Genomic DNA, 59,276 nt, shown 5'->3' on the forward strand with positions numbered 1-59,276 from the left:
ATTTATCTTATATAAGTACTAATATGTTAATATTAAGTATAAACATAGGATTTAATATTACAAAATAAAAAAGCGAAATTAAACTTAAATTAGATTGTTTAATCATCTCAGTTAAGAAAATTCAAAACACCATCAAAATTATAAAAGAAAAACATGAAAAGAAACACAAAAGAAGAAATTTACAACAAAAAAAATGACCACCCCAAAAAATTTAAATCAAGATATCAGAGAAAAAACTATCAAATTCTTGAATTATAATTTTATAATATCTTGTTCAAGAAAACCCAAACAACCATCAAAGGGGTCATAGATAATAATATGACTATAATTATATTAGAGAGCCACTAACTTATTACATCCACTTTCTTAAATTATTTATCACACCCCAATTAAAGATTAATACACACGTTTCAAACATTACAAAGGTTCAGCTTAAATTATAATCTCAACATTAAAAAACATTATAATACTTGTTGAATAGTTGTTTACAAATATGATTAGGCTCTAAAAATCCTAAACCCAAAAAATAGAAATCTAACAACAACAAAAAAAATGAATTTATATTGGCACCCCAACTTTTACTTATTCTAAACCATTCATTTATTTTCTTTATTAATTGGGGTGTAGCAAGTAAAAGTTAGGTTGCCAATAGCATATCTCTTACCCGCACTAATTATTTTCTTGGAAAAATTATTTTCTTATGATTACTTTCATGTGGAATTAGTATTTTCAAAAATATTTATTTTAAAAATATACACATTTTACCTGTATTAATGCACCGAATTCCATCAGAATCCCGTCATTTAACATGTTTGGATTAGAGTAATAATAAGATGGATGACTGAAAAGTCCTCCATATTGTATCCTTCCTCCTCTTTACTTATTGAATAATAAAGAAACATATTCTAAGAAAATCCATTTTCTACTGATTACTTTTATGTGGAATTGATTTTTCAAAGAATATTTACCCTCCAAATATACACAACCTTAGAAAATAGTTCAGCATGCTTGTTAATTAAACTCCTCGTTAAATAATGTCGGAATTATTTATTCTCAACCATTCACCTATTTTCTTTATTTATTACTAAGGGTTACCTCAAATTACAATCTCAACATAATAAAATATTGCAACACTTATTCAAATAATTTTACTAGTTTTTTACTATTAAAAAAAGGTTCATATAAAAAATAAAAAAATCTAAGCAAAAGAAAAGAAAAAATGAGAGTCTCTATTGGCACCCCAACTTTTACTTATTCTCAATCATTCACCTAGTTTCTTTATTTATTACTAAGGATTACCTTAAATTACAATCTCAACATAATAAAATATTATAATACTCATTCAAATAACTTTACTAGGTTTTTACTATTAAAAAAATTTCATATAAAAAACAAAATAATCTAAGCAAAAGAAAAGAAAAAAAAATGAGAGAATTTCTATTGGCACCTCAACTTTTACTTATTCTCAACCATTCACCTATTTTCTTTATTTTTATTTGGGGTGTAATAAGCCAAAGTTAGAGTGCCAATAACACCTATTTCAATTGAAAAATCAGAGAGACATTTTTTCATTCAAGATACGAGGAGTTATTAGAGCGTTGGGAGGTTGTTGTTTCCTTCTCCATCTTGCAATCCAAACCCGGAACGACCTTCGCAGGTATGTCTTCTTTCTCTTTCCTTCCTCTCTCTACAGTCCACTTGTTCTCTACCAATCTTTTGGGCAGAAGTTAATGGATGGACAAAAGTTTGGGCTCTCAACTTCAAAGAACTTTATTCAGCTCTATTTCATATTTCTTCTAAGAAGAATTTTCCAATCAGTAGTATATAACTTCAATCCATCTATGCAAATGTCGATTGGAAATTTAAAACACAAACATTGGAAAAAAAAAACAGTGGAACAAAATTTGGAGATGGTTGATTGTAAGATTAGAGAGAGAGAGAGAGAGAGGGTGCCAACTCTGTTTTATCATCTATTTTTGTAGAGGCATGTTGAATCATGCGTTGTGATTTTGCGGAGGCTCGTTAAGGGGTTGGTAGTCGAGAGAATCAGCTGTTTGTTTTCGAATGAATCCGCAACTTAAAAGAGTTCTATTTGACCCCAAACACTGAAGTTCGAAAAACAGATGGATTTCGGCATGATTTTAGCCGTGAGAAAAATTTTCCAAATAGACTATAAGTTTCATCCAAAAACTGATTAAAAAAATGTCTTTTGAATTAGATTCAAGGTTTTGAAAAATGACAATTACCTAACTTCCACATAACTTTCAAACTTAAAAATGAAATTCAATGATGAAAAATAATTTTTTATGAATTTTTTTTTTCAAAGTTCATAGAATTCCATCCTCTACAACCCTAAAGCGTCGGATGATGTCAAGAGGTGAGTCCGCAACAACCCTTACTAAGGGTGAAATCCTTACTTAGTAATGCTAGCGGGCTCTTTCAAATTTCATTTTTTATTTTTATTTTCCCCTTTTTTTTTTGGTTTTTTGTTGGTTAAACAAGCAAGTGAATTTTATTAAAAGATCTAAAGATGACAAATTGCGAAGTTGGTTAAAATCTGATTGTCCATTCAAAGCCCACTTTAATCTATTAAATACTAATCGCTAACTAGTTTTCATCTTTACTATTATAATAAGAGAAGGTGAAGTAGAAGTGGCTCGACACAAAATTCTGGATTCTAGAAATACCTCCAACTTCACATTTAAACTTAATAAAATCAGGGTAAAAAAATTGCATCCGTAGGTCCTTAAAATTAGTTAGTTTTTAAAATTACAAAAATATTCTTTTTACCATGTAATCATCAAAATCACCTTTTAATAATATTTTAACTAGCAAATAAGCCCTTTAGACACATGTACATTTGCTCATGCCACCTTCTAGTATTAAAAAGATCAGTAAAGTACAATTGGACAAAAGCATATTCTCCATGTATGCATATTACGAAAATGAAAATTAGGAAGGCCAATAATTTTTCCCGAATAGTATATTAAAAAAAAATTCATTAATAAAGATTTACCATTGTGATTGCGGTAGAGTTTGGAGCATCTACATATTATTCTCTTTGTTCTGTGTTGTAATAGAAATTTACTATATTCTTCGGAATTATACAAATATGAATATTTATCTTTCAATGAGAATTTGTATACAACATATGATAAACATCTCTTTATTCTTTATATATGAATATTTGATATTTATAATTGAAGAAAGGGTTCCATCAAATCATATACGGTAAAGTCGCATGTTTTCCCAATTCCTACCAAAGAGAATTATTTCTTTTAAGACTAATGATAAACGGACGCAATCGACTGACACAGTTGACATGGCATGTGCACATAGCGTCATAACCATAGAAGTTTCTATTTTTGGATTATCAAGTCAAGACTCAAGACAAAGAAAATAGTAGAAAAAAAAAAAGAGGGAGAAAAGAACAAGGTGCTAGGGTTTTGTCTTTGGAGACTTCTATTGTGCTAAGGTGCAAGATTGTGTATGAGAGAGATTTCTCTTGGATTCGTCACGATTTATTGAAGGTTCCCATCAAGAATGGAAAGTACTGCTTTGTGGTGAGATTTGTTTGTTGTTGAAGCTCAAAAAAGATAACTCTTGTATTTCTTCAATTTATTGTAATACCTTGAGCTTTGGACAAGAGCTTGAGAAGAAATATTTGTACCATTATCTTTTGAATGATGAAGATTGTTCGAAGTTGTCTCGTGGTTTTTTTTTTTTTTCTTTCACATTAAGAGGGATTTTCATGTAAAACGTTGGTGTCTTGTGACTTGACTTCTATGTGTTTGATTAATTTTCTCTTTGAATTCTTTGTTTGATTAGTTTGTGATTTGACATAGTAATTACATTTTTCCTATTTGATTGATTTCTCTTTGCTACACGCATAGTTGAGAAAGTTCTCATCCTTCCCCAACATAAACTCATTTGAATTTTTTTTTAATACAAATTTAATTTTTTATGATGAGTTTAACAAGTTTTTTGCCAACCGAACATTGTCAACTGTCGACATGGTCTGATTTTCAATGAAATTACAATAATAATACATATTGTCGATAATAAGAAAGGGAGTGTTGAACGATCCGATAGATTCAAGGTTGAGAAAGAGAGAATAAAAGAGTTAAACATGAGAGAGAGATCTTACAAAATCCTAAATGAAAGAGCGTTAGAGAACGATAAGTCTACAACTCTGTGTCTGTCTCACTTTAAAAAGTCATAGCTTTAATGTTATTTTGTTATATTAAGTTGGGAGGCCATTTTAATTAGAGAGCTTCATTGGCACAACTTTTACTTAGTATACTCCAATTTCTTAAATGATTTATCACACCATGATTAAACATTAAAACACACCCTTCAAACACGAAAAAGTTGGGTCCAAGTTATTATTTGGATATTGCAAAGCGTTGTAACACGTTGAAACTAGTTTACAATTAGGATTGGACTCATATAAAATGCTAAATCCAACTAATAGAAATCTGATAAATAAAGAGAGAATTTCTATTGATACCCCAACTTTTACTTGATGGATGGATACAGAGATGCTGATCAATCATAACTAGCCTATCAACCTTACTGCCTTCATTTCCCTTGCAACAAGGATGAAAATTAATACCTAAAAGCTGGAGTGTCAATAGTAGCTATATGAATATAGAAATAAAATGCATGCAACAAAACTTTTTTCATTTAATCCATACATACCTTTTATCTCATTAATATTACCATAGAAAAGATATGCTCTTAGGGAAAAAAAATTTACTTTGGCCCATAGAATCTTCATATTTACATAACTACCCTCGTTAGTTAGGTTGCACATGTCATGAGAAGGAGAGCATGTGAGCAAACAATTTAATTGTTTATATGCTCTTCAAAATGTTAGGTAGTTAAGGCAATACTACAGCTATTCGATCATTATTATAAACTAAGAAAGTGGGATTAGGGGCAGATTTACAATGGGGGCACTTGCCCCATAAGAATTTACAAAGTCTATAGATTAATGAACTATTGTGATAGATAAAGAAATCTGTCATTATTGCCCCCTAAAAAATAAAAAAAAAATTCATTCTTAGTTGTCCCCACAAAAATGTCTACTCTCAATTACCCCCACATGGGTAAAATTATTAGGATCATCCAATCTTTGTAGATGATAGAGAAGGATGACCCAATCAAAGGAAGAAGAGGCCATAAAAACTTAAGAGTTGGGTTGAAATATTTGTAGAGGAGTCCTTAATTTTATAAGGTTTAAATTATTTGACTCACAATAAATAGGAAATTTTAATTAATAAAATGTCTTTAATCTTTTAGAAATGGCTTTGTGCTATTATTTCTCTTATTCACTTTAGGTCCCACAACAACTGAGCTACGTGTTTCGTCCGTAAGGAGGAGAATGAAAGAATAGGACGTTGAAAAGGTTTTTATATTAAATTTATAAATATAATAATACAAGGTCGGTGCAATGTAAATATATTGTCTGTGAATTAAATATTAGAGAAGTAGATAATTTATTTTATTTATTTTTAATTAGTTTCTTTTTATCTTCTTTGGTGAAGGGGTTGATCAATATGATCATTAGGATTTGAGAAAAAATACAAATTTTCTAAAAATTAATTTCTAGTGTTTTTTTCCTTACAAACCAAGATCTTGATCTTCTCTCTTCTTCTTTTTTCTCTCTTCGAGATTGCTATGATATATACATACAAATAGTCAACTCTCTTTAGAAGTGCAAATCTTCTTAAGATTTGCACGAGAGATAGAATTATTGAAACAAAGTATATCTGATAAAAAAAATTAAAAATAAAAATAAATAGAGTAAAATTATTATTATTATTTTAAAGATTGGGGTGGAGGAATGATTGTGATCTGCAAGTAGTTGCTCCATATATGTTCTAGTGTTATTTCTTTTCTTTTATAGCAGACACAATCCATGTAGGGTAGTATTCGGTAGTTAACATGGAACCAACATTTTTTCCTATATAGATTCGAAATTTCAGAATGATCAAACTGATTTTTTGTGATGATGATATCTATAGTGAGGAGATCATCCTCACCAAAAATGAGCTCATTCCAAAACTTCTAACCCCATCAAAAGTGATTCACAAATTGAAATTAACGATTAAAATTGATGGGGTTAGAAGTTTCAAAATTAACAGATTTTTTATGAGAAAAAAGCATTTGTTTCGTCTGAGCTCCTTAACTTTGGCTGTCGAATAGGACCCATCCATGTACTTGTCGTCTTAAAATAAGTATTATTTGAGATCCTAATTTCATAAATATGATCAATTTTACTTAACCTTTTTTTATTATCAGTAAATGGAAGTTGTAAAGGACCTCTGATTTATTTAAACTTAATCAAAATTAGTAGAGATTTTGTAATTAGACTCAATAATTGGTCAAAATCAAAATGTAGGATGATAAATTAAATCTCTAAAACCTTGAAGATGATTAAAGGGTAAGAATCCCAAAACAACAAAGAAATAAGAGCCATGATAAATCAACCTGACAAAACATACGCAGTCTGTACGTGACTGACATGGCAAGGGCATGGAACTATAAATCTTTTTCTTTGGGATACACAAGGAAAAGATCAACAGTTTAGTGCCATTGCCACATGAACTGTGTACAGATTGCTTATGTTTTGCCACATCGATTTATCATTAGTCAAGAAATATTCCATGAAATCTATAAATAAAGAGAAAATTTTTTTAAAAAACAAACTTGTAAAAAATAACTAGGGTTGAGGCTGTCCACTAAACTAACCAACGGCTGAGATGGAAAGATTAGATGCTCAATAATGGGTCCTTTGAAACTGTGTTTTTCCCGTGTTTTAGGTTCGAAAAGTCGATAATAACAATACTCCGCAAGGTTTCCCTAAAGTAAAATATTCTAGGCGGCAAAACATCAGCCACAAAAACTTATATTACCGTAGTTCTTACTTGCAAAGATGGAATGAAAAGAGAGTTACTAGTGGCACCCACACTTTTACTTATTACATCTCAATTAAAAAAATAAAAATAAATGATTGAGAATAAGTAAAAGTTGGAGTGCCTTAAAAACTCTCTCTTCTTTTTTGGTTTGATTTCTATTTTATTTTCAAATTTATATGAGTCTAATATTTATTATAAACTACTGAAATTATTTAAATGAGTATTCTAATATTTTGAGTCATGTTGGAGTGACTCAAGATTGTACGAACCTCATATTGTACATGCAGACGTAAAAGTATGTAGGAATAGATGCCTTTTAACTCGTATCTTAATGAAAAGCATATATGATTCTTACACGTTTTCACGTTAGGATGTGCGATATGAGATACAATCTTAAGACCACTTCAACATTATTCTATTTTGTAATGTCCTACTTGAGTCAAAACTTTGTAATGTTTGAATAATATGTTTTAATCTTTACTTTGGATGTGATAAATAATTTAAGAAATTGTGGGTATAACAAGTAAAATTTGAGGTGCCAATAGCAGTTCTCAATAACAAAGGGTATTTTTGTCATTAGAATATTCTCTACTTTGTACCTCTGTAGTCCCACCGTAGCATTATAAAATGCGACCGCCTCGCCTCTCTCAACGTTAGCTGCACAAAACAACGTAACACCAACACAAATGAAAATTTCAGCCGGTGTGTCAGATTCCGGCCAAAAGACCGTTTCAGATTGTCTTCTTTCTCACTATTTCGCATCCTGATCTTTTATTACTCTGAAATCTTCTACAAATCTTTTTTTTTTTTTTCCATTTTTCGCCGGATATCTGACACACTTTTCGGTGGCCGGAACCCTTGTTATCGTTATGGGATTTTGTATCTGTCCATTAGAGACTTCGACAAGATTGCTGTGGAGTAGTAGTTTTTTCCGTCATAAGCCCATGATTTGCTGAGAATCAATCAAAGAGTTCTTTCTCCAGTGAATTTTGTCGGAGAAATCAACGTGGACGTCTCAGGAACTCTCGGACGATCTGACACACAATCACACACGAACACTATGAATAACGGACGCCTTTTCTTCGATTCTTCTCGCCACGGAAACATGTTGGTTCTGGGGAACGGAGATCCCTTTTCTCATGGTGACTTTTTCTTTCCCGTTTTAACCCCGATACTTGATCGTTTGTTCTTCTTGTAGAAAGATAGATATTTTAATTTTCAATCTTAGCTCTTTAAATCTCACTTATAAATTAAATTTCAAGAAGTGGATCGTTTGGATCTTATGCAATTAACTTGTAAAAGCTGTTCGTTTCTTGAAGATCTGATTTTTCTCATTTTTTTTTTTTGGCGATCTATCTCACTAGTCCCATATTTACCAGAATAATTTACCAAAACAGATTTAGATTTTAATTTATTATGAAAAAAATATAAGAATCAAAAAGTTTTTGGAAATTTTTTTTTGAATTTGATCTCGTGTTCAGGTTCAAGATCATTTCTGAACATGGGAGAAACCTCGAAGAGACTTCCCTTTTTCTACTCCTCCAATGATCTGCTCGAAGAAGAATTTTATGACGAGCAATCACCAGAAAAGAAGCGCCGCCTCACTTCTGAGCAGGTTAGTAACTCATCCATGGTTTGACGTCCATTAATGGACGAGACCAAGTTGTCTCAGACCTGTAAATCATTTAACTCGATTTATATATTTATATAAATATACTTCATGGGGATGTTATCATTCTCCAACACTTTGTTTTTCAATAATACCCCTAATCATTTTTATCTTTTAGTGAAAAAGATAAAAGAGTATATTGATATTTTACATACGAGTCGTGCTGGGGTGACACAGTATTTACTGTGACTCTCACAATTCTGACATGGACATATATACATAATCGTAGATGATTTTTACTCGTATCATGAGGTAACACATCTATGGTCATATGCACATCCCACGTCAGACTTGTGAGAATTGCAGTAAATACTTTGTGTCATTTTAACATTTTCCTTTACATAATAAATGTTTGTTTGTATTGATTGTCAGATCATTTATTGTACATAAGATATTTAATTCTAAAGATTAAATGCCCTTAGCATTTATTATGTGAGAGTCATGTATTTATTATGCAAATAAACATTTGTTATATAAAAAAACTCATATACCCTCATCTTTTTCATTAAAAGAAAAAATAAATAGGGTTATTATTGAAAAATAAAAGTGTTGGAGAATACTAATGCACCCATGAGGTCTTGGACGTTAGCATTCCCCTATAAATAATTATAATTTTTTTTTAGACTAATGATTTTGTAACTCAACTTTACAGCGTGGCTCGAAAACTCACCAACGTGTTATGCGCAAAGATTTGTAGATTCTTTTGCTCGGGATACATAACTATATCCCCATGATACACAATTGCAGGTGGCAGGTCAGTTGTGTATCCCAAGGGAAAGAATCTATGATTCTTTGCCCATGCCACGTTGGTGAGGTTTTGAGTCACCCTGTCAAATTGATTTACAAAATCAGCACTCTTTTTTTTTTATATATATATAAAATAAGGTAGCTTATAAGATGTACTCGGCCGAAACTTGAGATGAGTTACTGGTAATCAATCCACAATTGCACAACCAATAATTCTTATTCGTTAATAATATTTATAGTAATTTTATGTGGTAGAAACATTGTTTTTATTTTGGCGAACATTGTTGCACAAATGACACATCAATGAGGATCATGGTTTCAAAATTCGGTTTTGACGTCCTGTCTCATCCATGGACGAGACCAAGTTGTCTCAGACAAGCCAATCCATCTCGGACAAGATAAATCTTTTAATCAATTTAAAATGATTTATTTATACAATAATGATTTTCTAACTAAAAAGTCTTCACTCAGTCAATATTTGGCTGACGTTGCATTGATACAGATTTATATATCTTTTTTACTCGGATACACAACTGCACATCTTGGTTCTGTGTCCATGCCACGTCAGCCAAGTATTGACCGAGTGAAGATTTTCTAGTTAGAAAATCACCACTCTTATTTATATACATTTAAATGAAAAAAACTTATAATTTTTTTAATAAAATAAGGGAGATTAGAAGATATTTGTCATAAAATTATGTTTTGTTAATGTAATAAATAGTTAAATTCTATAATATTAAAAAAAATTAGTTATTTTAATCAAAATCTACAAAATCCCGATCGACTCAGTAGAGATTTTTAAAATATCGTTTGAACATCTCGTGAGATGGTGTGAATGGTGAGATACCGCGTATATCCATCTCGGAGGAGATTTAAAACCATGGTGTGGATACATGGATATACGATGGTTTTAAAACTTGTTTTGACGTCCCGTATCATTCGTGAACGAGACTGAGTCGTCTCAAATGAGTTTTCTGAAACGTTTGATACGTTCCATTCAACAATGAGAAAATGAACATGGCAAGTTTTAAATCTCCTTCGAGACATTGACTTGTCCGTCTATCTTGTTGTTGGACGATATCGAGACAACTTGGGTGATATGGCTCGGTCTCGAACGAATTTGAAACCATGAGATGCACTCAATCATGAGGAAACTACGTAAATCTTTGTGTCGTGTGCTTGCATCTTCAATTTCTTTTTTTCTCTTATTATTGCGGGCAATTATTATTTCATTACAATTTGATATTGAGTTTTTTTTTTCCATTATTTGAGATTCATACGTTGGAAAAGAGTTTCGATGAGGAGAACAAGCTGGAACCAGAGCGAAAGACGGAGCTGGCGAAGAAGTTGGGGCTGCAGCCGAGACAAGTTGCGGTGTGGTTTCAGAATAGGAGAGCTCGTTCGAAGACAAAACAGCTAGAGAGAGAATATGATCTTCTCAAGGCCTCTTACGACTCTCTCTTCTCGAACTACGACACCATTGTCAAGGAGAACGAAAAGCTCAAATCCCAAGTAAGAAGCCGAGATCATTTTATAATGAATTGTGATAATCTAACTACCCCACATGGCAAACTCAATTGACTACCTTGACGTGACAAGTTCGGGAACCGTAGATCTATGCTCCTCGACATACAAGGATGAACTTTCTCATAAATAGGTGTATCTCGAGGGATTTGTGTATCCCGAGGAACACATATCTACAGTTCCAAACTTGTCACATTAGGTAGTCAATTGAGTATGCTACGTGCAATAGTCAGATTATGACGACTCTTTTATAATTGATTAGGACTCTATTTTAAGAATATTTTAATTTACTTCCTTCAATTTAAAAAAAAAATAGACTTACCCACTTTAACAAAGAGTTCGATGAGAAAGAACTGATTCGTTTGAGTACCCATCAAAGGAAAAAGACTCGTCAAACGATGTTTGAAACAGAGCATCCAACTGCTGATCTCTAGGAACCTTTAAAGATCTTTATCAAAAAAGCCATATATCCTTTTTTGTATTTATTTATTATTTTATCAATGATTAACCTCAAATATAGGTCCATATTTTTTTATAGGGTCTTGTTTAACGGGTGCCCCAAAATCGTTTTTTATATTTATAAAATTAAAATTACAAAAAGACCATAAATAAATTTAACGTTTATGATTTATTTCAGATTGAAAATAAAGGTGAATTCAGGTAAATGGGTATGTTTTGGAAAAAAAAATCACTTCATGTCATGGTTTCAAGTCTAGTCTGAGACCGAGAAGTCATCTCGGTATCGTCTATAAACGAGGTGGATAGATATGGCGTCTCAACTATGACATATCTAGGGAGGTAAACGAGATGACTTGGAAATCTCGACCAAGTTAATAAAACTCGGTTGAGTCGTCAATTGGAATTTTGTATATTTTACTTAAAATGATTATTTTTTTAGCATTTAAATTCATATTATCTAAATATATTTGAATAAATAATTATAAATTGAGTTAAATGGTTTATCTCGTATGAGACGAGTCGATCTCGTCCATGAACAAGATGAGTGTCAAACCGAGTTTTAAAACCATGGTTATGTGTGTGAATTTGAAAGAAAAAAAAAAGGGTATGAAGATAAATTCATATACTCATTTGGTAAAAATAAATAAATACCAAAACATGACCTTTTTAATAAATATTTTAAAAATGAAATGCATGACCGTTTTGGTAAAATCCCCTTTCATTAAAGCATAACTCAATAGAAATATACATTATTTTACAATGGGTTTAAGTGTTGGATGAGTGCAGGTGGTTTCCCTAGAGGAGAAGTTGCAGGCTAAGGAGGAGATCGGGATGACGATGATGGTGGTGAGTCAGAAATCTGACCCACCACTTCTGGCCAATGATTATGCTGAATTTGCAGCCATTCAAGTCAATGTAAAGGCCGAAGACCACCTAAGCACGGTCAGTGGTCGGAGCGTCATCGTGGACGAGGATGGTTTACAGTTGGTGGATAGTGGCAATTCATATTTTTCCAATGAGGAATATGGGCCATGCATGGTGGGACCCATAGAAGAGTATGGGCAGCAGCACCAGGAAGAGGAGACTGAGCTAATGGGCTGGTGCGTCTGGTCTTAAAAGCTTCTATCTTCAATCCTTTTTATGTTGTATTCTATGGTAAATAATACTTTGTGAGTCACATTTCATTCCCATAAAGGACTATATATATTTGTGAATTTATGATGAGATTTGCCTATATAGGGATATGTTGATTAATTAATTATAATTGGTAGTTTGGGCAATATTGTCCTTTTATCTTAATTTGTATTGGGTAAGTGAGAGAGTTGCCCCTTAAGATTTTGGTGAAAATTATATCAATAGGGTTTTAAACTTAAATGACTTATCCATCAAGGTCTTCCGACAGGCTAAAATGACCCAAATACCCACCTATTTCCCAAGAAGGCCTTATGTCTTTTCAACCTCTAGTTCAAGATTCTATCTACTTCAACCTTTGAAATTAATTATGAATAGGACAAGGATCAGTTTTTAAGATGAAAAATCAAGGGCTTTGGGTGAGAAGTTGAAGACAAGATTGAAGAGGTTGAATAGTTTACAAGAAATTTAGTTATCCTAGAGGTTTGAAGAAGCTGAAGATGATGGGTTTTGGTATAATCTCTTATTGTCCGAGACGTCAATTATTTGAGGCCTCAAAGATTATCGTGGTAATATCTTTGTTGTTGATATGGTCTCCTTTGTGAACAATTATAAAAGAGTAATTCCAATTAATTCTTATAAAAAACAAGAAGATTGGATAATCATAAGGATGAAGAGACATTTAGTAAACATTTGGGACATACATTTTTTCAAACTAAGGACATGCCCCTTATACTCAATCCTTCTTATAGATTATTGAAAAATGACTTGAATGCCATCATCAATCTCTTGTCAAACCCTTCATTTTTCTCTAAAAAAAATTTATCATCTTCAAACTCTTCAATTTATATGGGAATTTATTTTTGATCTATTGGTAACACCAAAAATTATTACCGACTGTATGTAGGTTTTTATTTTTTTTAAATTAGTTTTACTTTGAAAACATAGGTATCAGAAACAATCACCAAAACATGGAAGGGTATGAGTACCTCTAAATCATCCAAAATAAACCAATAAAATAAGAAGCAGTGGTTGGGTGGGGGTAGTGGGACCAGAATATGGTTTTTTCTTTATTGGTATATAAAGAATGAGGGAGGATCATGGGAGACATTAACACATCACCTGAAAGAGATATGTATGCTTCTCTATCCTTACTTCTGTCTTCTCTCTCTCTCTCTCTCGGTGGGGGTGGGACCCATTACATGGTGGGCACGATGACACCTTGGGCTGTGGATTCCAGCCTGTGCTCGGGACCTCATAGTGCACAGCCATCGTTTTCTAACATGAGACCGAGTAGCAATAGCAATAGCTGTCAAAATTCTCTCGAGAAAAAAAACGATATTGATCGCTAGGATCGGATGTCTTGTTGTCTCGACTCCCAGAAATATTTCGGTAATTTTGAGGTACCCCTCTGGGTTCTTATGTTCGAGCCCTTAACTGAAAAATTCTTTGAACCAACCCCTTCCCTTCCCTTCCCTTCCCTTCTCTCCCCCCCTAAAAAATTAAAAAAACAAAAAAATACCCATTTAACTCCAGGGTTAAAAAATTATCATATTCAACTTCAAGACTCGTCTACGATATTCAGACCTGACAAGGTTGAAAAGTCGAGATCTGAAAAAAAACAGGTCTAAAAGTGATCAAATTAAAAAAAGTTGCCCAACCTAAAGCCAACGGGCCTTGTGAGGAGAAAATATTCAAGGGTTTTTGGCAAAAGATTGAAGAGGAGATTTCATCATCCTTTGTAAGGAGTCAAGGGGGTAAGATGAGTTTGAAAACAGTTAAGAGGGGATCTCTAATTTCCACCAAAAGCTGGAGTGGTACTCAAAATTACCCAAATGTTACAGAGATACCAAATGGTGGGGATACCATCCAATCTTCATGCTCCCTCTTCCTTTGCCAAAGGGTTGTGCCACTCTGGGTTCAAGACCAATTTACCCACCCACCAATAAAACGAAGCCTTCTATCATGAAAAATAATCGGATGCTCCAAAAAACACCATCACACAACCATCAAGATAGAACCTATATGCGTGATTGCCGCCTACATGTTCGAGGATGCATGAATACACATGGAGAAAATACCTACTGAGCCAAGACATCAAAGAAAACCTGTTTTTTTTTTTTTTTTTTTTTTTTTTTTAATATGAACTAATGCTTATCCAAAAAAAGAAAAAGTAAAGAAAAAAGGAGAGAAGGGGACCATGTATAATGAATGAAATATAATTTTGACTACACCTGCTGCTCAGCTTCAATTTTTTTTTTTTTTCTTCTTTTTTTTCTAAATTGATTCCTTTTTCTTCTTTTTTTGTTTAACGTAGAGAAGATGCCTACTTTCTTCTATCTATCACTCTCTCTATCCCAGTCTTCACAAAGCAGCACTCCTGCTGAGGAAGTAAATGTTCAAAATGGGAAACATTCTCACACCCCTCTCTCCTCTTCTTCCCTCCTTGCACTTCTTCTTCTTCAACTCTCCATGAAAACCTCCAAAATGAACAATGCTTCTCAATCCAACATCTGTGTCAGCACGTCAGCTTTATATATACACATGTGGAGGCAGCAACTTTCCATCAATGTCTCCTTCCATCCATCATACATCATCCTCTACACCAGATGGACGAATGCAACACCACAACAGAGTCAGACTACAGAGGGTCACTTTAGTATTTTACAGGATAAGTCGAGCTGTTTCTTCCTGGCATTGCCACCAGGATTGGAACTGATATTTGATTAGATTCCTCACAAAATTGGAGATGCATTCATTCAAAGATCAACTCTCAGTGTCCTTCCTTTTCTTGCCTGATTTTGTATTGTTGTCTGTTGGATGACTTGCATCCAAACCTGGTGGAGTCTTTTCGTAAATTATAGAGGCATCCAATGTGTATATGCGGAGGGCTAAGGAGGAGATGGTGGAGGTCCTGACCGCAGCTGATAATGATGACCAGTACCACCATCCATTCCTCAAGTATTCCGTCTTGATCATGTCTTCGAATACGATTGCTGCTTTAATCATCTGAAAGAACATAGAAAGAAACTGATGAGTTATTAAACAATTATAATTCACAAACAGAAATACTAATAAAAAGTCTGAAATTAGTTATCAATTGCTTGTTAATTTCCATTGAGCACATTTTCTACACAAAGTACGTTAGCCAAGTAAAAGTAGGCAGCAAAGCCATGGTCACTATACGATATATCACAACAAAGGGTGCATTAGACAATAGATTGATGGTTGTAATCATGCAATCAGGTTGAGTTTCTAGCAAGATCTATTTTTTTATTTTTTTTTATGGGTAAGCTGGACTTGAACCCAAGACCTCAAAGTTCTTTGCAATGTGTCCAACCAACTGAGCTATGGATCTAAGCCCTCTACCTAGATCTCTCTAAGAACCCATTGATGGTAGCTTGGTTTACCAGCATGTGTCCCATATTCTTGTATTCTAGTTACAGAGTGTAATCTCTATTTACAAAAATTTGTAACAAAGTGCTCTTCTAAATTTATATGGAAGTGTGAGATTTGATTCCAATTCCTTTACAATGGCAGATAATGTATTTATTATCACAGATTTAATTATAGAAGTGTGCTTTCATGAATATTCAATTCAACCCTGTTGAAGAAGAAATAGAAATTATTTGAAGGCTGAAGGGTACCAAAACCAACTCACCTCCAATAATGACTCGGCAGATTTAACGGAGGCACGCCAGGCACATCTGTTTGAAGAGTGGGCCTTTGATGGTCTAAGTGCTTCTTCAGGGAGTGCAGCATCGATATCAAGTAAATTAATCTTGAGCCGCCTTAGAATTTGTGAAACCTTCCCCACCAGTGGCCTCAATGAAGACCCAGGCACTATGCTGCAGGTACCAAATTCCAGTTCTGGAGTTCTATTATTTAAAGAAGATATTGCATCTCCATTGTACATACATGCTGAATTGGGTACCACAGTTTTTGATGCCTCCTCATCGATGCCACCCCCCACACGTCTTTTGTGTGAGTTATCCATAATATTATTATGATTCAAATTGGTTGCAACCCCGTCTGCTTGCAGCGAGACTACTTCCAGATTGGTGGCCACAACACCAGGTTCAGCATCAACTTTTCGCTTGGTGTCTAAAATTAGTGTCGGGTCATGGAGATAAGGAGACATGGATGGAACAAAGGATGGAATCCCATTTGAACCAATAAGTCCAATTTCTCGCACCAATTCCTTGTTAGAATCTTTTATGATGAACTTGCTGCTGATATCCTCAACGTTAAATGGACACACCAATTCCTTCTTTTGAAATTTACTCAATCTAGAATTGATGTCGAATTTCCCACTGGTATCCACTTCCATGATGTAGTCTCGAGTGGCTTCAGACCTCGTCACTCCCTTCCCTTTTGATGGTTCATCAATTTCTTTGCTGTCATCAGCGGCTAGTGGGCCTGAATTGCATTTTCCATCGTTGTGCCCCTCAAGTTCCACACTAGTGGAAAAGGTTTGGTGACACATGAGGCAATGGTGTCTTGAAGGCCATACAGGTTCCAAGCATTCACACCTGTACATCCGATCTTCATGGGTTAACTTTGCCTTCCTCACTCGCTTCTTCGGGATGTCAGTGGTTTCCGTCTCCAAGCATGGACCATACTTCTTCTCCAGAAAAATGGCAGCCTTAGTGGCAAGAGAACTAGGAGTTACTGTTTTTTCACTATTAGAGGACTTCAACATACTCACTTGTGAGTTGTCATGAGCATGGTTTCCAGCTTGTTGGGAGTATTGGGACCTCAGTCTCTGCAACTGCAAAATGGATTCCTTCAATTCTTTCTCTCTCGCATCACTCTCTCTCAACCATCCAACAAGTTCTTGAATCTCTTCATCAGATTCATAGAGAACACATGAAGAAAAACCATTGCTCGGCTCATATCCATATGAACTGCAATCAGGGGACCCTCCTGGAATCTCACTGCTACCTGGAACAGAACACCTCGAAGTCAAACTGTCTGAAAAGGGATCCTTTCGCTCATTCACTCTCCTCTTTTTCTGAAATGGCATACTCCCATCAGCAACTAAACAAGGACATTTTCCTGGTCTAACCAAAACCCAGTACAGCTGACCATAAGAATCCCTCCCCAAAAAATCCCTCCGCATGGATACTTTCAGAAGTTGTGATTCTATACTAGCAATTGAATCCTGCATAAGTGAAATCTCATTCTTTAGGGAGTTTGCCTCGAGGTTGTAGGCCTGTGACTCATTAACATCAGGTTGAATATTAGAGTTATGGCCAGGGACTAGATGATCGAAGTTTGTAGACCTGACAGGTACATGAAAGGGCAAAGGAGTTTGCGTGTTGTCTGCTGAGAGACAAGAACCCCGATCTTCGGGAGGCAGCACAGAACCATTTTCCACATCAAATTTGTGTTTTCCATTCGAATTACCCCGGATAATGACTTCTCTGCTCGAGTCATCAACTTCTTTTACCTGGGTAGTTTTCATAGGCTGCTCAGTTTGTCTGTTGGATTCATCTCGCCTTAAAGAAACCATACGGGAAAATAGATTCTCGAGTACTAGACTATCATCCGCAACTGAGGACGCAACTTTTGTTTGACTTCCAGAATCAGAAAGCTTCACATTTTCACTTCGATTACCATTCCAATGTTTCTCTGAAATGCTTCTAAAATCAGACCAGCACGGATGCCTATTCTCCTCAGGAATGTCCTCTAGCTGTAGCACATTACCAGAGAAAGCCATGTGATTGTTGTGTTTGCTATTCAAAGTCTGCCGCTGCCCTGTCCACCTACTATGGTTTGTAGGCACAGTAGCTGTCTTGTCTCTTCCAGCCTCTCCAAATCCATCAAGCAAGATTATGTTGTCCTTTGTGGTTCTTGTGGCCAAGAAATCTTCTTTGAACTTTAGATTTCTCAATTCTGTAGCAAGGGAACGTAATTTCTGCTGTAAATCAGCTGAAGTTTCAGCACATTGGTCAAGGTGTTCACGAATGATGGCCGAGTTCAGCACCTCATCACAGAGAAACTTAAGCAAGAAGATCCTCTGCGATCAAGATAGAAAGAAAAATCATTCAACTTGATAAGGAAAATAAAATTCTAATCAGAAAGAGCTCAAAAGCAAGATTATTTCTGGCACTTTCATCCAAAAAGAAAAAGAAATCTAAGGGCATTCACTATAATGAGAATGTCCTTCGATGTTTCTGAACAATTAATAGAAATTCAAGAAAGAACTTATATAATACTAATTATGTGAAACCAATCCTCGTAGTTATAACAAGTTTATCTAACCACCCAAAAAACAAAACAAAAAATTTAATAATAAATAAATAATAACAATAATAAATAATTAAAAAAAACAACAACAACAACAATAATAATAATAAAAAAATAAAGTCCCATCTTTCCAAACACCATAGTTCCTCTACAGAATGAACGTGTAGGGAGATATTATCACCATTCAGAATTTATGGGATGATGCCAATCTCCAATAGTTGGGATTGAGATAAGACTTTAAGGACTACATGAGGTTGTATAAAATTATTGTGAGACCTACGGTATTGAGCTAGCAACAATTAACCAAGTTTAGCAATTATTTGTATCATGAATGAGAATGGAAGAAAAGAATCCAAGTAATGAGGTAACAAAAAAATGAGTTTCTGAGAGATCTAGCACTACATATCATCACCATCATCGGTCCTAAAAATATGAGGCGCCATAAACATAAGAATATGGTGATTGTCAATGTTATATCATGGTGGACTACAAACCAAATGAAGGTATTGGATCATAATCGACATATTGGCTAAATAAAATTTCACCATGCAACCAGAGAGCAGTACAAAAAATAAGAGAAAATGACTGCAAAAACCTAAATTTTGAAAATATGTACCAAAAAGTCCCTTCTGAAAAAATATGGACTCTTTAGTACTCACTTTATCAAATATTAATCTAAAAAGGATTTTTGAATCAAAAATGTCGTAACTACCCTTTCAAGGATTTTTGAGGTTTAAAGTAACGTGTTTACTTGAGAATATTTGAGGTACTCCTGTGTTTTAAAATTAATGACATGCCCCTTGACTATGGTCATCTCTTACATACCAATGAAAAAAAAATCCTTGTTATCTCTTCCCAAAACTAATCTTTAACTCACATAGATGATGATGATGACTACAACAATGACGATGATAATAGAGATCAGTATGGTCATCATCATCATCAAACTGATTTGGTCTATGTATATTAGATTCATTAAAATATATAAATAATTTTAAATAAGTAAAACATAATTTTAAAACTCAACTTCAATGTTCATCGAATTGATCAACTAAAAAAGCAAGTCGACTCAAATGAATTGAATAAAATTATATTGAATTTATGAATAGCTTTTAATAAATAAATAAAATTATTTTTATTTTTCACAAAAATATTAATAAAAAAAAAAATTGGTCAAGTTTTTTATTTGACTCTATTTTTATATCAAACCACTTTGCAAAGTTTTTAAAAGGGTATTTCTGGTATTTTTCTAAAAAAACTTCAATAAAGACGCTCAAGAACACTTGAAACATCTTTTATTCTTTACTAGGGGACTAATCGGTACATATTTTCAATAAAGAGTCCTTTAGAGTCATTTTCCCAAAAAATAAGGAGGTGAGGATGAAAAAGACGCTCAAGAACACTTAAAACATGGTTGGAGTTTAAGTTTCAGTGTATAGAGAATATATGCTGACAAAGAGGAGCCAATAGACATACCTCCTCTACACTGAACTCCCAATACTCTTTTACTTCCATTGTGGTTGCTAACCGGTTTAGCGCCTCTGAGAAAACAAGACTTTCCTCTCCCTGATATCTCTTTCGCCGACGTCGGTTAATGACTTGAGTGCGTTTTGATGCATCTTGGGTCTTACCTTGACCAGTAACACATGAAGGACAATACCAGTTTCCTTCCGGGATCCTTGCAAGTGGAGGATTCAAGCAATAAGTATGATACTCAGAATCACAAGTATCACATAACAGAACACTTTCATCATCTTTATCGATGCCACACACTTTGCAGACACCGTCATCCCAAGGAGCTTTGGGAATCTCATTTTCACAAACAATAACATCCTTCAGTTCCTTCTTCACTCCTTCACTCTCAGAATTAACATGCTCCCTACACTTCTGGACAAGAGCAAGCACCTGCATTGGAAAATGTCCCAAGTTAATTCTCAAGCCAAGTACACGGGGAATGCTACAAGATTAAAGGGCAATTGATGAACAGGACTGCATTAGCAATTTCAAGCTTGGTGAAGTATTTTTAACCATAATGAAAATGATGCTTTACATTTCAGTTGCTACTAATCCACAGTTAAATACAGGATACCAAATGGATAAAACTACTAGGATTGTTGGTAACCCTTCACAATTATGGAGCCCAGGTCCACATAAGAACTGTCTTCAAGGCCAGGTTCTATTGCCCTTGGTGTTGAAAACCTGTTCCTTTATTATATTAATTCTATGAAAACCAGGGTTTGTAGTTTTCACTTTCCCCCCACATAGCCTCACAAATTTGAACAGCTAAAATCTACTTTCAAAGCCAATCGGACTAAAACAAAGTACAATCCTCCTTCCCTTAGTTTTTACGTGACCTGTGTCACCTCTAGTGCACACGTTAGGAATGCAAGCTCAGCAAAGATGTGAGAAAAGAATTTAGGACACGGTTAGATAAGCCAAAGGTGAACATGTTTTCAACCTTATTTTCTTGAAAGCTAACTAAATCTCTTCTCACTTTCATTTTTCAAGTTCTGACTACCTTCATATCCTCAGAACACATTACCAATAATAAAGCAAAGAAAATAGGGGTAACAAGACATTCACTAGTGAGGACTCTCAAGTCCTAACAACCAAGCTCAATGATAATCATCGAAGTAGACATGAACGATGGGCACCGTCCTATAAATTGAAGGCATCAACTTCATCCCACCTCACTAGACCAATAAATAGAATTGAAGTCCAAAAGGCCAAGTAAGTTCTGAACAGTAAATGATGATGCACCTCAGATGTAACCACATGGATATAAAGCCTTTAATATAAATAGCACGCACAACATCACCTGACCTTGAGATGATCCCTTCTAAATAAAGTTAATGAGGCCATGGATATAATGCCCATCAGATTAATTGTGCCTACATTTTAATGAGTAAATGACAAGGTAAACAAAGCCATGACTTTGGGTTGATTCCTTATATCAACAGCTAATAATTATAGCGTAGAACCTCCCAGCCTAGAGATGACCAGTGAATGTTCCAAGCAAATAAACGACCAATATTCTTAGCGGTGAGACCTACTTTGTTTGTGGGAGCAAATTATAAATCCTCTATCCTGATGATCCTTTTTAAGATAAGCTAGCTTTGATAGAGGCCTCCACTTTTATCAAATACTTCTATAGATTGCTTAATTCTTTCTTTTCTTGTTTTAACCTTGGAATATTACTTCTTTTCTTTTCTTTTCTTTTGTTTTTTAATTTGATCGATGATTCAATGAGTAAACAGTCCGTTGAACATTCCTTCATTCAAGATTAGATAGCAATGAAATGATTTAATTATCATATCATTAAAGAATAATTGGATTCTGGGATTTTGTATTTAGATGTGAATATTACTTCAGGTTGGGCCCATTTCAAATTATCAAAAGCCAAGCTGGGTCCTATTCCATTGACAACCCTAATTGTATATAAGCTGGTGTTGCCGAGATAGTGTTGTACTCTTTTTTTTAAGTGTTATAGTGAGGCTTTTCTGTTTAAGAGAAGGTCCGTGGTCAATGCTATTTGCAAATGACAGTCAGTTGATGAGGCTAGAGAAAGGGAGTGCAGAACTAGAATTCTAGAGACCTATTTCAGAGTCAGAGGGATTTAAAACAAGAATCATTTAATTACAACTTCAAAGCTCTTCAGCTCCCAAATTTAAATGCATGTTGACTAAATGTCAGATTGTACAGTATTTTAAGATCACATAAAGTCTGAACTGCACACATGTTTGTAGGACAATTATATCCATTGGATAGTATGTATACATAAATGAACCCTGCTTACACATGAGAAGTTTCCATCCAATCCAAAGAGGAGGTGGGCTTCTAGAGTGCTATGTGACCGACTTGTCCCAATCAAATTAAAAGGAAAATTCTACATGACGTCAGTAAGTTATGGTTTATGGAACTTTATGTTGGGCAATTCAAAAACAATATATTCATAGATTGACTGCAGCACACATCGGGATAATGAGATGGATGACAGGAAAACTAAGAAAGAAAAATATGAATGCATTGGTTGAAAAGGTAAGTAACCCATAAAAGAAGGAAAGTCAATTGCGATAGTTATAAATTATAAAAGGGTAATCAGAGAACAAAAAGGACGTGGATTGAGGCATTGAAAGAAGATATCGCGCACCTAAATTAACAAAGACACAGTTTCAGACATAATTAAATGGAAGAACATGATTCATACAGCAAACCCCAAAAAATGTAGGATAAGGCTTTGACAGTGTTGTAACAGCAATATTAGGGCACTGTTACATCAATTAAACCAGGAAACTGTATTAAAAAGTCATATCTACAAGCATCACCATCCAAGCCATGTAAGAACTAACAAATATGTTAGCATTGAACCCCAAAATATGTAGACCAGAGGATGATTGTTCATGCAATCTAACTTTAGGTTTAAAAAGTATCCAGTGTGTAGACCCCAAATTGGATGATAATCAAACATTGGATTAACATAATATGCTGTCTCTCTAACACACTATTTGCTTTCTGCTTGTAAAACACATATACGACCTAATACTTATGCATCACATTTATCAACTCGCATGCATGCCTGAGCAAGCAAGACATTTTTATGTGCATCCAAAACACTTCTAAATTCTATCATATGTAAAGTCATCAAAATAAAAACTAGAAAATGAAGTATTTATGAAGTTTGAGAAAATCAGACCCATAGGTATACGATTTTCCTAAAGTTGATACCATTTCCACAGAACACCAAATGTAGACGCATATCATACATAAATTTATGCAACATTACAAGTACTACCCATATCTAACTAGTTGATGTAACTACATAACAAGAACATTACAACAGGACACTGAAAAAAAGGAGGAAAGATTACAAGTAATATGAAACAAACCTCCTTTTCATACAACAATTCGAAATTCTGGGATAATGTTTCAGCCAACTCCATTAATTCAGGTCGATCCTTATAAGCAGTGCGTATATTATGCCAAACCTACCAAAGGGAAGTAAGAGTAAGCAATCTATAATGGATTCCAACCTTTCAACTTTTCATCCACAAGCAATTCTCATGAGAAAACATCAAATTTATGAAGCTAACTACAGGACAGAAGGGAAAAAAATGCAGTACACAAAGAAATGAAGCAACAATTTGAACAAAAGCACTAACAAGAGGACGCAAGCAAGGTTATTATTTTTTTTCTTCTTTTGCTAGGCAAGGTTGTTTTTGAGAAGGAAAAGAAAATGGGGATGGGAACAGGAAGAGGTCTGAAATGAGAATGAGCTCATTTTAATCAAGAAAAAATCCATCATGTGGAATTCTAAAAACCAAATTTAGAAGCTGGTCAATCACAGACAGAGATGGCACACCATTAAACTCATGCTAAGTAAATTTAGTTAAGGGCTAAGGCTACACAATATATGCATCTTTCTAATAATGTTTGGAGTCAAGGGTTGGTCTACATAATGAATATCTCAGAATATCAATGAAGTTCTATGGTTCCGTTTTTTTTTTTTTTTTTTTTTTTCCAATTTGGTGCATAACAAGAATTTTTAGTAAGAAGAAAGAAGGGGCACACCCTGCATGAAAACCCTGTTAACAAAAGTTATTCCTTAGAACTTTTTGAGAATGCTGGCCGATAGTTGAGAGACAACATTGCATTACAACTACCTTATCGAAGGTGCCATACTTGTGTCAAAGCAGGGTTTGTAAATTCAAGGACATGAGAGAGACCAATCCAATGCCAAATAGAAGAACCTGGCATTGAACATACCATTATCATTCCTCAACCACAACCACCTATCATCAATTAAGGGAAGTTTATGATATAAGCAATCGAAATAGCAACAGAATCTATCTCCCAATCGTTAAGATTTCACATGAAGCTAAGTTCCGATGATAACTTGCTGCCATTAAATCCCGCACCAGATGGGTTCTTGCTACTAGATAGAGCGAACAGACATGAGGATAAATCCCCCAGGGGAACCCATTGCTAACCATCCATAACTTAAGTGTTAAGTAATCAGCCCATTCTAAACCTTCTCCGACACCTTTTTTCTCCTTTTTAATAGCAAATACGACATGACAGGAAAATAGTGGATAACCTTGTCAAAACCCCCTTGAAATCACAATGAAATTGGATGAAGACCTACTCACTTGCCTCATACTATTTTTTTTAATAAGTCAATTGCCTGCAGTATATGACCAAACATCTAGAGCCCATGGGATGGGCTTTGGAATAACAAACCCGCATCAGTTACATCCAGCGCCTATAGGAGATCTTTTTTATTGTGGTATCCATAAACTTTTCTAGAAGTGGTCTTCCTATAGCTTTAGTTTCTTTTGTTTACTATAGTCTTCAAGAAGTTTTGTTTAAGTTTCTTATTTAAATAAAACAGTAACAGTGTCTTATCCAGAGGGGTACTATTTTTAAATTTTGAACTGTGTTAGAAGTTTTATTTTAAAGGAAAAAAGAGGCGGTGTCCAATACTGTCATGAATACATGCGACCTCTTCAATTCCAGTAGAGAAGTTTGTTGTTCCTATTGCTGCTGTTATTTTAAAGAGATCCGACTCCCTTTTGTTGGTCGGTGAGGCTCCAACTAAAATAACAATTGCTGGTGTAGTTATACCAGGGAGACTTCTAGCCAGTGTGAGAAATTATATACCATTCTTTATTGCATATACAGTAAGTTTTTAGAGCTCTCATTGAGTTTTCACCAAAAAATTCCTGGACCTCCCACCATCTATTATAGCTTATTTTAACGTTCCTTGGTGAACACTACCCCCAATTTTTGTTCTACCCTATAAATCATTAATCTTAGATAATGCTACAGTCCCATCCAACATATTTTCAATCATAACCTCCAGCCATTGCGTAATACATTGAACCCAAAATTCGGCACAATAAGAGTCCAAAGTCACATAATCTTCAATAAACCATACCATCGAAACATTACTGCTGCCCAAAGGAAAATCTTAAAATGCATTAGCCTAGGCCAGTAGAAAAGGCACTGACCACATATGCTTAAAAGCGAATGATATTGGGCAAGGGAATGGATATTCACCTTCTCCATCTGCTTAGAAGCATAAATGATATTGGACTCCATTGCCAAAGCAGAATAAATAGATTCTGTTCTTGGAAACTCTCCTTGCAGAAGCTTATACATGTTTCCACTAGTATAATTTTGCTACTTACCAAAAAAAAATGAATGAGATGTTCTTTCAGCATTTTAGGATTTTTTTTTAACCATGTTTAGGACGGTTTTCAAAGTCATATTTTTCCTCTCAATGGCAACTGCTATGGAAATTCCTCCCTTTCACGGTTCATGGGGGCATTTGGAAGGAAGGAAAAAAAAAAGTGAGCCTTTAATTAGGCCCTCTCAGATGTTATTCAAGTCAAAAATAGGTATATCCGACCTTGAATCTGAAAGAATATTTGATATCTGAACTCAAATTTGAAATCCGACGAATGTTATAAATCAATATTTGAATTCGAATCTGATAACCTTATCACATATCCAATTATATCTGATTCGTCTGAGTTGTAAATTGGACATGAGATTCGAATTGAAGACATGCCCCCCTTGAGCTCAGTCTTCTATGTTAGACTAATAAAAATGACATGAATGCCCTCATCTTCAACCATAGCCAAAAACCCTTGATTTTTTTTTTTTTTCTCAAAAACAAGTCCTCTTCAATCATATTCAACCCTGACATCCTATCTACTGCAACCATCAAACCTCAAGGCAAAAAAGGAATTTTAGGGGAAGTAGAAAACAATGAAATTTTGGGCAAAAGGAATGAAGAATGCCCTCGTCTTCAATCGTAGACGAAGACCCTTGATTTTTTCTTCTCAAACCAGTCTTCTTCAATCATTTCATCTTCAAAACTAGTCAACTTCAACCTTAAAATTCTATCTACTTCAACCTTCAAACCTCAAGGCAAGATAAGATTTTTGGGAAAAGTATAAGCCAATGAAAGTTTGGATAAAACCTGAAAAGGTTTCTATGAAAGGGGCTAGCAGGTTGAAAATGATGGACTCAAGATAACGATGAATAGATTGAAAATAATTTACCATGGAGGTTTAAGAGTTTCAAGTTGACAGGCTTTGAGACAAAAATCAAGGATTTTCTAGCTCAAGGTTGAAGATGAGGGAGAGAGAGAGAGGACTTACCTGGAGTGATCGGCGGGACAGTCACGAGAGAAGATGACGTTAGAAATGGTAGCTTATGCCTAATTCTCAAGCCCCAGGTGGAGACTCGTAAACCTAAGAGTGAAGAGACTTAAAGGGGAAAAATTCTTACGTTTTATTTTACATATATAATAAGATAATATTTATGTGTTATTACAGATCAGATATAATTGGATTTGATATATCGATATCTGAATTCGGTTCTGATGAGCATTCAACTATCTATAATTACACTTATCAAAAAATATATAAAATTATCCGAATCCGATATCCAAAATTTTTGGACAACATCCGATTTTTCGAATTTGAATCTTCAACTATCCATTGACACTCCTATAATGGAAAGAGGCAGATTTCTTGATATTGGGTTTCCATCAAAGAGCTTTTCATTAAGTGGTCCTCAATCTCTAGAAAGTTTATTTTTCAATCGATTTGATCCCCTGAGAGATCAGAGGATTGCTATTTCAGAACTTCGTGTAACTGATCTTTTTATTTTTTATTTTATCTAGTCTATCCTTGAAAGGTCATTTTGACCACGTACAGTATCTCTCAAGTATTCCCTTTGATTTCTTCCAACAATATCTCTATATTTATCACCGATTACATGAATCTAACCTACTAGTGTTGTTATTTCTATGAAAAAAAATTGATGTTGCCTTCCACAAGCAGTCTTTCTTCTACAAACTGGTTGATCACATCACAAACAAAAGGAATTTATCTCATGTGTTTCACATGATTCTAGGTCGTCGTTTCAACTTCAAAGCTAGTTTAATGGCAAATATGAAAACTTCAATAAAATATATGGGAATACAAAAAAGTATGCCTGAAGAAAAAGCTTAGGGGCAACTAAAAATTAATATACCTTATATAAACCGTACAAGGTCTAAAACGGAAAAAAATAATAAAAATAAAAAAGGGAAAACTTCATGGTCATGGAAAAACCTCTCCCAGATGAACCTAACAGAAATAGCCACATACCTCACGAACATCTTCAAGGAAAGCCTCGTGAGATCCACCATAGACACCAACAGATAATCTCAAATCAATGGTCCTAAAATCCAATGGACGAGAAACCATGCCAGGAGATCCAAGAATACCCTCATCATCATTATCATTAGGGTTCAATGATGTCGTTCCCAACAAATTGCAGAAAACTCGGTTTTCATCTGCAGCAACAGCATGACGTAATACACTACGACACTGTTTCATAATTATATCAGATATAGTGTTAACAGTCTTTCCCTTCCTAACTTTGTCAGGTTTCTGTTGCAGACCTTCTCCACACACATCTGCCAGAACCGAAATAACAGCTTTCTGTACCCAATAAAAAGAAATCAGAATTCAGCTCAGGCCAACTATAACAGAACTCAGTTACCCAAAAGAAAATAACTAAGTTTGATGAGTAAAATAATACAAATTCGCAACTGCAACTTACATAGTGCATTAAAGGTACAGAACAATTCCAAGAAAGAATTGAATGTTCATATTTCACAGAAAGTAAAGAACTAATACAAGACTGCTTGAAAGTTACATAATTGATGATCATGGAGAGCAACCAATGAGGTAAAAATGAGTGGTGAGTTTTGACCAAAAATAAAAAAAGCAATAAAACAAATGTTGTTACATCATCTCTAGTACTTAAAATAAATGAATTACCAGATGTAATTTTATCGACTAGGTAGAATAGGCTAACAATTTACTAGCATTAAACTTAAAGAAACCAAATAATAGCAATAAACATCATTAAAAAAAAAACATTTCATGTTTGAGAAAATCAGACTACATAAAAAGTTAATGCATGCCAGTAGTCCAAATTTTTAAATCTAACGCAGGACATTATTATGTTTCACTTAAAAAAAGGGTCACCTATTTTTTTTTTTTTATAGGTTAAAAAGTGGCACCTATTTGAAATCTAAGAGAAAGTAAATATGCAAAGACACTTCACAATAGAGAGTGTCAGTGATCAACCACTTAAAGACAACATCGTGATCGTGGTCGTCATCACCACTGTCATCCAAACCTAGTACCAAACCGTTGCATCCACTACTCTGATGGAATTCCGCCATTCAATTCCATTAACAGCTTGGCTTTTCGCTGGGGTTTGTACGTTTAGATCATTTCTCAATACCTCAACCACCATCCTCCTTTTAAAGCTAGACCTCCACCCATGTACTACTTTCTTACCGGAGCCTTCAATGGATTATAAAATTTCCAACTTCCAAACAATAGCATAATTTAACATGCTTTAACAAAAGGTGTGCCTTATAAATTACCGAGAACAAATAAACAAAAGAAATGTTAGAAGTGAGGTGCAGTTTTTGGATGAGTGCACTCCAATATTCTCGAAAGCTGCGAAGGTCTGAGAATACGGATGATGCCATAGTATCAAACAATGGTACCGTTCAGTATATTCAACAAAAAAAAACATTGCATATCAATAAAGAATGATAATTGTTATGCTTTGCTACACATCAATACAACCTAAAAACAGAATGTTAAAGCAGTTAAACTGCTTCTATAACCATGTACTGAAAGGGAACACAACTTCGCTTTCACTGATACCAATATGCTATGATAAATCATGGAAAACCATACATGCTTAAATAAGCTAAACATATCATTTTTTTTTGCAATAATACTAACTTTTCTAGCATATCCTTACTATTATAATTAGAGAAGGCGGAGTAAAAGTGGTTCAACACCAAATTTCTGAATCCCAACATTGCCCCCACCTTTATACCAAACTTCACTATTATCAAAGTCAATTGCGTCAAAACAAATGAAATTACAATCCCTCAACCCACTTAACCACATTAGTTTTCTAAAATTACAACATTCTTTTATCATGTTACCTTCAAAATCACCTTAGTTAATATTTTAATATTTTAAATTACCTAGAAGCCGTTAATATATAAAATTAAAACCCTACAACTTTAGTTTTTTTTTAAATATAAAAATTATTCCTTTAGGATGTTATCTTCAAAATCACCTTAGTTAATATTTTAAATTACAAAAAGGCCCTTACAAGTTACAATATATTTATTAAGGTCCATGGGCCTAACTCAACCTCAAAACCATGGTCATATGGTGAGGGTTGCCTTCTCCTTATATGCCACACGGATTGGGCTCCCATAGGCGATGTGAGACTATCGTTCTAACAATATTAAATGATAAATATGGTATGAAATTAGATTATCTATTTGAAATTTTTTATAATTACTTTAAAATTTAAACATCCACAAATCCTAATTTGTGTAATGCATATATGTTTGCACATGCCACCCACTAGCATAGTATAAAAATAGTTAAATAAGAAGATCAAAGAAGCCAAATTTGAAGGATGTGAGGCCTGCACAAACATATTTCAGAGTGGTGTACCACCAAGGAGTATAAACATGTCTACCATCACCAGAGTTAACAATAAATCAGATGGCACATTTACTATCACCAGTAAGTATAAGCAACCAAAAATAAGAATATTTCCCATATTTATTTAGAAGGAAACTTTCACAAACCAGTTTAGCACACAATAAATTCAATACAAAAAGCACCTTGGTAGGCCCTGATGCATTGCCCTTGTACACTTCCTTACTGATCGAATGTTCCAGGATCTTCCTTGCCCACTCCGGTGGATCCTTCTCCAAAGCATCATATATACACTTCCTAATCCTGGTTCCCACATTAGTGGGTAGCTTTCTCACAGGTTCCAGCAGCTGTGCCCACTCCGGAACACTGGTTCCATTCCCACCAGTTGTTTCACATGCACCAATTGCATCGGAGTCTTCGTATTCCATAGGCCAAACAACATTTTCTCTCTTCAAAGAACCACAAATTTGCTTCGTAGCCTCTGCAAGCAGCTGAGAGACACATAAATTAGTACACCTCTATTCAGTATAGGTTTTTTTGTTAGACATGACCAGAGTTCTAACTACAACTAGAAGTGACAAACAAATATAGTCATTATAAATCTGAAATCTCATCCAAGATCAATATGGATTTATTTTAAAAAATATAGAGGAACTACTAATCAAAAAAATATGAAGGGAATCTGGCAACTGGATAAGGTACAAAAAGGAGCTTTTAGACATATACAAGCCAAAGTAAATAATAAAAAAGACCTTTATGCTTCCCTCAGACACATGAACTGCAATATTTTGGATCCAAATGGAATAGATAATGTAAAAGAACATAGAAGCAAATTGAAAAAGGTGAACTTGGGGTTTGCACGAAATCGGATATATGAAAGGAAAACAGATTCTAAAACCTGACACAGTACACAATAAATATGAATAGAAATGAGTGTCAAGACACACATAAACATTCAGGGCAAGTACTTGCATAAATCCCTTTCCTTCATTAAATACATAAAATCCATCATTCCTTTTTTCCATGGAAAATGCAATGACAAATATAGAGAAATTTTGACAAAAAGGTGGACCAAAAGGAATAAACATGCCACACTGATATGTCGACCTCAATTGAAAACAAGTCCTTCCATGCAGAGAGGGACATGAGGGGCGAGGACGAAGTGATCTCCATTACTGAGAAAATTTTCTACCATTTTTTATGTTTTAGAATTTTCAAAAAATACAGGAGAAATTTCCCTTTAAGAAAATGGTTTTTTGGAAAAATTCAAAGCTTCGATACAGGACCTAATAATAAAATAGAGCAGAATAAAAGAAGTGGCCCAATCTTACCAAGGCATCTGCTTCCATTCCAGCCACTCCAGTTAGTGAGCCACAGAGCACCCCACCATCACCTTGTAAGCAACGAAACACTTTTCCACCTTCACGACTAGTAATCTCTGCAGAATCAAGGTTATTGTCCATTGATGAGATGGCTAAAATGTATCTGCGAGCTAATTCGGGCCAAGTCAATTCATTAATGGGGAGCATATCAATCTTTGACTTTTTCATAGAAACTGAGTTTTCAACATCTTTCTTTCTCCCTCGCCTCGATTTTGATTCTCCAGCATCAAAATTAGGATCTACAAATGCAGCAACCCTGGTTTGTAGCTCACCTACTAACACTTTCAACAGCGAGCTATGAGCCTTTGTTAAAGCCACACCTGTGCATCGACTGTAAGTACGAGATGCCAACCTAGCCTGTGAGGCTTCCTTCACAGATTCTGTTTCTATATTAATGAATCTAGGTAGATTTTCCCCAGGAACCGTTGAATATGATTCGCCACTTGGAGATAAGGTATGACCAATTGTGGCATCACTTCCTTCTGAAGTAAGGTCTCTATTTTCCTGAATTTCTTTCTCCATTTTCTTGAGGAAATTTGAACCGTCAAACCAAGGATTCATAAGTTCCTCTTCAAGTTCCTCGAATGATACAGGTTCCTTCATACCCAAAATCTCATAGAAACGCCATAAAAACTCCCATACCTAATAGATATAACAAAAACAATAATATTATCGAACCAAAGCATATACTAATAATAGATGAGATCAGCATGCACATACCTGAAGAACATCGCCAACCAGCTCCGTGGAAAGCCTGGAACTCAAAGGCTTTCCGGGAGGAGGGCAACGCACATCCATTTCATGGCCTTGAACCACATCCTGCTTCCTGGGTCTTTTAGATCCTTTGAACAAACCATATAAGGATGCGCCTTCCTCACCTCGTACTCCACTCTTCCGTTTAGCCAGAAGAAGCCCACTTCCAACAGTTAGTGAAGTTGAAACCTCACTTCTCTTATTCAAAAATGTGTATTTTGAACAAGCTTTGCCTCCTGGAAGCTGTTCGATTAGTTCCTGTACAAATTCCATATCTAGTCCAAACCTATCCTGATTCAACCATTTTTCCAGTGCTTTGCACGATGTTTCAAGTTCATTAACACTCTGAACAAGACGCGGAATGTCAATAGATCCAGATGAGCTGCAGAATTTGGCTAACGGTTCAAGATTATCTTTACTTTGGGCATCCAGAAAATCTGAGTGTGAGGAATACATCCCATCTAACTCATGCTTGCAATAGAACTGAAGACTACCTGACTGCTTGTAAATTTCACAGAAAGCATCAACAAGTTTCTCAGACACTTTAGCCCAAACAAAAGAAGAGGATCTCCCTTCTACAAGGAACTCGCCAATTCCATCCCTCAACTCTGTACTCTCTGGTAAGAGTCCGGTAGATCTTTCTGGAAGGCAAATGGATTTGGGTGGAAGACCATCCTTTGCTTGAACATGACATGTTGAATCACTTTGAAAACATGATAAGAGATCTTGTTCTAATGGACAAGGATCCAAAAGATACATCATAATATTATCATCCTCATAAGAACCAATATCAGAATTAATGATAGAATCACATCCTAATTTGTCTTTAGCATCCGAAAGGACAAGGTTTGGTCTCGAGAGGACAGTTGATCCATTAGGGATGAGTGATATGGAACAAGGACATCTTCTGACCTTGAAGACGGGTCCAGAATCACCACCATCCAGGACGTCACACATAAAAAGAGACCCAGTAATCTTGTCATGCCAACTGGATCTATAACCTATAGGCCATATCTGGGTACTGTTGTGATATGATGGTCGCACGTCAATCTCCCCTAACCAGAGAATAAAGAAATCTTCATATTGAACTGGAAATCCATCCTGGCAAAGCAGTGAAACATAAGAATTTATGTAAAAAATAACCTCGAAGATCATGATAATTGCACAAAATAAGACTCAAGGAATACATAGACCCAAAATGAACTATGAAAAAAAATTTACAATTAGATTGCTTATCAAAGCCAGAAAGGGTAAATGTATCTTACCTTAAATTGCCGACACTCACTGCCATCATTTCCCTCTGACCCAGCTTCTGCAACTCTGAAATTAATCCCAACATTGCAAGTGCCGGGTTCCACAATCTCAACCTCGGAGAAGAACTCCTCACCGCAACCAATTCTTGAAACTTCTTGATTCTCTGTGAAACTATTTGCTCTTGAAAGTCTTACAAACTCCTTTTTTCTTAGTGTTGTATTAGTATTATTATTCCTAGGCCTTCCTCTAAGATTGAGGCTTGAATCCGCCTCCTCAAAACTTCTATTCATAGTCAATCTCTGATGTGTCAACCCTTCAAAACCTGATTTGACATGGTGACTCATCATGCCAGATCCCCTTTGTAAAACAAATCCATTCTCATGCCACAAGTTTGAATATATCAGTGGGGCACTGAATGGAGTGCCAGTAAGAGATTGTTCACCCAGAGTGTGCATTCTACAAGTCAAGAAAAATATTAGTACCAATGGTTACAGCTAACTTGCATTTCAAGTACCATAACAACATAAACCAAAAATAATCTGTAGAAAAACATTAAGAAACTCGATGGAATGAGAAAACAGACAAAAAGAAAATTAAATATAAGAAATCAAAGGAAGATATTTTTTGTTAATAGTCAAAGAAAAATATTGTTGTTCTCCTAACTACTAGAATCAGGTGTCCTAAAAAAAACATGCCTATAGAAAACAAGATTTGCAGTTCGGTTCCAAATTTTACCATCAACAATTCAATATGTTCATTGTCATTACACCTTGTAGTTTTTATTGATCAATTAACAAAAAAAAGGACAATATCATGGGCTGACTTGGTAGCTCAAGACCCACCAATATTAAATAGTAGAAGTTCCATAACTGTTGATACCAAGTCCTTTATTTTTTAACCATGATGACATAAGCAATATAACTTTTGGTAGTCATGTCGACAAAATTCAATCACTGAGCATGCACACTGAAGCTTAACATAACAATCTAATAAAGTGTCTCGAAAGTCAATCTATGTTTCACGGGCAAAGTGTAAGAGGAGTAAATATGAAGGCCTGTTAGGTGCAACTCTGCTTTAACCGAAATGCCTTTATGTAATCACTTTGAATTGTGATTGTGACATTGATTCCTTAGTGGCAGTATTCGGATGGTGCTTTTTGGAGTCTAGAAGCTCAGAAGCTATGGGACGTTCGGAAAAATCAACTAAAAAGTAGCTGTCAAAAGTGTAAAGAATGAAGATGAGTCGAGAAAGAAAGTTGGAAATAATCCAAGACATTTTTATCATAACCTAAAAAAATGGAGAGATTTCGTCCTTAAATCTCATTATTTTCGTCCCGCATAAGTGAGATGCCAAAAGCCAGTCAAGCAAGTTCAGTGTCAAACCCATTGTTGACCCTTAGCTTTTGCAGGAATCCTAAAGTTCAACTGTTAGATAATCATAGTCGGTGATAACATCAGTATTCAGCTCCATACAGGTCCTCGATGGCCACAGATAAATCTAAGGCCTGGGTAACTATCATCTATATATGTTGTAAGAACGATCCCAAGTTAGACCAATGCAATTTTGTCTGTTATAATACAATAATAACCAATAAAATGTGCTTAGAATTTGATCATATTCTTTATAATTTAAATTTGTATTTGTTCACTATTAACTTGGTCCTTCAATAAAATATCCATTCTATCAATAGATATTTCAAAGGTATCATCTTTCATTTGGCTGGTGGCATCTGGTAAAATTCTTTCTTTTGATAATCTTATGATTAGGGGTTTTGTTAGGCCGAATGTTTGTTCCTTGTGTATTTGAAGTGGGGAATCGATTCCTCATATTTTGATCCACTGTCCCTTGGTGCATAGAATTTGGTTTCATTTCTTGTATCATTCCAATTGTTCTTGGGTGTTTCCTTTTTCGATCTTGTCTCTATTCCAAGTTTGAAACCATAATGTGTTTGCGGGTAAGAAGAGGTACCTATGATCTATTACCCTTTTTGTCGTGTGCTAGGTAATTTGGCGAGAAAGAAATCAAAGAGTTTTCGAAGGGAAAGCTTTGAAGTTTCAAGATATTATTATGGAGGTACTAAGTTGCATGTTTTGCATGTTCTTTTGGAGTAAATTGGAACCGAATTTCAAAGGAGTGTTCTTTGATGATTTTGTATTTAGATAGGATTCTTTTTGCGATACTTAGTTGTGTAAATTTACTTTTGTGATGTATGTATTTTGGTGTATTGTGGCTGGTTATCTCAACCGGTCTTTTTCTTATTAATACAATTAATCTACTTATCAAAAATATATATATATATTTCGACCCATACCTTCAATTTTGAAAAAGATTTAGACTCACTACAAATAAATATACATATAGCAAGGATATCAAAAGTGCTAGGTGTGCCTAGGTGATGTGGGGTTGCTTTGCCTAGACAATTTTTCCTAAAATGTGCATACCAGATTCATTTATATTTTATTCTAATTTTCATAGCTTTAGTGAATAAAAAAATCGACATACTTTTATAGCTGTGAATTCTTCAATTGTATGGGTGCAAGTCTTTTAGAAACCTTTTTGTACTTCACTTTTGAAAAATAATTTCTAACTGATTTCTTTCTTAACTTTATAATGATTGTTTTTACAAAAGGAGGTAAAAAGGATTTTTTTTTTTTTTAGACCAAGATACCCCTAAGAGGGTGTAAAAAAGTTGATTGTAAAAGACATGGTAAAAAATTCAATAGGGGGATTAGAATGGTTGGATGAAATTTGGAATTTAAAAAATAAGAATAGTAATCCACAAAAAATTAAGGGTTTGGGAGTGTTGTGGTTTTCAAAAGGGGTTGTATAAGGGTTTGTTTCTTGTTTTTAGGCTTTATATGGCTAATCCTAAAAGACTGAAATCAATAAAGAGAAGAATGAATGATTGTGTTATGCGAGGGGCAGTCGAGGCATCGCCATTTGGCACCTTGGTATTTCAATGCCTAATGGAGCACCTAGCAACACCTAGGCAAGAGCCTTTTGTGCCTTTGATAACATTGATATACATACATTTTGTATTAATAATTAGTTATTGGTTCATGCATCATGATAATAAGAAATCTATTTGGCAAAAAAAAAAATTTGTAGGTGCCCACCAAACATGTTTTTCACTTAAGAAAGCTTCCAAAGTTCTGCTACACCTCCATTACAAACAAAATATCCAACATGCTTGAAGTGTTCAAATTTTATGATATTGAAATCCTTCAACATAGTCGGCCCTACTTTCAAAAGCTTTCCTATATCCACATGCATCTTCTCCACAATTCAACTCTGATCTTCAAAAAAAAAAAAAATTTGATAATTTTTTTTTTAAAGCGAAAATAATAGAACAAGATGGCCCCTTACAAAGCAAAAAAGACCAAAGAGAAAACACCAACAAAGGAGGAAAAACAGCAACACCCACCCAAAACTACATATTACATAACTCTCTTTCCACTTGAACACAAATTCTTCGAAAAACACTCCATGAAATTCTTTGTTCAGCTTGCTCCAATAAAAAGCAAGCCCAAAATCTCTATAATCACATCATTAGGATTCTTTTCTTCACCCTAAAACACTCTCCAGCTCCTCTCTTTCCAAAATCCACAACACACCGCAAAAGGAAGGATAGCTCAAAGGTATCCTTTCCTGCAGGCGAATAAATTTAGAAACTACCCATGAAAGAAGGTCAACACCAAATTTGGGAACATCCACTTCACATGAAAGAGTGAGATAAAATGACCGCAAATGTAAGAAGAAAAGGGACAATGAAGAATATGGGACCCAGGCTTACCACTTTTTTTTTCTTGCAAAGGAAGCAATAATTTGGGAAATACCAACCCCTTTTTAAAAGATTATCCCAAGTCAGAATTATCCCGAGGAAAGCTAACCAAACAAAAAATGCCACTTTGGAAGGAACATGGGGAGACCAAATGGAAGACTCCAAGAACTTTAACTCCAAGGGCAGTTATACTGCCTGACGGAAAGACCGAACAGAGGAACTCTTGTCCTTGCTTTTGCTCCACTCCCTTCTATCCTCCTTTGTCCCCATCAATTGGAAGAAATTAAGGAAATCTAGAAGAGATGTCACCTCGTTGATTTCCCAATTACTAAACAGAGTCATTCAATAAGGAGATCTTAAAAAATATCACGACGAGACTCCTTTCAAACTCAAAAATCCCATTGGCAATAACTTCCATAGGGTTCTCCCCTAGAATGAAATTCCTTACAATTCCAAGAGAGGTAGATGTTTCAAATATCTTTGAGAACTATCAACTCCAGCCAAATAATAATACAAACTTCATAACACTTGGCTGTTTTAGTGTCTTTTTCTGTTGCGTGTTTTTGCTTTTCTCTTATGGTTATTGGACTGTCTTCTCAACCTTCTTTCCTTATGTTCTTCTTTTTTCTTTTAATGTAATTCATTACCAATAAAAAAATGAATATGGAAGAACTTGTCATTCTTCCATGGATAAGGTGATTAAATTGTAGATTATGCTCTACTACAAATTCTCTCTTCATTTTGGTAAGATCACAAGGAATCTTTCCAAATGTCCACTAAATCTTCATATAGAACCTTACAATCAACAAATTGTGCAAAAGGAATGATTTTTCACATTTAAAAAAAAAAAAAACCGTTCCTCTCAGCGAACTGAATCAAGTTACAACTAACTAAATTAACTAAAATGTCCTATAGAATATTCAAACTGGACAAGAAAACTCGTTCAAAGCTATCTAATGAACTAAACATACCTCTAAAAAACCAAACTTTAAACGACTATCAAACCAAAAAAAAGGTACTGAATTTGAAAACTAAAGAACCATACCTCGGGTTCGCTACTTCCTCCACGTCGTCACCTTCGCCGTCACTAACCGGCAAGGCATTGATGTCAAGTAGCCGAATTCCACTCTTTTTCGGCCCCGAACACACTGCCCCCAATGGCCACCGCTTGCTCCCAACCCCACTCGTCAAGCAAACCCCACACAACCAATCTTCCAAAATTACAGCTTGACGAGATCGCATTCCAGCACAACTAATGTGGAACCACCTCTCACAACCGTCACAGACGACAACCCCTCCTCTCGCCTCTACTCGGCCACAGACGACACACGGCACGTTACGGACCTCACAAGGCAATTCCGCAGGTGGTCCTTGTGCAGGCGTAGGGTTACTGTGTACGCTACGAACAACTTCGTAGGCGTCGAGGGCAGAAGATTGGAGGGCTTCGCTGTACGGGGAGGATGGGATCTCGTTCAGATCGATTCCAAAGAGAAACGTACGAGTCGACTCAGTAGGCTTGACATCGCTGGTGGTACTACTGCTCGAATCCTTGGACGCCATTAGAGAACTGTAATCGATTTCGATTTCGATTTTTTTACCTTCTCCGTTCTTCGAAGCATTTTTATTTCTGAATCCGCGAAGATTTCGAAGTTTAGATGACAAATGTGAAGAGAAATCTGCAGATCGAACAGGTTTCGAGCTTCGATTGAGAATCCAAAGTCGGCTCAACAACCGCTTTTGAGGTTGAACGCCAGGTTGCGAAGAGAGAGGGAAACAAACGAAGCGAAATGAACGAAACGCCCAAAAAAAAAAAAAAAAAAACTACGGACCGAACCGAAGCGAACCCTCTCTCTCGCGCACTTTGTAGATAAAAACCAGTGCATCGGACCAGCTTTTGAGAACTAGATTCTTATATTAATTTTTTTGTTTTATGAAATTACGTAATTACCCATAGATGGGAATTCTGTCTGTCTGGGATTTTAAGGTACCATAGAGATGATAATTAAGAACACTGAAAGTGGTCAAAAGGGGTAGTCTTGGAAGTAGATATCTCGTTTTTATTTTTATTTTTCCTTTTCTGGAATATAAGCCCGCATCACTATGCATGAGTATTATAGTACGTGATTTGGACATGTGGCACATGGAAAGACATTGAGTATCGAGATTCATCAGGGATGATTGTGACCGTTTGATGTTTAGACTTTTTGGCATTTTGTATGTTAGTAAAGGTAGCGAAGAGTATATGGACTAGTTTGGAGAAGTGGATAATCTCGTTTCTCTTTCTTATTCTTAATTAAGGTATGATCTAGTGTGGTTGTGTTGTTTTAGTTCGTGTTTGATGTCGGAAATAATCGCAACAGGAATGATTGCAACCCTTAGATGCGTTGACTTTTTTCTTTTGTATCACTTAAGTCGTTGCTAGCGTGAAGGGAAAGAATGGGTAGTTAGTTCTCGTTTATCATTCTTGCCTATAAACTGTTTAAGGTTCTACGTTGAGCAGTGGATCAAATCTCTTGTGTGTTCCACTATGTTCCATGATTTTACTATAGTTTATCATTTTTCGTAAGTTGGTGTGATAAGGAGTTGAACGTGGGATGCACGTGTTGCTTTTAGTTATGTTATTTAGTTTTTTTTTGTTTTTTTTAATATAAGTAATGATAATTTTTTTAAGAAAATCAATAAAAATTAAATGATAAAAAAATGGTTTTGTAGAAATAAATTGATTATATTGTTTTTTCATACATCTTTGTTGATTTGGAAAAAAAAAGTTTAGGAATATATATATAAGACTTGAACTATTAGGTTTGGAACGTGTCGTGTGTATGTAGTCAAGTTGAAGCAAGAAGCCATGATGTTGCTAGTGACAATTGCGAGTGATGGTTTCATATTAGTTATGTTGAGATGCATTCTTGTCGAGGCATTGTCTTGGAGGATTGGCTATGTGGTGTCTGCTTGACAAGTCGTATTGGGACTAAACAATTGTCATTGAGAGAAATATGTCAGAGCCGAATGAGAGTGGAATTCGGCTCCCTGACACCAATGCATCGCCAACTAGCGATGGCGAAGATGACGAAATGGAAGAACTAGCAAACCCAAGGTCAGGTTATTTACATTTTGTTTGGTTTTTAAATTCGGTATCAGAAATTGTATAATTTTGAGTTTGTGAATAATTCAACATTTGTTTGTTTTTATAGCAATGTTTAGTCGTTATGGAACTCTAAATGTGTTTTCCTCTCTAATTTGAATATTCTAGAGTACATTTTAGTTAATTTAGTTAGTTGGAACTAGATTCAGTTCTATGAGGGAATGATTTTTTATGTGAAAAATCATTATCTTGATTGTAAAGTTCTAAATAAAAACTAAGCAAAAAATTTGCTTAGAACATTGACTATCCATACAAAATAAAGAGGGAGAGAGTTTGTAGTAGAGCATACAAACAATGTGAACATCACATTGATTTAGGAACTCATACACTAAGAGGAAATCAAGTATACTAAATGTGGACTCAAATCTTGTCCATCAACCAAATGTTGTACTTCTTCGTATTTTTATTTTTTTATGATAATGCAAGATATCTCATATCCCTTCTGGGATGGATTAGTCCCTAAAATCATATATCCCAACCCCACAAGAATTTCCCAAAGTGCAACAGGACAAGTTAAGAGGTCATCCAAATTCAAACCAACGTCGCTAGTTTTACCACTAAGCCAATCTCCTAGGTGTAAAATCTCTTCATATCTCATTGATCGTGAAGAATACTTTTCGATGCAATCCATCGATATTTTGGTTACATCTAGAATACAAGAAGTCAATTGAACATTATATTGAACTCAATCGGATGTAAGAAGGTGTGTATAGGTGGATAATTAAGATTACTATCTGTATGTTGTAGTAATAATGAGTAATGGGTAAAGCTAGTGAGGTGGCCCATACTCATGCATAAAGCAAACCAACATGGGAGCTCAATGATGGCATGAATGGTAAATTTCCTTTTAATTATCTCTAGTGCAAGATTGTAAAGTTAGGACTATCAATGGATGCTTATCAGTTCAGATGCAATAATATCTGAATCCGAATCCAAAATTTTTATCTAATATCCAAATTCAAATTTGAATCCAACGGAAGTTATAAAACTCTATTCGAATTCAAATAATTTATATCTATATATATATATATATAATAAACATAATTTTTCCTTATCCAACTAATTTTTCATTATTACAAAAATTATTATATATTATATTATTTATATAATAAATAAATAAATAAAATAATATGTATTATATTATTTATATAAAAAATTAATCAAATAAAATAATATATATTATATATTATTTCGAATCAGATATTATCGAATTTGAAATGTTAATATCCGAATCTATATCCGATAAGGATTCAAATTTATAAAACTATCCGAATTTGAATTCGATATCCAAATTTTTTGGATAATATCCGATTTTTTAAATTCAAATTTAAATCAGATTCGAATTTTCGACTATCTATTGACACCCCCTCTATGTAAAGTAGTCAAATGGTACACTACCATTTGGTAGTCCTAATGGTTGGGTGGAGCCATGAGCCCCCACATTGGATAACTCGTAGAATGAGCTACCTCGTGTGAAGAGCGTGACATACATGGGATGCATGATAGCGTCCAAGCTAACATTTGGTGGTATGAACATAGACCCATCAATAGTACATCAAGTATTTTCCCATGGGCGCATGTGATGTGTCCATGTATTATATAATACATGCATCATATACACAAGGACACTCCAATGTTGCTTGGTCCATTGCTAAGGAAAGTTACAATGCATTTGGGAAAATCATTTTTAACCCAAAAAGATTTAAGAATTGCAACAAGAAAATGACTGCAAATCATGTAAATATTGGTATATCTTACGGTACCCATGTTTGCCCCCTTCCCCTCCCTCTCAGCGCCCACCACTACCATCACCCCCTCCACCCCTTTTATGTTTCACCCCTTATATATATATATATATATGCACCACTAGAGTTTGATGGATTTTTCAATTATACCTTTTTTTATTTTTGATCAATTTGAATAAGAAATTGTGATGTTAATCATTTTTTTTTTTATATTATCGCAAGACATCCCCACTCTTTGGGATGAGACTAGACCTTGTAGCATCACACATTGACTCCCTGAAGTTTTCCAACATGCAATAACGTTAGTCAGGACTCCACCTACTTTTGAACAAACGACTAGTGGGAGTCAGGGCGGAGTTAGTAAGGAGGCAGTGGGGGCACTTGCCTCCACAGAACTTTGAGATACCCCTTATTTCAACTAATTACATGTCTTATTATTTGCCCCCACTTCCTCATCTTCCCCCCCTCCCCCTCCCCCGTTTGCCCCCACTTCATTACATCCCTCCAATTTTTGTCCTCTCCCCCTTCAACATGTTGAAGATGAAATTGCATCTTGAATGGGTCTTCTCTCGTAGACTTCTTGAAAATGACTGAAATATTATTTTCTTCAAACTTCTAACAAAAAATCTTTGAAGTTCTCCTCAAAACTATTCATCTTTAAGCTCTTCAAGTCTACCATTAACGATAATTTTCCCCCACTACAAAATAAAATCTTAACTTCGCCCCTAGAAGAAGCAAACCCCTATCGTTAGTTTTATCGCTGAGTCACCCCACTGGAGTGTTAATCATGGTATTATTATGTCATGTCAAATGTAAAATTGACAATACAAATATTTATTTATATGTTTTGTTTCAAACTATTATCAATATATTCAAATATAATGTCATCGGTCCCTAAGTTTGATTTTTATTATTATTATTATTATGCTAAGCAAGTAAAAGAATACATATTTCTAAAAAACAAGGAACACGAGGTAAAGTGATGATTCCCTAATTTGCAAACTCTGGATTTTTGGACGGCCAGTTACATTGCCATGAAGTTTCCTTCTATTATTATTATTGTTGTTGTTGTTGCAACAAATCATGATAATAATACCCTTTGTAATATCAATCAAAGCCCCCCACCCCCACCTTTTATTTTTTATTTTTTTAAAATGCAAAGATGATCTAAAAAGAAGAAAAAAAAATGAATACGTAAGCATATTAAAACTAAATTTCACAAAATTAAGTTTTTATTTACTTTAATTACTTTGAATGCACTATATTATGCTTATTCATACTTAATTACATGATTTGGGGTAAAACTGAGTATATCATCTAAGCTATTCAACTTGGGTTTATATTGTTCAAAGAATATGATGTCATAATTCACATAAATTGCAAGATTACACAAACAAGAGCAAAAAATATGAACAAAGATGAATAAATCTTTTGATGATAATAATAAATAATAAAAATATAAACATTAATATCATAACTAACTATATAAATGAAATTCAAAATTCAGAATTCAACTTCATATAATCAAAATCATTCCCAACCCACTTGTCCAATTCAAGTAAGAAATATGGTATAGATTTCCATTAAAGGATCATGCATCACGATCGAGCATGGTCATAAAAATTAAATAAACGTATAAGAAAATAATAGTTGATACTTGAAACACATTTCATTTAAGAACCCATTATATGCCCTTCTACCAAAGATACAATAGTTTTTCTCATTCATGCAGATGACCTCTAGAGGAAAATGGTATAAAAAGAGATCCTTATTTTTCTTTTTTCAATCTAATTTTAGCAGTCGCTCAAAATGAAGTCATGTAGTCTTTTGATTGAAAATAAACATGTAGATGATATTTTAACAGTAAAATTAAGAATTTTTTTAAGTAAGGATATAATATCAATTCATTTTGGGGGGGGAGCATGACACAAGGAGCGGATCCTCTGTAGTAGCTTTTCCAGCAATTCCTTGTAGTACTTTTGAATGATTGAGATATCGCCATACCAACAAAAGACTAAATCTACACTCTTTAAATTTAAGAGTTTAAGGACCCTTCAATTTTTTTTAAATCTGATTTATGCTCGATAAACTAGAGGATGTTGGTGTTATTGAGTTTAAAAGTGATTGATTCAAGATTGTAAAAAAATAAAAAATAAAAAATAAAAAAAACTACATAGGAGAAAAATACTATAGAGGATTCGCTCCTGAAAACACAAGGAACATTGACAAAAATTTACTAAATAAAATCCCTAATAGACTCACCAAGTTCCAGGAATGTTTAGATGATGACCTTGATGAGGCTTTTGCTTCTTTGCGCAGTTGAGATCCATATTGACCACCATTTTGGAACGAGAATGGTCCCTCAAATGCCAAAATAAACCATGTGAACTTTTACGGCGAGGGATCTCCTGAAATTAAACTCATACAAAAGAATTGAGGCGAAGATGAATCAACTATATAGATTGAGATCAAGGAACAAGGCATTCGATGAGCTATGAAAATAGAACATTTATATTATTTTTAGTAAGAAATTTCTTGGTAGCGATGTACCCGAGGTTATTGTGAAGCGTTTTTCACCGACTTGCCAATTTCACTAAATGTTTTAAATGGAAAGAAATAATGCAAGTTGTCATGCGCTTGTGCCAACGATGCACTCACGGTTATTGGCACGTGCGATTCACCAATTAACAAATTTAGACTGGTATCCTTGAATATAAAGGCATCACGCAAGTTGTCAAAGCCTTCAAGTGCATGCACCGGTGATTCACTCGAGGTTATTGTAACACATGTTTCACTAACTCGAAAATTTTGACTGGTGTCTGAAATGCTAAGGCACAAGAAAAAGTTGTCATGAACTTTAGGCATGTGCCCTAATGATGCACTCGAGGCTATTGTCACACATGTCTCACCAACCCAAGTGCATGCACCAGTCAAGGCCTTTTTTATGCACTTGGGATTATTGTAACTGTAGACGCCCCAAATTGTACAAGCCCACTTACAAAAGAGGCCCACAACCCATTGTTTTAGCCCATGAATCATCCTAAGAAGCTATTTGACATTCTCCACATATTCCTTTACTTTGCTTTCCAAACCCTCATAGCCTTAAGTACCCAAACCCATGATCAAGTTCCTAACCTAAGCCCATTCTTAATCCAAGCCCCCCTTTAAAGCCTATGTTCAAATCCCTAACACAAGCCTTCTCCTAATCCTAGCCAATGTCAAAAAAACCCAAATTCCTAATCCAAACCTACGCCCATGCCTAACCCAAACCCATGTCCAAATTCCCCATCTAAGCTCATTCCCTCTAAAGCTCGTGTTCAAATCTAAAACGTAAGCCCATTCCTAATCCAAGCCTATGTCAAAGAAGTCCAAACAATTTTTTATTTGACCTATGGGTCTCACTTTTTCAAAAGATGACATATGCTTCATTCTAAGTGCCCAATCTTATTTATACCTCTACTCATGCTTCTTGAGTTATTTACAAGAGAACCTAAGGGTATGTTTGATTGCATGGAAAGTCACTTTCCATGGAATTTGAAATCCATGGAAAATTAGTTGTGAAAAATAGATAGGGTTGGAAAATCAAATTCCATTGTTTGATTTCACTTGGATAAAATCATGGAAAAATATGAGAAAAAAGAAGAAGAGAAGGAGAAAGAAGATGAGAGGAGGGGGAGAGGAAGAAGAAGATGACAAGGAAGGGGAGGGGGGAGGATGTGGCGACGAAGGTGGCAACGGCGACGATGACGACGGTGGAGCGGCAACAGTGACGGCGGCGACGACGAAGACGGTAAGTGAGGAAGATGGAGGGAGAACGTGGTGGTGGTGGTGGTGGCGGAGGAGGTGAGGGATGGAGAAGAAGGAGAAGAAGAAAAAGAAAAAAAAGAAGAAGAGAGAGAGAAGGTGGTCAGAAAAGGAGCCAACGGCGATGGTGACGACAGGGATGGCGACGACGGCGAGGTTAGTGTAATGGTGGTGGTGGTGGTGGTAGGGAATAATTGAAGATGAAAAATATGGGTGGATTTCATTTTCCCACCCATATGGGTGGGAAAGTGAAATCCATGATTTAGTGGACTTTTTGAATGGGGTGGAAAATGAATTTCCATTTCCATGTGCAATCAAACACTTGAAAAATGTCATTTTCCATGGAAATTGATTTTCCACCCTATTTTCCGTGTGCAATCAAACATACCCTAAGTCTATTTTCAACAATCATCTCACATTTTCACTTGCCACCACCACATTCATCCCCAAGGGCATACCCTTACATTCCATCTCATCTCACCAAATGTCATCATCTCTTCAAACTACTATCTTTACTTTTACTCCATCTTAAAAAATGGATCACATAATACTATAGACACCCCAATTTTGCACTCGTCCAATTAATCAATTTGTTAACCTGATTGTGACAGTTTCTTAATGATGGATGAATATTCCAATGTTTTTTATTTTTACTAGATATGTTTTAAAAATTCAAATGAGATATTATGCCACATTGGAAAAATATGACCCAAAAACATAGAAATCATCATTTTGAGACAAAAAGAAGTTTTACGAGAAAAAATTATAAAAATTGACCAAATTATCAAAATATCCTTAGAGCCTACATTACGATTAAAAAAATCCTTTCGAGTACATAAAAAAATAAATTAAAATCAAATAAACTGTTTTACCACTTTTTACCAAATTCAATAAAATTACAAAAATACCCCTATTAGGATTCACAATCATTTTGCGCTAAAAACTCATAAGTGACAAAAATCGATACCTTCATTAAATTCCTTACGAAAAACTAATTTCAAAACATCGAAAAACAACATCTCAACTCAAAAGTCCTCTTTGAGGGCAAAATGGTAATTTTCCAACCCTAAAAATTTAAAATTTCAAAAATAGTAATTAAAACATTAATTAAGTGAAATCTTAATAAATTAAATTAAAATTTTGAACAAATAAAATCAACCAATCAAGTCCACAGGTCAAATTTTAAGTGGGGCCTACATAATATTTATTAAAAGAACCCTCCATCGGGGATCTCAAATAATTAAAATATAATAAAAAATCCTTCATTAGGGGATTCTTTAAAAATTAAAAAATATTCTCATTCTATGTAAAAATTAAAATCCTAATTCAAAACCCTAATTAAACAACTTAAAGAGACCTAGTCAAACTAAAAAACTTCCAAAAAGCTCTATAAAAAAGAGCCTCCACAATCTAAATTCGCACGTTAAGAAAAATCATAGGAAAGAGAGGTCAAAAACTCTCCCAAGGCTTCCCAAAACCCATAATTTGAAGACGCAGGTCTATACTTAATACCCAAACCTCATTTTTTTTACTTTAAAAATACCTAAAAACCCTCAAAACACCTAGAAAAATTAGAAAATATTTAAATTTATGAAGAAAATACCTCATCTCGAAGATCAGAAGTGGATCTTGTAACGGAGACAAAAGTGAGAAGACTCACACAAGAAACGCTCTTTGCTAATTTTGAAGAAATTAACCATCGTAGTCACCCAGGTAAAAAAAATGTATTATTTTTATTTTAATTTTTAGGTCATTTTTTTACAATATAATTTTTTTTGGAAAAGTAGAGATCGACATTCGCTAGGGTAGGAGTAGTGCCTAACACTTTCAAATCCCGTAACTCGTTTTTTTTCATAAATCAGTGCTTTTTTATTTGTTTTGAGTCATGTTTCGATTTCTATATCATAAAACTAGGTGACGACTCCCAAAACACCAAAAAACATATCCGTACACCCGGATCGATGGTGCTTTTAGGTACAACCCACATGGGCTTAAAAAACATGGCTCAAGAGGCACACTTTCTTCCCTTTTATGCCCTTGAAAACGTGGAACTTCCAAAAGAAAGTCCATAAAATCTTATGTCTTTTTAATTGTATTTAGGATTAGACACTTTTAACCCTAAAAATGCTCTAAAAAAATCTATAAAAAGAGGATTTCCCTTTTGAGGAGGTGCTTGAACATCATTCTCTAACCCTCAAACCTATTCTCATATATCTTTAAACCTTTCCCATTTCTACAATTTTTAACTTCCTACTCTCTCTTCCACTTTCAAAATCTCCATTAAAAGATCTTCAAAAAAGATGAAGAAAAAGAAGAGAAGAAAATAACAAAACCCTTAAGGGAGGGTTAGGTTTAGATTTAATTAAAGTATAGCATTCACCATGTGAAAAAGCCCAAATTTAACTGCCTTGGGTTGTTAAATTTCATAAAATTCGATAGGCCAAGAGGTCTAATTGGCGTCGATTTTTTATTGTCAAATTTATTTTTTCAACGGACCGAAATTATCAAATCAATGAAGCATGAGAGCCGTCAAATCTAGGAACATCAAGAATTTTGATGGTCCTAGACCATCAAAATTCAGTTTCTAAAATTTATGGGTCTTGGCCCGTCAATTTTTTTTGTCAAATTGTTTAGTTTTCAAGTAGTGATTCCCCCCTCTCCCCTCCTCTCTTTACTTTGCTTTCCACTTGAAATTTGGGTACAAGTCGAATGCAAATATCCTTTAAAAAGTTGGATACAAATATTCTTAACAAAATCGAATTAAAAAAAAAAAAAAACAGATACAAATATTCAGATGTAGAGTCAGATACGGATACAGATTTATAAATTTTGAATAATAAAGTGATGAGTAAAGGAAAAAAAATACATAATTGTAAGAACATCTACAAAAGAATAATATGAGTAATATTAATTTGAAAATGGATATTGTGTATGACTACAAGATTTATAAAAAAATGTATAATTATTGGCACATGTACAAAAAATATATATAAACAATATAAATGATTTAACAATCACATGAATCCCAAATGAAACTATAAGAATGATAATTTGATATTTAAGAAAATTAATACGAATCAGAATAAATGCAAAAAACAAAGAATGAATCAAATATTTCATAGTATTTATATGTTGATTTACAGTTGATCAGTAACTAAAAGAAAAACAGGGTTGCATCTCTTTGTACAAGTATTTTTTTTGATAACCAACTAAAAGAAAAACAGGGTTGCATCTCTTTGTACAAGTATTTTTTTTGATAACCGGGTATCCCCATAAACAGCAGACCGGGGCCATATTTGGACCTTGCCCAGTCCATAAACATGGTGTTGTCCAAGGACTAGTCTTGGAGCACATGCAATGCCCGCACATCACACGCACCAGGTAAGTAAGGGTACACCCTCGCAGGTGGCCCTTAAGGAATTAATGCTCATACTGAGTATCGATTTCACAACTTGACGAATGTGGACTAACCTCCAAAGAAAATGCACGGTGGATCTTAACTTTTCCTCTTTCCGAAGTCCGTGTACTTTGGTCCTATTTATAAAGAGGTGGAGAACTCAAGAGGGTGTAGGATCTTTTAGCCTTCCATCCTCTTATATTACAAGCTTCCAACTTTGCTAGATATACATACTATTTTATTTAATTCAAAATATATTCATTAATTCGGACTGAAGTTCTATCATACCAGGCAAGTCTGTGATATAATAGTATTTCAGTCTACTATATAATATCTCCTTAAAGTTTTCAAGAATAAATTATTGACTAACGCCCCAATTCTAAATACACACACATAGCCAAATGGGCTTGTGAGGTTAGTTCGGTTGGACCCTAGTTTGGGTTCAGCCAAGCATAGAGGCCTCAAGCACCAATCTTTGGGCTTAAACTTACGGTTCCATTAAGAACGTAGATGGGATCCATCGTCTTCATCAATCCCCTTCATTTTTTCTCGATAATTTTCAAAATCAATAAACGATCAGATGCACATTCTTTCAATAATATCATCGTACACACGTTCTTGCTTCTGCCAACTGTCGAATGCATCTATTTTAAAAAACTATAAGAAGAACATGAATTTTCAATTACAAATTCGTTCTGAATGATTTCAAGGTGAATGGTGGAATCTTTCCCACAAAGTCCCATTAAATTAAAGGGAGTGTCTATCTATCTGGACACAACAAATACTCTATGTACCCACTTACTCAACATACACACCTAAAAAAGTAAAAAATTTCCAATGCACGCTCTTAATTAAATGAAATTCTCATGCATACATCCCATGAACTATCAAATGAAATAAATTTGTATTCTTTATGTAGACATCCACAAAACTAATCTCTACTTATTCTTTGACTCAATAAAAGATTTCAATGAGGATTTTAAACTTTAATCTTACTTGTTTTTTATATCTTAATAACTCCAATCGAGTTGAAGTCATTTACATGCGAAAATTCTTTTTTGATCTGTTTTGTAATGTTTGATAGGTACCTACTACTGAATCGACTTTGTAATATACAGTAGAAAATTTTGTTTGGTGGGTACCTATTGATAGGGTTGTTAATGGAACAAATCAAATCCGAAATCTGATCCGATAGCTTCGGGTTTGGATCGATGTTTTGGGTTCCGATAAGGATCTCATCCGATATCTTATTGGATCGAATCTAGATCAACCATGTCTCAATCCGATAATAGTTTAGAATGTATATTAATTATATTATATATTTGTAGAGATGTACGACACTTAGATTTGTATATAAAATCGAGTTTGGCCCAATCCAATTGTTAATGGGTCTGGTCTAGATCTTATTATTGAGTTTTGATAATAAATTTGATCCGATACTTATCAGATCAGTATCGGATCCCATCCGAGCCTTATTGGATAAAAAACAAATCAACCCTGATCCGATCCAGACCCGATCCATTGACAACCTTACCTACTGAACATGTTTAGTAATATTCGGTATGTACCTATCAAATTTTTTAAAGCAAGTTCGATTTAAACCTATTGAACAAATCAGTCAAAAAATCTTTGAGTTTTTTCATTCAAAATTGTAGTTTTGAAGATTTTAAAAGTGATTTTTCCATCTTTCTGTATGATTAAAAGCACCAAAAAAAAAAAAAAAGATAACTTGAAGAAAAAAACCCTTAAAACCTAATCTTCATTGATTCAATCTCTTATAAAATTAAAAAAGAGTTGAATATGAAGAGAGAAAAAGTATGTGGAAGAAACGGTGGTCGCCGTAGAAAAAAGAAGAAAAAGGTGGTCGGTACTCGGTAGGGAAGGGAATTGAGAATTTTAGAAAAGGGTAAAAATGTAAATTTGATTAATTTATTTCTATTTTATGATCAGGTGCCATAGTCAAGCCCTAAACACAGACGCCCAGAAAGAACTCCATCTCCTCTGTTCTCAGATTTTTCATCCGAAATCGAAATACAACCTAATTACCTGGAGTTTGAGTGTTATCTCTTGCAGAAGAATCGTTGCTTATAGATCCCAAAAGAGGAAGAGGAAGAGGAAGAGGAAGAGATCCCAGCACCAGCGTTGTCTCTCAATATTGCTCTCTAGTACAACCAGGTATTGATTCATTCAGACAAAGTCCATTGATTTGAAGGCATGCATAAAATTTTACTATTATGATTTCATCTCATTAACTTGCTGCATTTTTTTTTTTAATACTTTGCATTAAGTCATGAAGTTCCATTTATTTATTATTTTTGCAATTCTTATATAATTACTTGTTCCGGAGTCTTGAGGAGGGTAAAAACCACAATGCAATTGTGTTCCCAAAATAAGATGGAGTTAGTTTTTCTTGATGGAAAATTTCATGCAGCAAGGTCTATACATAGTGTTGCCCAACTTGTTTTATTATAGAGTAAAGTGGTTTATAGAGATTGAAGTGCTTTACCACTTTAGAATGAATGATGTTCTAATGAGTGTAATTTGATTTATTTATTTTTTACATCCATATTTGAAGTGCTTTACCACTTGATTCCAGCAGGTCAGTTAGTTTTCACTATGTCAAAAAGAGGCACTTAACAACACAAGTAATTCAAGTTATGTTTTGTATTTAGTTTGTTGACTTGAACCTAATCATGAACTAATATGTTTTTTTTTTTTTTTTAATTTTAAATATAGGATATGGAAGGGTTATCGCCGACCGATAAAGGAAAAGAAAAAGAAATGGATGAGTTTGAAGAAAGTCCACGAAATATGGGTGAAGATGATGATAATATGGGTGAAGATAATTTAGAACCAAAAAAAGGAATGATGTTCAATTCAATGGATGAGGTTTATAATTTTTATAAAGCCTATGCTAGAACAATAGGATTTGGTATTAAATATAGAGGCACATGGAGTGATAAAGACACCAAAAAAGTGAGAAGATGTACGATATGTTGCGTTAGGGAGGGTAAATATATTTCACCAAACGATTGTACGAATTCAACACGAGTTTCATCAAGAATAGGATGTGAAGCTAAGGTTAATTCGTCACTACAGAAAGATGGTCGATGGCGTTTAACAAAAGTTGATCTCATACATAATCATATGATTAGTCCAAAAAAATGGAGATTTTTTAAGTGCAATAAAGAATTGGATGAACGGGTGAAAAAACAACTTGAATTGAATGATACAGTTGGGATACCAATAAGCAAATCGTTCCTTTCATTTGCTACACGAGCGGGGGACATCGATAACTTATTCTTTGGTGAAAGAGATGCTAGAAATCATGTTGATAGTGCAAGGTGTCTAAGACTTGGTGACGGTGATGCTGAAGCAATTCGACAGTATTTTATGCGCATGCAAAAACAAAATTCAAATTTCTACCATTTGATGGACATTGATGGTGAGGGACGTCTAAGACATGTGTTTTGGGCCGATGCAAGATCTCGGGCATCTTATCAGTATTTTGGTGATGTCATTTCATTTGACATAACGTATCTAACGAATAGAAACGACATGCCATTTGCACAATTTTTCGGAGTCAATCAGCATGGACAATCAATTTTCTTGGGTTGTGGGTTACTTTCTAATGGATCAATGGAAAGCTATATATGGTTGTTTACCATTTGGTTATCGTGCATGTCAGGCCGACCACCTAATGCAATAATTACTAATCAGTGCAAATCTATTCAAGGAGCTGTGTCTGAGGTGTTCCCTATGGCTCGACATTGTCTATGTTTATGGCACATAATGGAGAAGATTCTCGAGAAATTGGGTGCTTACAAAGAACGTGAAGCTATCGTCTTTAAGTTAAAAAAGACAGTGTATGACTCACTAAAAGTGGAAGAATTTGAGTTGGCATGGGGAGAGATGATTGAAGAATTTGCATTGCAGGATAATCAATTGTTTCAGTCCTTATATGAGATTCGACAAAAATGGGTACCGGTGTTTTTGAAAGATCAATTTTGGGCAGGAATGTCTGCAACTCAACGTGGTGAAAGTATGAATGCGTTTTTTGATGGATATGTAAGCTCAAGGACTTCTTTGAAGCATTTTCTTAGTCAGTACGAAGTTGCATTGGAAAGAAAGTATGAAAATGAAGCTATAGCCGATTTTCATTCATTTTATAAGGATCGCGAATTAGTCTCAACTATGCCTTTGGAGAAGCAATTACGTTCACTTTACACGAGCAACATTTTTTCAAAATTTCAAGAAGAGGTAAAGAAGGTTGTGAATTGTCGATACAAATTTTTATCTCAAAATGGATCTTTTCATTTCTATGAAGTAAAAGAAAGGATGATCATTGAGGGGCTTAGTCAGGCTATCTTGAGAAATTATGAAGTTTGTTTCAATGTAGAAAAGCATGAAGTGCAATGTATATGTCGTTTATTTGAGTCTCGAGGTATTTTATGCAAGCATGCAATTTGTATACTTGAACTTCATGATGTCATAGAGCTTCCATCCCAATACATCTTACAACGATGGAGAAAAGACTTTAAGCGTGTGCATGGTCTCGAGAGTTCGAAGGAAGTTGGTATATTTGCATGTTCCCCGATAGATCGTTATGATGACATTTACATGCATTGTCATAAAATTGCAGAGTTTGGGTCGAAATCAGATAGGAAATACAAGTTTGCCTTGAATGTAATTAAAAGAATGAATGAAGAATGCTTAGCTTTTCATGACGAAGATTCCAACAGTCACCCAAGTGGAAGTGTTGGGAATAACGAAACAGATGCTAGCAAGATTATTGATCCCATTCAAGTAAAGCGTAAAGGCCGACCACCTAAAAGGTTGAAGTCAACAATTGAGAAAATAGTTAATGCCAAAAAGAAAAAGATGGTTAGTAATTTTTTTTTTTTTTAATATGTTAACTATAAGATTCTGATCTAAACTTTGATAACAGGCACAAAACAATTCAAAGAAAAATTCGAGTGTTTGCCATGAGACGAATAATAACCAACATGTTAGTTTTTGCCGTGTTTCGCAAATATAACTTTTATCTAAATACAAGTTATTTACTAACTGTACTTTTAAATGAATATGGTGTGTATAGGTATTGGGGGAGAACTGAACAATTTCAATCAACGTGAGAAATCTTTTACGCAACTGACCGTTGGAACACAAGAAAGCTATAATATAGCAGTGAGTGTACTATATGTAGTGGATATTTTTTGTTGAGTATAATATATGTTTAAAAATTTGTAGGAACATTCGGAGTCGGTAAGTATCTTTTTGGCTAACAAAATCGATTTGTTACAGGAAATGTGTAGTCTTGGTGATGCAACTCAAGAGGTCTTTGCAACCTTCCGATCATCTTCCTTTCATGTTTCTCACTTGATCTTTTGTGAGAGCCATTGATTATGGAGATTTTTTGTGCAAGCAAAAGATGGACTATTTGCTTTGTAAATTTTGATTCCTATCCACTCCTTTTTCTTTCTTTTTTAGTTGTTTTGCACTTTGTTAATGTGGGATTCACCAAGAACAAATACCCATTTGTATTCCAATTTTTTTACTTTCTTATTAAGCTGATGGGTTTTTGTTTGAGAAAAGAGGCAATTCAGATATTTTCTTTTGGTTGGTTTGTGAGGTGTTGGGGTGAGGTGGATTATTTGGAAAAAAAAAAAAAACTGATAAGGAATGGTGGTTTGGGTGGACAGTGAATTGGAAATTTAAAATCTGAAATTCTGTTGGAATTGTATTGGTGAGTAATAATAAGTTCATGTTACTTGAAGCATGTGTACTGCGTATGACTCCAAATGTATAGGTAACATGACTCCTTCCCTTTGACAATCTAAGCAGTTTCTTGAAACCATAAAGCTTACAAATCAGTGAATCCAAATGTATAGAGTCCAATTCCACAGGACCAACAAAGATGGTGTTTTAATTATCAACTTAGGGCATAAGTAATGGCAGAGGATTTAGCCTCTTTCTATTATTGTCGATTATTATTTTTTGTTTTGTTTATCTGAACCCAAAAGGTATCTCTACCACATTTTTATTGAATTATTGCTTCCTTTTATTCCTATTGATCTTTTGATGTTTCTAATATTGGTTCTCATATTGTGTTGTTGGTGTGTGCAGACTGTAGTTTTATGCCAACGCTAGAAGCTACCCGTGGTTAGATAATCTTAGTGTAGAGGAAGAGTGGTTTGGGGTTATATTTACTCATTGTTATGTATTTTGTTTAGGATAATGCTGAAGTAACATTGTGGGGAACTTTCTGATGTGGATATGTATTGTACCCGTAGATGTTTTTCATTGAGATTCGAGTGAGATTTCGATGAAAAACATCAATGGTTATGACACATCCATGTCAGAAATGTCCTCCACGATGTTACTCCAGCACGACTCTTCTGTATATTGTGTGGAACGTTTGTCATTTTTATGATGGTGGCTCTGGGTTTTGTGAGTGTGGTGAAACAAAGTTATGGAGTTGTGCCAATACAAGGGAAGAGCCCATCTAAAGTGAGAGGTTGGGGATTCCTTTTGGTGTTTGATAAATATATTTATTGAAGGTCAACATATTCAGAAGAATCACCCTGTGGTGAAAGAAAAAAAAAAAAGAAATTCAGGGTTTTCAACACAATTTGTAAACAAGTTTGATATACTAATCATTTTTATTACATTCTTGAATTTGCTTATTTTAACTGTATTTCTGTTTAAATTTTATTTCTATCAATTCTTGGCGTGATTTGCTAATAAATGATTGGGTTTTTTTTATCAACAAGGGCGAACACGGGGGTTTAAGACCCATGCTTCTTAACTTACAATTACAATGGTAAGTTTGCATTTGAATCTCTCAGACCATAAATAAAAGAATAATGCTGAAGTGACCTCAGGCTGGAACCTTATGTTGCACTTCTTGACGTGAAAGTATATGTGAATCATATATAGTTTTCATCGAGATGCGAGTGAAAAAGCATCTATGGTTACTATCCACTTTCACATTAAGAAGTGCGATATGAGGTTTGAGCTTGAGGTCACCAGCATGACTCTGAATAAAAACAGACATGTTATTCCTCTTGATCAAGGGTACATGAATCTCTCAGACGATAAAATGATGCCCAATGTGGCGAAGTTCTGACCAGAAAATTGAAATGGAATATTAATTTATACATCCCATGCACTAAAGAACAACAAGAACCATTAGAGTTTGAACTGTTAACTATGGGTTGAAAGGAAAAGAAAAAAAGAAGACTTACTTTTCTTCGCTTCGATCAATTATCTCAATCCTCAAAGAGTTAAACTTAAAGAGTACATACATGATAATAAATAAACTATATATTTATTACATCACTTCTTTAAAAAAAAAATTTCTACAAAATTAACACAAAAATCATTGACATCCATATTTACGGTTTTTTTAATTTTCCCTGCTCTTGTTGAACTTGCAGAGTTACTACTAGCGTTTTCCTTCGAAGACGGCCCTGAAGAAGCTAAAAGACTTCGTACTCGTAGTAGGAGGATTCACTACATCGTTCAACCACTCGAAATCTTGACAGAGTTGGCATTTAAATTTTTTTTGACTGAAACTGTGTGGTTGTTTTGATGTTAATAGCTTCTGAATATTCGAACATCTGATATTTCTGCACAGGAGACCAACTCAAGGGCAATCTTTTACTCAATGTCTATTGACCGCAAGCAAAACACTAAGGGTATGTTTGATTGCACATGAAAAATAAGGTGAAAAATCAATTTCCATGGAAAATGACATTTTTCAAGTATTTGATTGCACATGGAAATGGAATTCATTTTCCACCCCATTCAAAAAGTCTACTAAATCATGGATTTCACTTTCCCACCCATATGGGTGGGAAAATGAAATCCACCCATGTTTTCCATCATCAATTATTCCCTACCACCACCACTACCACCACCACCATTACATTAACCTTGCCGTCGTCGTCACCATTGCCGTCGCCGTCGACTCCATTTCCGACCACCTTCTCTCTCTCTCTTCTTATTTTTCTTCTTCTCCATCCCTCACCTCCTCCGCCACCACCACCACCAAGTTCTCCCCCCATTTTCCTCACTTACCTTCATCGTCGCCGCCGTTACCGTCGTCGTCGCCGCCACCGCCACCGTCGTCGTCGCTGTCGCCGTCGTCGCCGCCACCGTCGTCGTCGCTGTCGCCGTCGTCGCCGCCACCGACGCCCTCGTCGTCGCCACATCCTCCTTCTCCTCTTCTTATTTTTTCTCATATTTTTTCCATGATTTTATCCAAGTGAAATCAAACAATGGAATTTGATTTTCCAACCCTACCTATTTTCCACAACTAATTTTCCATGGATTTCAAATTCCATGGAAAGTGACTTTCCATGCAATCAAACATACCCTAAATAAAAACAAGAAAATATATATATATATATAAATCTCTCTTATACCAACAAAAATCAAAATCTTATATAAAATGAAACTCACCTCTAATTTATTCCCTCCATCCATGGTTGCTTTGGTGATAGCTTAAACAAACAAACAAGCAAACAAAATAGATGCAAGAGGGAGAAGGTGTGTGTGAAACCAACTATTTAAGAAATCCATTCAAAATGGATCGAATCATTTGACAACAGTCTTTAACAGCTAATCTAAGTAAAGGAATGTGTGCTTGGATCGATATATTATGTTACTCATCAATAGACGTTTGAATACAGAAATCTAAGGTATATCTACGTGCAAAAGCAAATGATAGTTTGTGAGTCGTTATTTGAGGTTGATTACTGGTTGGAAGTTGGAACCTCTCACCTTTCAAAAAAAGGTCTTGTAGTTATAAAATCAATTCAAAGATAGTCCAATTTTATTGAGTTGAGCACTTCTAATGCATTACTGGGATTCAGAATACACACAAAGCTTAACAATATGTAAAATTGTATGATTATTGTGCCTATCAAGCTAAGGTACATAAATTAAGTGCCTTCGACATATTGGTAGATTTCATATCATTGTTCTCTTTGCATTAACCCCATTTTTAAACTAGGCCATCCACAGCCAAGTTAAGAATGCTAATGATGCATCCAAACAAGGTTCTTTGATATTATGAGACCTTCATTTTTTTAAGCAAATTCAATGGCCGACTCACAAATCTGTTCGTACCTGGTTCACTGCCTTTCCATACCAATCTGTAAATGTAAACTAATTTTGATTAAAAAAGAAAAAGAAAAAAACTGAACAGTGAACTGTTCACGACGAGAGATTGTTTGTTCTGGATACATAACGTTCAATGCTAATGATATTTAAGTAAGGACTAATACCAAAAAAGCCCAGCTCACACTACTACAGTCTACATACCCAGTCCCATCTCTCCCCATAAAATCATCAAGAAAGATCCCTTTGAATTCGTCAATACATATGAATATCATTATGACCTTTTCAAGAAAAAAAAGGATAACCGTCCATGTGTATGGTATGGTGTGGAATCTAACAGAAACAAAAACATTGTTCTCTCAAACACAACTCACAGAATTTTAAAAAGATAGAAACAAAAACAAATTAGCAAAACCCTTTTCTGCTTTGATGAGTTCTCAATGTGGGTATCTACCAAATTGACTGATTTGAACAAAAACCCTAGAATTTGTGGATTTTGCACCCATTATTGTTTTATGCCAAGAGGTTAAAATGAATGAGGCAAAATTACTATGAGAGAGAGAGAGAGAATCTGCTTTCGAGAGAGTTGCTTGCCGGAAGAGATTGAAATCAATTTTGTTTTTCGAGTTAGATAG

At 34.7% G+C, this 59,276-nt stretch overlaps 3 protein-coding genes across 7 annotated transcripts; 2 read left to right on the forward strand and 1 right to left on the reverse strand.

The window, feature by feature from the left end:
• The first annotated feature begins 7,561 nt into the window (after window positions 1-7,561).
• Window positions 7,562-12,621, forward strand: LOC147398883 (homeobox-leucine zipper protein HAT5-like). The gene is made up of 4 exons (XM_086448222.1): window positions 7,562-8,065; window positions 8,405-8,538; window positions 10,612-10,851; window positions 12,109-12,621. The coding sequence occupies exons 1-4, from the start codon at window positions 7,984-7,986 to the stop codon at window positions 12,436-12,438; spliced, it is 786 nt and encodes a 261-aa protein (XP_086304348.1). The 5' UTR covers window positions 7,562-7,983; the 3' UTR covers window positions 12,439-12,621.
• A 2,017-nt stretch (window positions 12,622-14,638) lies between these two features.
• On the reverse strand, window positions 14,639-44,898 carry MBD9 (methyl-CPG-binding domain 9). Of its 3 annotated transcripts, none has more exons than XM_086448221.1 (10): window positions 44,605-44,898; window positions 33,655-34,099; window positions 32,357-33,490; window positions 31,586-32,278; window positions 30,440-30,745; window positions 27,867-28,202; window positions 23,592-23,690; window positions 20,182-20,610; window positions 16,115-18,475; window positions 14,639-15,462 (listed from the first exon to the last, which is right to left on the reverse strand). In XM_086448221.1, the coding sequence occupies exons 2-10, from the start codon at window positions 34,096-34,098 to the stop codon at window positions 15,220-15,222; spliced, it is 6,045 nt and encodes a 2,014-aa protein (XP_086304347.1). In that variant the 5' UTR covers window position 34,099; window positions 44,605-44,898; the 3' UTR covers window positions 14,639-15,219. The 3 variants fall into 3 exon arrangements, with proteins under 3 accessions (XP_086304347.1, XP_086304345.1, XP_086304344.1); XM_086448219.1 differs by having other exon boundaries at window positions 44,577-44,898; XM_086448218.1 differs by lacking the exon at window positions 44,605-44,898 and adding an exon at window positions 38,470-41,606.
• Window positions 44,899-51,396: 6,498 nt separating this feature from the next.
• LOC147398885 (protein FAR1-RELATED SEQUENCE 6-like) lies at window positions 51,397-56,193 on the forward strand. Of its 3 annotated transcripts, XM_086448224.1 has the most exons (6): window positions 51,397-51,690; window positions 52,252-54,399; window positions 54,464-54,523; window positions 54,614-54,702; window positions 54,820-54,962; window positions 55,642-56,193. In XM_086448224.1, the coding sequence occupies exons 2-4, from the start codon at window positions 52,255-52,257 to the stop codon at window positions 54,629-54,631; spliced, it is 2,223 nt and encodes a 740-aa protein (XP_086304350.1). In that variant the 5' UTR covers window positions 51,397-51,690; window positions 52,252-52,254; the 3' UTR covers window positions 54,632-54,702; window positions 54,820-54,962; window positions 55,642-56,193. The 3 variants fall into 3 exon arrangements, with proteins under 3 accessions (XP_086304350.1, XP_086304349.1, XP_086304351.1); XM_086448223.1 differs by having other exon boundaries at window positions 54,820-56,193; XM_086448225.1 differs by lacking the exon at window positions 54,464-54,523 and having other exon boundaries at window positions 51,400-51,690; window positions 54,820-56,193.
• Window positions 56,194-59,276: the final 3,083 nt, after the last annotated feature.

This window comes from Akebia trifoliata, chromosome 7 (genome assembly GCF_017979445.1).
Source record: "Akebia trifoliata isolate Shusen 1 chromosome 7, ASM1797944v1, whole genome shotgun sequence".
NCBI classification, from domain to species: Eukaryota; Viridiplantae; Streptophyta; class Magnoliopsida; order Ranunculales; family Lardizabalaceae; genus Akebia; species Akebia trifoliata.

Excerpts from the sequence above, each read along its gene's own strand:
- LOC147398885 (XM_086448223.1), top strand. The coding sequence starts at position 52,255 with ATGGAAGGGTTATCGCCGACCGATAAAGGAAAAGAAAAAGAAATGGAT. Across the intron at positions 54,400-54,463 it reads ATGCCAAAAAGAAAAAGATG|GCACAAAACAATTCAAAGAA; the intron begins GTTAGTAATTTT and ends CTTTGATAACAG.
- MBD9 (XM_086448218.1), bottom strand. The coding sequence starts at position 38,984 with ATGGCGTCCAAGGATTCGAGCAGTAGTACCACCAGCGATGTCAAGCCT. Across the intron at positions 18,476-20,181 it reads GGGAGTTCAGTGTAGAGGAG|AGGATCTTCTTGCTTAAGTT; the intron begins GTATGTCTATTG and ends TCTTGATCGCAG. Across the intron at positions 15,463-16,114 it reads CTGCCGAGTCATTATTGGAG|ATGATTAAAGCAGCAATCGT; the intron begins GTGAGTTGGTTT and ends ATGTTCTTTCAG.
- LOC147398883 (XM_086448222.1), top strand. The coding sequence starts at position 7,984 with ATGAATAACGGACGCCTTTTCTTCGATTCTTCTCGCCACGGAAACATG. Across the intron at positions 8,066-8,404 it reads CGGAGATCCCTTTTCTCATG|GTTCAAGATCATTTCTGAAC; the intron begins GTGACTTTTTCT and ends TCTCGTGTTCAG. Across the intron at positions 10,852-12,108 it reads ACGAAAAGCTCAAATCCCAA|GTGGTTTCCCTAGAGGAGAA; the intron begins GTAAGAAGCCGA and ends GGATGAGTGCAG.